The sequence below is a fragment of the Dama dama genome, unplaced genomic scaffold (genome assembly GCF_033118175.1).
Source record: "Dama dama isolate Ldn47 unplaced genomic scaffold, ASM3311817v1 ptg000126l, whole genome shotgun sequence".
In the NCBI taxonomy this organism is placed as follows: Eukaryota; Metazoa; Chordata; class Mammalia; order Artiodactyla; family Cervidae; genus Dama; species Dama dama.
In genome coordinates, this window is record NW_026870935.1 from 268,053 (window position 1) to 339,587 (window position 71,535).

General features: G+C 37.0%; 1 protein-coding gene across 1 annotated transcript; it reads left to right on the plus strand.

Annotated features, from left to right (window-relative positions):
* Positions 1-10,935: 10,935 nt before the first annotated feature.
* On the plus strand, positions 10,936-12,857 carry LOC133053699 (zinc finger protein 322-like). Its single transcript, XM_061138222.1, has one exon. The coding sequence runs from the start codon at positions 11,484-11,486 to the stop codon at positions 12,690-12,692; it is 1,209 nt and encodes a 402-aa protein (XP_060994205.1). The 5' UTR covers positions 10,936-11,483; the 3' UTR covers positions 12,693-12,857.
* The last annotated feature ends 58,678 nt before the right edge of the window (positions 12,858-71,535 follow it).

The window sequence follows — 71,535 nt, forward strand, 5'->3', positions numbered from 1 at the left end:
GCTTCAAAAGCTTTCAAAAGTATGAGGAGCATGAAACGGTCTGAAAAATAGGAGGAGAATGAAGAGGTCTGAAAAAGAAGAAGAGCATGAAAAGGAGTGAAAAATATGAAGAGCTTCAAAAGCTGTGAAATACATGAGGAGCATGAAACTGTCTTCAAAATACGAGCAGCATGAAGCGGTGTTCAAAAACATGAAGAGCCTGAAAAGGTGTGAAAAATATGAACAGCTTCAAAAGGTGTCTAAAATATGAGGACCATGAAACGGTCTGAAAAATAGGAGGACCATGATACGCTCTGAAAAATAGGAGGAGCATGAAATGGTGTTGAAAAACATGAAGAGCCTGAAAAGGTGTGAAAAATATGAAGAGCTTCAAAAGATGTGAAATACAAGAGGAGCATGAAACGGTCTGTAAAATAGGAGGAGCATGAAGCGGTGTTCAAAAACATGGAGACCCTGAAAAGGTGTGAAAAATATGAAGAGCTTCAAAAAGTGTCAAAATTGTGAGGAGCATGAAACAGTCTGAAAAATAGGAAGAGCATGAAGTGGTGTTGAAAAACATGAAGAGCCTGAAAAGGTGTGAAAAATATGAAGAGCTTCAAACGGTGTGAAATACAAGAGGAGCATGAAACGGTCTGAAAAATAGGAAGAGCATGAAGCTGGGCTCAAACACATGAAGAGCCTGAAAAGCTGTGAAAAATATGAAGAGCTTCAAAAGGTGTCAAAAATAAGAGGAGCAAGAAACGGTCTGAAAAATAGGAGGAGCATGAAGCGGTGTTGAAAAATATTAAGAGCCTGAAAAAGTGTGAAAAATATGAAGAGCTTCAAAAGGTGTAAAAAATATGAGGAGCAAAAATGTTCAGAAAAATAGGAGAAACATGAAACGGTCTGAAAAATAGGAGGAGCATGAAGTGGTGTTGAAAAACATAAAGAGCCTGAAAAGGTGGGAAAATATGAATAGCTTCAAAAGGTCTCAAAAATATGAGGAGCATGAAATTGTCTGAAAAATAGGGGGATCATTAAGTGGTGTTGAAAATCATGAAGAGCCTGAAAAGTTGTGAAAAATATGAAGAGCTTCAAAAGGTTTGAAAAATAGGAGGAGCATGAAGTGGTGCTCAAAAACATGAAGAGCCTGAAAAGGTGTGAAAAATATGAAGAGCTTCAAAAGGTGTCAAAAATTAGATGAGCATGAAACGGTGTGAAAAATAGGAGGAGCATGAAATGGTGTTGAAAAAAATGAAGAGCCTGAAAAGGTGTGAAAAATATGAAAAGCTTCAAAAGGTGTCAAATATATGAGGAGCATGAAACGGTCTGAAAAATAGGAGGAGAATGAAGCGGTGTTCAAAAACATGAAGAGCCTCAAAAGGTGTCAAAAATCTGAGGAGCATGAAGCGGTCTGAAAAATAGGAGGAGCATGAAGCGGTGTTCAAAAACATGAAGAGCCTGAAAAGGTGTGAATATTATGAAGAGCTTCAAAAGGTGTCAAATATATGAGGAGCATGAAACGGTCTGAAGAATAGGAGAAACATGAAGCGGTGTTGAAAAACATGAAGAGTCTGAAAACGTGTGAAAATATAAAGAGCTTCAAAAATATGAAAAATATGAAGAGCTTCAAAAGTTGTGAAAAATATGAAGAGCTTCAAAAGGTGTCAAAAATGAGATGAGCATGAAACGGTCTGAAAAATAGGAGGAGCATGAAGCGTTGTTGAAAATCATGAAGAGCCTGAAAAGGTGTGAAAAATATGAAAAGCTTCAAAAGTAGTGAAAAATATGAAGAGCTTCAAAAGGTGTCAAAATGAGATGAACATCAAACGGTCTGAAAAATAGGAGGAGCATGAACTGGTGTTGAAAAAAAATGAAAATCATGAAAAGGTGGGAAATATATGAAGAGCTTCAAAAGCTCTCCAAAATATGAGGAGAATGAAACGGTTTCCAAAATAGGAGGAGCATGAAATGGTGTTCAAAAACATGAAGAGCCTGAAAAGGTGTGAAAAATATGAAGAGCTTCAAAAGGTGTGAAATACATGAGAAGGATTAAACGGTCTGAAAAATAGGAGGAGCATGAAGCGGTGTTGAGAAACTTGAAGAGCCTGAAAACGTGTGAAAAATATGAAGAGCTTCAAAATGTGTCAAAAATACGAAAAGCATGAAACGGTCTGAAAAATAGGAGGGTCATGAAGCGGTGTTCAAAAACATGAAGAGCCTGAAAAGATTTGAAAGATATGAAGAACTTCAAAAGGTGTCAAAAATATGAGGAGCATGAAACGGTCTGAAAAATAGGAGGAGCATGAAACGTAGATCAAAAACATGAAGAGCCTGAAAAGGTGTCAAAAATCTGAGGAGCATGAAACGGTCTGAAAAATAGGAGGAACATGAAACGGTGTTCAAAAACATGAAGTACCTGAAACGTTGTGAAAAATATGAAGAGCTTCAAAACATGTCAAAATTATGAGGAGCATGAAACGGTCTGAAAATTAGGAGGAGCAAGAAGCGGTGTTGAAAAACATGAACAGCCTGAAAGATGTGAAATATATGAAGAGCTTCAAAGGGTTTCAAAATGAGATGAGCATGAAACGGTCTAAAAAATAGACGGGCATGAAGTGGTGTTGAAAACCATGAACAGCCTGAAAAGGTGTGAAAAATATGAACAGCTTCAAAAGGTGTCAAAAATATGAGGAGCAATAAACGGTCTGAAAAATAGGAGCAGCATGAAACGGTGTTCAAAAACATGAAGAGCCTGAAAAGGTGTGAAAAATATGAAGAGATTCAAAAGGTGTCAAATATATGAGGAGCATGAAACGGTCTCAAAAATAGGAGGAACATGAAGCGGTGTTCAAACACATGAAGAGCCTGAAATTGTGTGAAAAATATGAAAACCTTCAAAAGGTGTCAAAATAATGAGGAGCAGGAAACGGTCTGAAAAATAGGAGGAACATGATGCAGTGTTCAAAAACATGAAGAGCCTGAAAAGGTGTGAAAAATATGAAGAGCTTCAAAAGGTGTCAAAAATATGAGGAGCCTGACACGGTCTGAAAAATAGGAGAAGCATGAAGTGGTGTTGAAAAAGATGAAGAGCCTGAAAACGTGTGAAAAATATGAAGAAGTTCAAAAGGTGTGAAAAATATGAAGAGCTTCAAAAGGTGTCAAAAATATGAGGAGCATGAAATGGTCTGAAAAATAGGAGGAGCATGAAGCGGTGTTTAAAAACATGAAGAGCCTGAAAAGGTGTGAAAAAAATGAAGGGCTTCAAAAGGTGTGAAAAATATGAGGTGCATGAAATGGTCAGAAAAATAGGAGGAGCATGAAGCGGTGTTGAAAAACATGAAGAGGCTGAAAATGTGTGAAAAATATGAAGAGCTTCAAACGGTGTCAAAAATATGAGGACCATGAAACGGTCTGAAAAATACGAGGAGCATGAAACGGTCATCAAAAACATGAAGAGCCTGAAAGGGTGTGGAAAAATGAAGAGCTTCAAAAGGTGTGAAATACATGAGGAGCATGAAATGGTCTGAAAAATAGGAGGATTATGAAACGGTGTTCAAAAACATGAAGAGCCTGAAAAGCTGTGAAAAATAGGAAAAGCTGCAAAACGTGTCAAAATATGAGGAGCATGAAACGGTCTGAAAAATTGCAGGAGCATGAAGCGGTGTTGAAAAACATGAAGAGTCTGAATACGTGTGAAAATATGAAGAGCTTCAAAAATATGAAATATATAAAGAGCTTCAAAAGTTGTGAAAAATATGAAGAGCTTCAAAAGGTGTCAAAAATGAGATGAGACTGAAACTGTCTGAAAAATAGTAGAAGCATGAAGCGGTGTCGAAAATCATGAACAGCCTGAAATGGTGTGAAAAATATGAAGAGTTTCAAAAGGTGTCAAAATGAGATGAGCATGAAACCCTCTGAAAAATAGGAGGAGCATGAAGTGGTGTTGAAAAAAATGAAAAGCCTGAAAATGTGTGAAACTTATGAAGAGCTTCAAAAGGTGTCAAAAATATGAGGAGAATGAAACAATCTGCAAAATAGGAGGAGCTTGAAATTGTGTTCAAAATCATGAATAGCCTGAAAATGTGTGAAAAATATGAATAGTTTCAAAAGGTGTGAAATACATGAGGAGGATTAAACGGTCTGAAAATAGGAGGAGCATGAAGTGGTGTAGAAAAACATGAAGAGCCTGAAAAGTTGTCAAATATATGAGGAGCATGAAGCGGTCTGAAAAATAGGAGGAGCATGAAGTGGTGTTGAAAAAGATGAAGAGCCTGAAAAAGTGTGAAAAATATGAAGAGCTTAAAAATGTGTCAAATATATGATGAGCATGGAACGGTCTGAAAAATAGGAGGAGCATGAAACGGTGTTCAAAAACATGAAGAGCCTGAAAAAGTGTGAAAAATATGAAGAGATTCAAAACGTGTCAAAAATATGAGGAGCATGAAACGGTCTGAAAAATAGAATCAGCATGAAGCGGTGTTGAAAAACCTTAAGAGCCAGAAAACGTGTGAAAAATATGAAGAGCTTCAAAAGGTGTGAAAAATATGAGGAGCATGAACTGGTCTGAAAAATAGGAGGAGCATGAAGCCATGTTCAAAAACATAAAGAGCCTGAAAAGGTGTGAAAAATATGAAAAGCTTCAAAAGGTGTCAAATATATGAGGAGCATGAAACGGTCTGAAGAATAGGAGAAACATGAAGCGGTGTTGAAAAACATGAAGAGTCTGAAAACGTGTGAAAATATGAAGAGCGTCAAAAATATGAAAAATATGAAGAGCTTCAAAAGTTGTGAAAAATATGAAGAGCTTCAAAAGGTGTCAAAAATGAGATGAGCATGAAACGGTCTGAAAAATATGAGGAGCATGAAGCGGTGTTGAAAATCATGAAGAGCCTGAAAAGGTGTGAAAAATATGAAAAGCTTCAAAAGTAGTGAAAAATATGAAGAGCTTCAAAAGGTGTCAAAATGAGATGAGCGTGAAACGGTCTGAAAAATAGGAGGAGCATGAAGTGATGTTGAAAAAAATGAGAAGCATGAAAAGATGTGAAATGTATGAAGAGCTTCAAAAGCTGTCCAAAATATGAGGAGAATGAAACGGTTTCCAAAATAGGAGGAGCATGAAATGGTGTTCAAAAACATGAAGAGCCTGAAAAGGTGTGAAAAATATGAAGAGCGTCAAAAGGTGTGAAATACATGAGGAGGATTAAACGGTCTGAAAATTAGGAGGAGCATGAAGCGGTGTTGAGGAACTTGAAGAGCCTGAAAACGTGTGAAAAATATGAAGAACTTCAAAAGGTGTGAAAAATATGAAGAGCTTCAAAATGTGTCAAAAATATGAAAAGCATGAAACGGTCTGAAAAATAGGAGGATCATGAAGCGGTGTTCAAAAACATGAAGAGCCTGAAAAGATTTGAAAGATATGAAGAGCTTCAAAAGGTGTCAAAAATATGAGGAGCATGAAACGGTCTGAAAAATAGGAGGAGCATGAAACGGTGATCAAAAACATGAAGAGCCTGAAAAGGTGTGAAAAATATGAAGAGCTTCAAAAGGTGTGAAATACATGAGGAGCATGAAACGGTCTGAAGAATAGGAGAAACATGAAGCGGTGTTGAAAAACATGAAGAGTCTGAAAACGTGTGAAAATATGAAGAGCGTCAAAAATATGAAAAATATGAAGAGCTTCAAAAGTTGTGAAAAATATGAAGAGCTTCAAAAGGTGTCAAAAATGAGATGAGCATGAAACGGTCTGAAAAATATGAGGAGCATGAAGCGGTGTTGAAAATCATGAAGAGCCTGAAAAGGTGTGAAAAATATGAAAAGCTTCAAAAGTAGTGAAAAATATGAAGAGCTTCAAAAGGTGTCAAAATGAGATGAGCGTGAAACGGTCTGAAAAATAGGAGGAGCATGAAGTGATGTTGAAAAAAATGAGAAGCATGAAAAGATGTGAAATGTATGAAGAGCTTCAAAAGCTGTCCAAAATATGAGGAGAATGAAATGGTTTCCAAAATAGGAGGAGCATGAAATGGTATTCAAAAACATGAAGAGCCTGAAAAGGTGTGAAAAATATGAAGAGCGTCAAAAGGTGTGAAATACATGAGGAGGATTAAACGGTCTGAAAATTAGGAGGAGCATGAAGCGGTGTTGAGGAACTTGAAGAGCCTGAAAACGTGTGAAAAATATGAAGAACTTCAAAAGGTGTGAAAAATATGAAGAGCTTCAAAATGTGTCAAAAATATGAAAAGCATGAAACGGTCTGAAAAATAGGAGGATCATGAAGCGGTGTTCAAAAACATGAAGAGCCTGAAAAGATTTGAAAGATATGAAGAGCTTCAAAAGGTGTCAAAAATATGAGGAGCATGAAACGGTCTGAAAAATAGGAGGAGCATGAAACGGTGATCAAAAACATGAAGAGCCTGAAAAGGTGTGAAAAATATGAAGAGCTTCAAAAGGTGTGAAATACATGAGGAGCATGAAACGGTCTGAAAAATATGAGATGCATGAAGTTCTGTGGAAAAACATGAAGAGACTGAAAAAGTGTGAAAAATATGAAGAGCTTCAAAAGGTGTGAAATACATGAGGAGCTTGAAACTGTCTGAAAAATAGAAGGAGAATGAAGTGGTGTTCAAAAACATGAAGAGCCTGAAAAGGTGTGAAAAATATGAAGAGCGTCAAAAGGTGTGAAATACATGAGGAGGATTAAACGGTCTGAAAATTAGGAGGAGCATGAAGCGGTGTTGAAGAACTTGAAGAGCCTGAAAACGTGTGAAAAATATGAAGAACTTCAAAAGGTGTGAAAAATATGAAGAGCTTCAAAATGTGTCAAAAATATGAAAAGCATGAAACGGTCTGAAAAATAGGAGGATCATGAAGCGGTGTTCAAAAACATGAAGTGCCTAAAAAGGTGTGAAAACTATGAAGAGCTTCAAAAGGTGTCAAAAATATGAAAAGCATGAAACGGTCTGAAAAATAGGAGGATCATGAAACGGTGATCAAAAACATGAAGAGCCTGAAAAGGTGTGAAAAATAATAAGGGCTTCAAATCGTGTCATAAATATGAGGAGCAGGAAACGGTCTGAAATATTAGAGAAGCATGAAACGGTGTTGTAAAACATGAAGAGCATGAAAATGTGTGAAAAATATGAAGAGTTTCAAAAGGTGTCAAAAATATGAGGAGCAAGAAATGGTGTTGAAAAAATGAAGAGCATGAATAGGTGTTAAAAACTTGAAGAGCTTCAAAATGTGTGAAAAATATGAGGAGCATGAAACGGTGTTAAAAATAGGAGATCATGAAGTGGTGTTGAAAAACATGAGGAGCCTGAAAACGTGTGAAAAATATGAAGAGCTTCAAAAGGTGTGAAAAATATGAACAGCTTCAAAGGTGTCAAAATTATGAGGAGCATGAAACGGTCTGAAAAATATGAGGAGCATGAAACGGTGTTCAAAAATTTGAAGAACCTGAAAAGGTATGAAAAATATGAAGAACTTCAAAAGGTGTCAAAAATATGAGGAGATTGAAACAGTCCGAAAAATAGGAGGAGCATGAAACGGTCTGAAAAATAGGAGAAGCATGAAGTGGTGTTGAAAAGCATGAAGAGACTGAAAAGGTTTGAAAAACATGAACAGCTTCAAAAGCTGTCAAAAATATGAGGACCATGAAACGGTCTGAAAAATAGGAGGAGCATGAAAAGGTGTTGTAAAACATGAAGAGCTTGAAAAGGTGTGAAAAATATGAAGAGCTTCAAAAGGTGTCAAAAATATGAGGAGCATGAAACGGTCTGAAAAATAGGAGGAGCATGAAGCGTTGTTGAAAATCATGAAGAAGAGGAAAACGTATGAAAAATATATAGAGCTTCAAAAGGTGTGAAAAATATGAGGAGCATGAAACGGTCTCTAAAATAGGAGGAGCATGAAGCGGTGTTGAAAAACATGAAGATCCAGAAAAGGTTTTAAAAAAATGAAGAGCTTCAAAATCTGTCAAAAATATGAGGAGCATGAAACGGTCTGAAAAATAGGAGAAGCATGAAGCGGTGTTGAAAAACATGCAGAGCCTGAAAAGGTGTGAAATATATGAAGAGCTTCAAAAGGTGTCAAATATATGAGGAGCATGAAACGGTCTGAAAAATAGGAGGGACAGGAAGCGGTGTTGAAAAACAGGAATTGCCTGAAAAGGTGTGAAATATATGAAGAGCTTCAAAACGTGTCAAAATATGAGCAGCATGAAATGGTCTGAAAAATAGGAGGAGCATGAAGTGGTGTTGAAAAACATGAAGAGCCTGAAAATGTGTGAAATATATGATGAGCTTCAAAAGGTGTCAATAATGTGAGGAGCATGAAACGGTCTGAAAAATAGGAGGAGCATGAAGCGGTATTCAAATTATGAAGAGCCTGAAAAGGTGTGAAAAATATGAAGAGCTTCAAAAGGTGTTAAACTTATGAGGATCATGAAACAGTCTGAAAAATACGAGGAGAATGATGCGGTGTTGTAAAACATGAAGAAACTGAAAAGGTGTGAAAAATATGAATAGCTTCAAAAGGTGTCAAAAATATGAGGAGCATGAAATGGTCTGAAAAATAGGAGGAACATGAAACGGTGTTGAATAATATGAAGAGCCTGAAAATTTGTGAAAAATATGAAGAGCTTCAGAGGGTGTGAAATACATGAGGAGAATGAAACGGTCTGTAAAATAGGATTAGCATGAAGCGGTGTTGAAAATCATGAAGAGCCTGAAAAGGTGTGAAAAATATGAAGAGCTTCAAAAGATGTGAAAAATAGGAGGAGCATGAAGTGGTGCTCAAAAACATGAAGAGCCTGAAAAGGTGTGATAAATAAGAAGAGCTTCAAAAGGTGTGAAAAATATGAGGAGCATGAAACGGTCTGAAAAATAGGAGGAGCATGAAACGGTGTTCAAAACATGAAGAGACTGAAAAGTTGTGAAAAATATGAAGAGCTTCAAAAGGTGTCAAAAATATGAGGAGCATGATTCTGTCTGAAATATAGGAGGCGCATGAAACGGTGTTGAAAAACATGAAGAGCCTGAAGAAGTGTGAAAAATATGAAGAGCTTCAAAACATGTCAAAAATAGGAGGAGCATGAAACGGTCTGAAAAATAGGAGGAGCAAGAAGCGGGGTTGAAAAACATGAAGTGCCTGAAAAGGTATCAAAAATATGAAGAGATTCAAAAGGTGTGAAAAATATGAGGAGCTTGAAACGGTCTGAAAAATAGGAGGAGCATGAAACGGTGTTGAAAAACATGAAGTGCCTGAAAAGGTATCAAAAATATGAAGAGCTTCAAAAGGTGTGAAAAATATGAGGAGCTTGAAACGGTCTGAAAAATAGGAGGAGCATGAAACGGTGTTCAAAAACATGAAGAAACTGAAAAGTTGTGAAAAATATGAAGAGCTTCAAAACATGTCAAAAATATGAGGAGCATGAAACGGTCTCAAAAATAGGAGGAACATGAAGCAGTGTTCAAACACATGAAGAGCCTGAAATTGTGTGAAAAATATGAAAACCTTCAAAAGGTGTAAAAATTATGAGGAGCAGGAAACGGTCTGAAAAATAGGAGTAACATGATGCGGTGTTCAAAAATATGAAGAGCCTGAAAAGGTGTGAAAAATATGAAGAGCTTCAAAAGGTGTCAAAAATATGAAGAGCTTCAAAAGGTGTCAAAAATATGAGGAGCATGAAGCGTTCTGAAATATAGGAGGAGCAAGAAGCGTTCTGAAAAATAGGAGGAGCATGAAGCGGTCTGAAAAATAGGAGGAGTATGAAGCGGTGTTCAAAAACATGAAGAGCCTGAAAAGGTGTGAAATATATGAAGAGCTTCAAAAGGTGTGCAATACAAGGGGAGCATGAAACAACCTTAAAAACAGGACGAGCATGAAGCTGTGTTCAAAAACATGAGAGCCTGAAAAGGTGTGAAAAATATGAAGAGATTCAAAAGGTGTCAAAAATATGAGGAGCAAGAAACGATCTGAAAAATTGGAGGAGCATGAAGCGGTGCTCAAAAATATGAAGAACCTGAAAAGGTGTGAAAAATATGAAGAGCTTCAAAAGGTGTCAAAAATGAGAGGAGCATGAAGCGGTCTGAAAAATAGGAGGAGGAGGAAGTGGTGTTGAAAAACATGAAGAGCCTGCAAAGGTGTGAAATATATGAAGAGCTTCAAAATGTGTCAAATATATGAGGAGCATGAAACGGTCTGAAAAGTAGGAACAGCTTGAAACGGTGTTCAACAACATGAAGAGCCTGAAAAGGTGTGAAAAATGTGAAGAGCTTCAAAAAGTGTGAAATACATCAGGAGCATGAAACGGTCTGAAAATAGGAGGAGCATGATGCAGTGTTCAAAAACATTAGGAGCCTTAAATGGTGTGAAAAATACGAAGAGCTTCAAAAGGTGTCAAAAATATGAGGAGCATGAAATGATCTGAAAATCAAGAGGAGCATGAAGCGTTGTTCAAAAACCTGAAAAGCCTGAAAAGGTGTGAAATATATGAAGAGCTTCAAAACGTGTCAATACTATGAGGAGCATGAAACGGTCTGAAAACAGGAGGAGCATGAAGCGGTGTTGAAAAACATGAAGAGCCTAAAAGGTGTGAACAATATGAAGAGCTTCAAAAGGTGTGAAGAATATGAAGAGCTTCAAAAGGTGTCAAATATATGAGGAGCATGAAACTGTCTGAAAAATAGGAGGAGCATGAAAGGTGTTTAAAAACATGAAGAGCCTGAAAAGATATGGAAAATATGAAGAGCTTCAAAAGGTGTCAAAAATATGAGGAGCATGAAACGGTCTGAAAAATAGAAGGAACATGAAACGGTGTTGAAAAACATGAAGAGCCTGTAAAGGTGTGAAAAATATGAAGAGCTTCAAAAGGTGTGAAAATTATGAGGAGCATGAAACGGTCTGAAAAATCGGAGGATAATGAAGCGGTGTCAAAAACAGGAAGAGCCTGCTTCCCAGCCAGGCTGAAAGGGCTCGGGAAGCTAGCTGGCCTTGTTGGCCCTTAAATCGCATACTGAATGGCCTGGCCCCAGCTACCCTCGCCGAGCCGCGCAAAGAAGGATGCTCCTGGCTCTCGTCGGCCTCCCAGGTTTGCTTTCTTTCTTTTCCCGAAGGTGGGCCCTTAGGTTCACCGTCCGGAGCCTGCGGCCGCCGGGAAAACCAAACCCCGAGTGTCCGGAGAGTAACCGGAAGTGCCCTCCCAGGCGGAGGGGCGGCGCCGGCTGCAGCCGGGGAGAGGGAAGAATTGAGTATTGTTAGTAACTATGGACTGGAGACCTTTTGGAGCCAAAAGGAAGACAGTCTTGAGTCTTTCTTGTTATGGGTTGTAAATACCACATAAAGAATAAGTGCATGTGATGCTGGAAACTTGTAGAGAGGAACTACTCATGACTGAAAGGCCTAAAACAGATGTATCTTTCAAGTTCTTATCGAGAAAATGACTATGAAGAAAATGATGGGTCAGGAAGACCAGTGGAAAACTCCCTAGGAGAGAGCCATAGAAAATGTACACTTCAGAAGAGAGAGAGAATCAGAGAACTCAAAAAAGGAAAATATATCATGTATGCCCTCAGAAGGGTAAAAAGATTTTTATTCATGTGCATGAGATTACTCAAATAGATGATCAGATATACCAGTGCCTTGAACGTGAGCAAAACTTTTGTGAAAACTTAGCTCTTATTATGTGTGAGAGAACCCACACTGGGGAGAAACCTTATAGATGTGATATGTGTGAGAAAACCTTCATCCAAAGCTCAGATCTTATTTCACATCAGAGGATCCACAGTTATGAGAAACCTTATAAATGTAGCAAATGTGAGAAGAGCTTTTCGCACCACTTAGCCCTTTCAGGACACCAGAGAACACATGCAGGTAAAAAATTCTATACATGTGATATCTGTGGCAAGAATTTTGGTCAGAGCTCTGATCTGCTTGTCCACCAGCGAAGCCATACAGGCGAGAAACCGTATCTGTGTAGTGAGTGTGATAAATGCTTCAGCCGAAGTACAAACCTCATAAGGCACCGAAGAACTCACACAGGTGAGAAACCATTTAAGTGTCTGGAGTGTGAAAAAGCTTTTAGTGGGAAATCCGATCTTATTAGCCACCAGAGAACTCATACTGGTGAAAGACCCTACAAATGTAGTAAGTGTGAGAAAAGTTACCGACACCGGTCAGCCTTCATTGTTCATAAAAGAGTACATACTGGGGAGAAGCCCTATAAGTGTGGTGCCTGTGAGAAATGCTTTGGCCAGAAATCAGACCTTATTGTACACCAGAGAGTCCACACAGGTGAGAAGCCGTATAAATGCTTGGAATGTATGAGAAGTTTTACCCGGAGTGCCAACCTCATCAGGCACCAGGCAACTCACACTCACACTTTTAAATGCCTTGAATATGAGAAGAGCTTCAGCTGTAGTTCAGACCTTATTGTACATCAAAGAATTCACATGGAAGAGAAACCGCATCAGTGGTCTGCATGTGAAAGTGGCTTCCTCCTAGGCATGGACTTCGTTGCCCAACAGAAAATGAGAACTCAGACAGAGGAGCTGCATTATAAATACAGTGTCTGTGATAAAAGCTTTCACCAGAGCTCAGCCCTTTTTCAACATCAGACAATCCACATCGGTGAAAAACCATATATCTGTAATGTGGCTGAGAAAGATCTTGAGCTCAGCCCTCCCCATGTATCAGAAGCCTCACAGATGTCTTGACCAGACAAGAAGTTATTATACCATAAACAAACAAACAAAAAAAGGTGTATTTACAATGTAAGAGAACTCATTTAAGATGGAGAACTCAAAGCAAATCTCAGATTTTCCTCAGAGCTCAGACTTTATTGGGGACCAGAAAATCTGCAGTTATAGGAACCTGAGAAATGGTTTGACCAGAGAGCTGTCTTTACAGAACCGTATCAATAACTCCAGTGAGAAACCTTACAAATGCCCTGAGTTTTTTGAAAACCTTCAGTCCAAGCTCATGTCTGATCACCCACAAGAGGATTTATACGGGTGGGAAGCTTACAAGTTTGGTGAATGTGAGAAAGCTCTCTAGCAATGCTCACCTCTCCTCATTCCAAGAGAATTCAGATCAGAGGACGATATTTTTTTAATGCCCTGTGAAACAGTGCTTCAGACAGTATGCACGCCTCATTGGACATCAGAAAGCCCCACTGGAAAGAAACCCCAGCAGTTGTGAAAAAAGCCTCTTAACATAACTGTGACTTTATTACCTATCAGAGAAGCCATACAGGTGAAAATTTGTGTATTTGCCTTGAATGTGGCAAAAGCATTAAGTGAAGAGCCTTCTTGGGTTTGCAACCCCCCCTCCCCCAAAAAAAGAAAATCTGATGAAGGACCTTATGAATGCTCTGAATGAGAAAACTTCTGTCAATGATCAGTTCTTGTACACCAGGGAACTTGTATAAGTGAAAGACCCTATAAGTAACCCTAAGTCTGGGGGAGAAAAAAAAATCCTTGCAGGAAATCTCTACCTTATTGGGCCCCAAAGAAACTACTCTGGAGAGCATTTTGTAGACCTCTATAGAGGTCTAACTGTGAACTGTGTACATTTAACAGGTATGAGAAGAACTGTTCTCATAGTTAGTTGACCCCTGTAGTAGAGATGACTTTTAATGGAGTCGACATGCAAACAGTTTTGTTTAGATACCCAGAAACTTGTTCTGGGAAGAGCTAGGGCAGGTCAGAGTAGGCCTGATGGGTTACTCAGGTAAAGATGCTTTTCTTTTATCTGAACCACTGAATGATTGCTTTACTTTCAGTTTTTAAAATTTGGAACTCTAATAAAAGAAAGGACTATAATTGAAAAAAAAAAAAAAAAAACAAAACAGGAAGAGCCTGAAAAGGTGTGAAAAATATGAGGAGCATGAAATGGTCTGAAAAATAGGAGGAGCATGAAACGGTGTTGAAAAACATGAAGAACAGGAAAAGGAGTGAAAAATATGATGGGCTTCAAAAGGTGTGAAAAATATGAGGAACATGAAGCTGTGTACAAAAACATGAAGAGCCTGAAAAGGAGTGAAAAATATGAAGAATTTCAAAAGGTGTGAAAAATATGAGGAGCATGAAACGGTCTGAAAATTAGGAGGAACATGAAGCGGTGTTGAAAAGCCTGTAGAGCCTGAAAAGGTGTGAAAAATATGTAGTGCTTCAAAAGGTGTCAAATTTACAAGTAGCATGAAACGGTGTTTAAAACTTGAAGAGCCTGAAAAGGTGTGAAGAATATGAAGAGCTTAAAAGGGGTGAAAAATATGAGGAGCATGAAACGGTCTGAAAAATAGGAGGAGCATGAAACGGTGTTGAAAACATGAAGAGCATGCAAAGGTGTGAAAAATATGAAGAGTTTCAAAAGGTATCAAAAATATGAAGAGCATGAAACGGTCTGAAAAATAGGAGGAGCATGAAACGGTGTTGAAAACATGAAGAGCCTGCAAAGGTGTGAAAAATATGAAGAGCTTCAAACGGTGTCAAAATTATGAGGAGCATGAAACGGTCTGAAAAATAGGAGGAGCATGAAACGGTGTTGAAAACATGAAGAGCCTGAAAAGGTGTGAAAAATATGAAGAGCTTCAAAAGGTGTCAAAAATATGAGGATCTCGAAACGGTGAAATTTTGGAGGAGCATGACGTGGTTTTGGAAAACATGAAGAGCCTGCAAAGGTGTGAAAAATATGAAGAGCTTCAAAAGGTGTGAAAAATATGAGGAGCATGATACAGTCTGAAATATAGGAGGAGCCTGAAACGGTGTTCAAAAACATGAAGACCCTGAAAAGGTGAGAAAAATATGAAGAGCTTCAAAAGGTGTGAAAATTATGAACAGCTTCAAAAGGTGTCAAAAATAAAAGGAGCATGAAACGGTGAAAAATAGGAGGAGAATTAAACGGTGTTGAAAAACATGAAGAGCCTGAAATGGTGTGAAATATATGAAGAGATTCAAAAGGTGTCAAAAATATGAGGAGCATGAATCAATCTGAAAAATAGGAGGAACAAGAAGCAGTGTTCAAAAACATGATGAGCCTGAAAAGGTGTGAAAAATATGAAGAGTTTCAAAAGATGTCAAAATTATGAGGAGCATGAAAGGGTGTGAAAATAGGAGGAGCTTGAAGCGGTGTTGAAAAACATGAAGAGCCTGCAAAGGTGTGAAAAATACGAAGAGCTTCAAAAGGTGTCAAAAATATGAGGAGCTTGAAACGGTTTGAAAAATATGAGGAGCATGAAACGGTGTTCAAAAACATGAAGAGACTGAAAAGGTGTGAAAAATATGAAAAGCTTGAAAAGGTGTGAAAAATATGGGAGCAGGAAACGGTCTGAAAAAGAGGAGGAGGATTAAGCGGTGTTCAAAAACATGAAGAGCCGGAAAAGGTGTGAAAAATATGAAGAGCTTCAAAAGGTGTGAAAAATATGAGGAGCATGAAACGGTCTGAAAAATAGGAGGAGCATGAAGCGGTGTTGAAAAACATGAAGAGACTGAAAAGGTTTGAAAAATATGAAGAGCTTCAAAATGTGTGAAAAATATGAAGAGCTTCAAAAGGTGTTAAAAATATGAGGCGCATGAAACGGTCTGAAAAATAGGAGGAGCATGAAGCGGTGTTGAAAAACATGAAGAGCATGAAAACGTTTGAAAAATATGAAGAGCTTCAAAAGGTGTCAAATATATGAGGAGCATGGAACGGTCTGAAAAATAGGAGGAGCATGAAGCGGTGTTCAAAAACATGAAGACCCTGAAAAGGTGTGAAAATTATGAAGAGATTCAAAAGGTATCAAAAATATGAAGAACATGAAACGGTCTGAAAAATAGGAGGAGCATGAAGCTGTGTTGAAAAACATGAAGAGCCTGAAAAGGTGTGAAAAATATGAAGAGCTTCAAAAGGTGTCAAAAATATGAGGAGCATGAAACGGTCTGAAATACAGGAGGTGCATGAAGCGGATTTGAAAAACATGAAGAGTCTGAAAAGGTGTGAAAAATATGAAGAGCTTCAAAAGGTGTCAAAAATATGAGGAGCTCGAAACGGTGAAATTTTGGAGGAGCATGAAGTGGTTTTGGAAAATATGAAGAGCCTGCAAAGGTGTGAAAAATATTAAGAGCTTCAAAAGGTGTCAGAAATATGAGGAGCATGAAACGCTATGAAAAATAGGACAAGCATGAAATGGTGTTGAAAACATGAAGAGCCTGAAAAGGTGTGAAAAATATGAAGAGTTTCAAAAGGTATCAAAAATATGAAGAGCATGAAATGATCTGAAAATAGGAGGAGCATGAAGCGGTGTTCAAAAACATGAAGAGCTTGAAGAGGTGTGAAAAATATGAAGAGCTGCAAAACGTGTCAAAAATATGAGGAGTGTGAAACGATCTGAAAAATAGGAGGAGCATGAAACGGTGTTCAAAAACATGAAGAAACTGAAAAGTTGTGAAAAATATGAAGAGCTTCAAAACATGTCAAAAATATGAGGAGCATGAAACGGTCTCAAAAATAGGAGGAACATGAAGCAGTGTTCAAACACATGAAGAGCCTGAAATTGTGTGAAAAATATGAAAACCTTCAAAAGGTGTAAAAATTATGAGGAGCAGGAAACGGTCTGAAAAATAGGAGTAACATGATGCGGTGTTCAAAAATATGAAGAGCCTGAAAAGGTGTGAAAAATATGAAGAGCTTCAAAAGGTGTCAAAAATATGAAGAGCATGAAACGGTCTGAAAAATCGGAGGATAATGAAGCGGTGTTCAAAAACATGAAGAGCCTGAAAAGGTGTGAAATATATGAAGAGCTTCAAAAGGTGTGCAATACAAGGGGAGCATGAAACAACCTTAAAAACAGGACGAGCATGAAGCTGTGTTCAAAAACATGAGAGCCTGAAAAGGTGTGAAAAATATGAAGAGATTCAAAAGGTGTCAAAAATATGAGGAGCAAGAAACGATCTGAAAAATTGGAGGAGCATGAAGCGGTGCTCAAAAATATGAAGAACCTGAAAAGGTGTGAAAAATATGAAGAGCTTCAAAAGGTGTCAAAAATGAGAGGAGCATGAAGCGGTCTGAAAAATAGGAGGAGGAGGAAGTGGTGTTGAAAAACATGAAGAGCCTGCAAAGGTGTGAAATATATGAAGAGCTTCAAAATGTGTCAAATATATGAGGAGCATGAAACGGTCTGAAAAGTAGGAACAGCTTGAAACGGTGTTCAAAAACATGAAGAGCCTGAAAAGGTGTGAAAAATGTGAAGAGCTTCAAAAAGTTTGAAATACATCAGGAGCATGAAACGGTCTGAAAATAGGAGGAGCATGATGCAGTGTTCAAAAACATTAGGAGCCTTAAATGGTGTGAAAAATACGAAGAGCTTCAAAAGGTGTCAAAAATATGAGGAGCATGAAATGATCTGAAAATCAAGAGGAGCATGAAGCGTTGTTCAAAAACCTGAAAAGCCTGAAAAGTTGTGAAATATATGAAGAGCTTCAAAACGTGTCAATACTATGAGGAGCATGAAACGGTCTGAAAACAGGAGGAGCATGAAGCGGTGTTGAAAAACATGAAGAGCCTAAAAGGTGTGAACAATATGAAGAGCTTCAAAAGGTGTGAAGAATATGAAGAGCTTCAAAAGGTGTTAAATATATGAGGAGCATGAAACTGTCTGAAAAATAGGAGGAGCATGAAAGGTGTTTAAAAACATAAAGAGCCTGAAAAGATATGGAAAATATGAAGAGCTTCAAAAGGTGTCAAAAATATGAGGAGCATGAAACGGTCTGAAAAATAGAAGGAGCATGAAACGGTGTTGAAAAACATGAAGAGCCTGTAAAGGTGTGAAAAAGATGAAGAGCTTCAAAAGGTGTGAAAATTATGAGGAGCATGAAACGGTCTGAAAAATTGGAGGATAATGAAGCGGTGTCAAAAACAGGAAGAGCCTGAAAAGGTGTGAAAAATATGAGGAGCATGAAATGGTCTGAAAAATAGGAGGAGCATGAAACGGTGTTGAAAAACATGAAGAACAGGAAAAGGAGTGAAAAATATGATGGGCTTCAAAAGGTGTGAAAAATATGAGGAACATGAAGCTGTGTACAAAAACATGAAGAGCCTGAAAAGGAGTGAAAAATATGAAGAATTTCAAAAGCTGTGAAAAATATGAGGAGCATGAAACGGTCTGAAAAATAGGAGGAACATGAAGCGGTGTTGAAAAGCCTGTAGAGCCTGAAAAGGTGTGAAAAATATGTAGTGCTTCAAAAGGTGTCAAATTTACAAGTAGCATGAAACGGTGTTTAAAACTTGAAGAGCTTGAAAAGGTGTGAAGAATATGAAGAGCTTAAAAGGGGTGAAAAATATGAGGAGCATGAAACGGTCTGAAAAATAGGAGGAGCATGAAACGGTGTTGAAAACATGAAGAGCCTGCAAAGGTGTGAAAAATATGAAGAGCTTCAAACGGTGTCAAAATTATGAGGAGCATGAAACGGTCTGAAAAATAGGAGGAGCATGAAACGGTGTTGAAAACATGAAGAGCCTGAAAAGGTGTGAAAAATATGAAGAGCTTCAAAAGGTGTCAAAAATATGAGGATCTCGAAACGGTGAAATTTTGGAGGAGCATGACGTGGTTTTGGAAAACATGAAGAGCCTGCAAAGGTGTGAAAAATATGAAGAGCTTCAAAAGGTGTGAAAAATATGAGGAGCATGATACAGTCTGAAATATAGGAGGAGCCTGAAACGGTGTTCAAAAACATGAAGACCCTGAAAAGGTGAGAAAAATATGAAGAGCTTCAAAAGGTGTGAAAATTATGAAGAGCTTCAAAAGGTGTCAAAAATAAAAGGAGCATGAAACGGTGAAAAATAGGAGGAGAATTAAACGGTGTTGAAAAACATGAAGAGCCTGAAATGGTGTGAAATATATGAAGAGATTCAAAAGGTGTCAAAAATATGAGGAGCATGAATCAATCTGAAAAATAGGAGGAGCAAGAAGCAGTGTTCAAAAACATGATGAGCCTGAAAAGGTGTGAAAAATATGAAGAGTTTCAAAAGATGTCAAAATTATGAGGAGCATGAAAGGGTGTGAAAATAGGAGGAGCTTGAAGCGGTGTTGAAAAACATGAAGAGCCTGCAAAGGTGTGAAAAATACGAAGAGCTTCAAAAGGTGTCAAAAATATGAGGAGCTTGAAACGGTCTGAAAAATATGAGGAGCATGAAACGGTGTTCAAAAACATGAAGAGACTGAAAAGGTGTGAAAAATATGAAAAGCTTGAAAAGGTGTGAAAAATATGGGAGCAGGAAACGGTCTGAAAAAGAGGAGGAGGATTAAGCGGTGTTCAAAAACATGAAGAGCCTGAAAAGGTGTGAAAAATATGAAGAGCTTCAAAAGGTGTGAAAAATATGAGGAGCATGAAACGGTCTGAAAAATAGGAGGAGCATGAAGCGGTGTTGAAAAACATGAAGAGACTGAAAAGGTTTGAAAAATATGAAGAGCTTCAAAATGTGTGAAAAATATGAAGAGCTTCAAAAGGTGTTAAAAATATGAGGCGCATGAAACGGTCTGAAAAATAGGAGGAGCATGAAGCGGTGTTGAAAAACATGAAGAGCATGAAAACGTTTGAAAAATATGAAGAGCTTCAAAAGGTGTCAAATATATGAGGAGCATGGAACGGTCTGAAAAATAGGAGGAGCATGAAGCGGTGTTCAAAAACATGAAGACCCTGAAAAGGTGTGAAAATTATGAAGAGATTCAAAAGGTATCAAAAATATGAAGAACATGAAACGGTCTGAAAAATAGGAGGAGCATGAAGCTGTGTTGAAAAACATGAAGAGCCTGAAAAGGTGTGAAAAATATGAAGAGCTTCAAAAGGTGTCAAAAATATGAGGAGCATGAAACGGTCTGAAATACAGGAGGTGCATGAAGCGGATTTGAAAAACATGAAGAGTCTGAAAAGGTGTGAAAAATATAAAGAGCTTCAAAAGGTGTCAAAAATATGAGGAGCTCGAAACGGTGAAATTTTGGAGGAGCATGAAGTGGTTTTGGAAAACATGAAGAGCCTGCAAAGGTGTGAAAAATATTAAGAGCTTCAAAAGGTGTCAGAAATATGAGGAGCATGAAACGCTATGAAAAATAGGACAAGCATGAAATGGTGTTGTAAACATGAAGAGCCTGAAAAGGTGTGAAAAATATGAAGAGTTTCAAAAGGTATCAAAAATATGAAGAGCATGAAATGATCTGAAAAATAGGAGGAGCATGAAGCGGTGTTCAAAAACATGAAGAGCTTGAAGAGGTGTGAAAAATATGAAGAGCTGCAAAACGTGTCAAAAATATGAGGAGTGTGAAACGATCTGAAAAATAGGAGGAGCATGAAGCGGTTTTGAAAAAGATGAAAAGCGTAAAAAGGTGTCAAAAATGTGAAGAGTTTCAAAAGGTGTCAAAAATATGAGGAACATGAAACGGTCTGAAAAATAGGAGGAGCATGAAGCGGTGTTGAAAATCATGAAGAGCCTGAAAAGGTGTGAAATATATGAAAAGCTTCAAAAGTAGTGAAAAATATGAAGAGCTTCAAAAGGTGTCAAAATGAGATGAGCATGAAACGGTCTGAAAAATAGGAGGAGCATGAAGTGGTGTTGAAAAAAATGAAAATCATGAAAAGGTGGGAAATATATGAAGAGCTTCAAAAGCTGTCCAAAATATGAGGAGAATGAAACGGTTTCCAAAATAGGAGGAGCATGAAATGGTGTTCAAAAACATGAAGAGCCTGAAAAGGTGTGAAAAATATGAAGAGCTTCAAAAGGTGTGAAATACATGAGAAGGATTAAACGGTCTGAAAAATAGGAGGAGCATGAAATGGTGATCAAAAACATGAAGAGCCTGAAAAGTTGTGAAATATATGAGGAGCATGAAGCGGTCTGAAAAATAGGAGGAGCATGAAGTGGTGTTGAAAAACATGAAGAGCCTGAAAAGGTGTGAAAAATAAGAAGAGCTTAAAAATGTGTCAAATATATGAGGAGCATTAAACGGTCTGAAAAATAGGAGGAGCATGAAACGGTGTTCAAAAACATGAAGAGCCTCAAAAAGTGTGAAAAATATGAAGAGATTCAAAACGTGCCAAAAATATGAGGAGCATGAAACGGTCTGAAAAATAGAATCAGCATGAAGCGCTGTTGAAAAACCTTAAGAGCCAGAAAACGTGTGAAAAATATGAAGAGCTTCAAAAGGTGTGAAAAATATGAAGAGCTTCAAAAGGTGTCAAAAATTAGATGAGCATGAAACGGTGTGAAAAATAGGAGGAGCATGAAATGGTGATGAAAAAAATTAAGAGCCTGAAAAGGTGTGAAAAATATGAAAAGCTTCAAAAGGTGTCCAAAATATGAGGAGAATGAAACGGTTTCCAAAATAGGAGGAGCATGAAATGGTGTTCAAAAACATGAAGAGCATGAAAAGGTGTGAAAAATATGAAGAGCGTCAAAAGGTGTCAAAAATGAGGAGAATGAAACGGTTTCCAAAATAGGAGGAGCATGAAATGGTGTTCAAAAACATGAAGAGCATGAAAAGGTGTGAAAAATATGAAGAGCGTCAAAAGGTGTCAAAAATATGAGGAGAATGAAACGGTTTCCAAAATAGGAGGAGCATGAAATGGTGATGAAAAAAATGAAAAGCATGAAAAGGTGTGAAATATATGAAGAGCTTCAAAAGCTGTCCAAAATATGAGGAGAATGAAACGGTTTCCAAAATAGGAGGAGCATGAAATGGTGTTCAAAAACATGAAGAGCATGAAAAGGTGTGAAAAATATGAAGAGCTTCAAAAGGTGTCAAAAATGAGGAGCATGAAACGGTCTGAAAAATAGGAGGAGCATGAAGCGGTGTTGAGGAACTTGAAGAGCCTGAAAACGTGTGAAAAATATGAAGAACTTCAAAAGGTGTGAAAAATATGAAGAGCTTCAAAATGTGTCAAAAATATGAAAAGCATGAAACGGTCTGAAAAATAGGAGGATCATGAAGCGGTGTTCAAAAACATGAAGAGCCTGAAAAGATTTGAAAGATATGAAGAGCTTCAAAAGGTGTCAAAAATATGAGGAGCATGAAACGGTCTGAAAAATAGGAGGAGCATGAAACGGTGATCAAAAACATGAAGAGCCTGAAAAGGTGTGAAAAATATGAAGAGCTTCAAAAGGTGTGAAATACATGAGGAGCATGAAACGGTCTGAAAAATATGAGATGCATGAAGTTCTGTGGAAAAACATGAAGAGACTGAAAAGGTGTGAAAAATATGAAGAGCTTCAAAAGGTGTGAAATACATGAGGAGCACGAAACAGTCTGAAAAATAGGAGGAGCATGAAGCGGTGTTGAAAAATATGAAGAGCATGAAAAGGTGTGAAAAATATGAAGAGCTTCAAAATGTGTGAAAATATGAAGAGCTTCAAAAGGTGTTAAAAATATGAGGCGCATGAAACGGTCTGAAAAATAGGAGGAGCATGAAGCGGTGTTGAAAAACATGAAGAGCATGAAAACGTTTGAAAAATATGAAGAGCTTCAAAAGGTGTCAAATATATGAGGAGCATGGAACGGTCTGAAAAATAGGAGGAGCATGAAGCGGTGTTCAAAAACATGAAGACCCTGAAAAGGTGTGAAAATTATGAAGAGATTCAAAAGGTATCAAAAATATGAAGAACATGAAACGGTCTGAAAAATAGGAGGAGCATGAAGCTGTGTTGAAAAACATGAAGAGCCTGAAAAGGTGTGAAAAATATGAAGAGCTTCAAAAGGTGTCAAAAATATGAGGAGCATGAAACGGTCTGAAATACAGGAGGTGCATGAAGCGGATTTGAAAAACATGAAGAGTCTGAAAAGGTGTGAAAAATATGAAGAGCTTCAAAAGGTGTCAAAAATATCAGGAGCTCGAAACGGTGAAATTTTGGAGGAGCATGAAGTGATTTTGGAAAACATGAAGAGCCTGCAAAGGTGTGAAAAATATTAAGAGCTTCAAAAGGTGTCAGAAATATGAGGAGCATGAAACGCTATGAAAAATAGGACAAGCATGAAATGGTGTTGAAAACATGAAGAGCCTGAAAAGGTGTGAAAAATATGAAGAGTTTCAAAAGGTATCAAAAATATGAAGAGCATGAAATGATCTGAAAAATAGGAGGAGCATGAAGCGGTGTTCAAAACATGAAGAGCTTGAAGAGGTGTGAAAAATATGAAGAGCTGCAAAACGTGTCAAAAATATGAGGAGTGTGAAACGATCTGAAAAATAGGAGGAGCATGAAGCGGTTTTGAAAAAGATGAAAAGCGTAAAAAGGTGTCAAAAATGTGAAGAGGTTCAAAAGGTGTCAAAAATATGAGGAACATGAAACGGTCTGAAAAATAGGAGGAGCATGAAGCTGTGTTGAAAATCATGAAGAGCCTGAAAAGTTGTCAAATATATGAGGAGCATGAAGCGGTCTGAAAAATATGAGGAGCATGAAACGGTCTGAAAAATAGAATCAGCATGAAGCGGTGTTGAAAAACCTTAAGAGCCAGAAAACGTGTGAAAAATATGAAGAGCTTCAAAAGGTGTGAAAAATATGAAGAGCTTCAAAAGTTGTCAAAAATTAGATGAGCAAGAAACGGTGTGAAAAATAGGAGGAGCAAGAAATGGTGTTGACAAAAATGAAGAGCCTGAAAAGGTGTGAAACATATGAAAAGCTTCAAAAGGTGTCAAATATATGAGGAGCATGAAACGGTCTGAAAAATAGGAGGAGCATGAAGCGGTGTTCAAAAACATGAAGAGCCTCAAAAATATGAAAAATATGAAGAGCTTCAAAAGTTGTGAAAAATATGAAGAGCTTCAAAAGGTGTCAAAAATGAGATGAGCATGAAACGGTCTGAAAAATATGAGGAGCATGAAGCGGTGTTGAAAATCATGAAGAGCCTGAAAACGTGTGAAAATATGAAGAGCGTCAAAAATATGAAAAATATGAAGAGCTTCAAAAGTAGTGAAAAATATGAAGAGCTTCAAAAGGTGTCAAAATGAGATGAGCGTGAAACGGTCTGAAAAATAGGAGGAACATGAAGTGATGTTGAAAAAAATGAGAAGCATGAAAAAATGTGAAATGTATGAAGAGCTTCAAAAGCTGTCCAAAATATGAGGAGAATGAAACGGTTTCCAAAATAGGAGGAGCATGAAATGGTGTTCAAAAACATGAAGAGCCTGAAAAGGTGTGAAAAATATGAACAGCGTTAAAAGGTGTGAAATACATGAGGAGGATTAAATGGTCTGTAAAATAGGAGGAGCATGAAGCGGTGTTGAGGAACTTGAAGAGCCTGAAAACGTGTGAAAAATATGAAGAACTTCAAAAGGTGTGAAAAATATGAAGAGCTTCAAAATGTGTCAAAAATATGAAAAGCATGAAACGGTCTGAAAAATAGGAGGATCATGAAGCGGTGTTCAAAAACATGAAGAGCCTGAAAAGATTTGAAAGATATGAAGAGCTTCAAAAGGTGTCAAAAATATGAGGAGCATGAAACGGTCTGAAAAATAGGAGGAGCATGAAACGGTGATCAAAAACATGAAGAGCCTGAAAAGGTGTGAAAAATATGAAGAGCGTCAAAAGGTGTGAAATACATGAGGAGCTTGAAACTCTCTGAAAAATAGAAGGAGAATGAAGTGGTGTTCAAAACATGAAGAGCGTGAAAAGTTGTGAAAAATATGAAGAGCTTCAAAAGGTGTGAAATACATGAGGAGGATTAAACGATCTGAAAAATAGGAGGAGCATGAAGCGGTGTTGAGAATCTTGAAGAGCCTGAAACCGTGTGAAAAATATGAAGAACTTCAAAAGGTGTGAAAAATATGAAGAGCTTCAAAAGGTGTGAAATACATGAGGAGCATGAAACGGTCTGAAAAATATGAGATGCATGAAGTTCTGTGGAAAAACATAAAGAGACTGAAAAGGTGTGAAAAATATGAAGAGCTTCAAAAGGTGTGAAATACATGAGGAGCAAGAAACGGTCTGAAAAATAGGAGGAGCATGAAGCGGTGTTGAAAAACATGAAGAGCCTGAAAAGGTGTGAAAAATATGAAGAGCTTCAAAAGGTGTTAAAAATATTAGGAGTATGAAACGGTCTGAAAAATAGGAGGAGCATGAAACGGTTTTGAAAAACATGAAGAGCCTGAAAAGGTGTGAAAAATATGAAGAGCTCCAAAGGTGTCAAACATATGAGGAGCATGAAACGGTCTGAAAAATATGAGAGCATGAAGCGGTGTTTAAAAACATGAAGAGCCTGAAAAGGTGTGAAAAATATGAAGGGCTTCAAAAGGTGTCAAATGAGATGAGCATGAAACGCTCTGAAAAATAAGAGGAGCATGAAGTGGTGTTGAAAAAAATGAAAAGCCTGAAAAAGTGTGAAACATATGAAGAGCTTCAAAAGGTGTCGAAAATATGAGGAGAATGAAACGATCTGCAAAATAGGAGGAGCTTGAAATGGTGTTCAAAATCATGAATAGCCTGAAAAGGTGTAAAAAGTATGAATAGTTTCAAAACGTGTGAAATACATGAGGAGGATTAAACGGTCTGAAAATCGGAGGAGCATGAAGTGGTGTTGAAAAACATGAAGAGCCTGAAAAGTTGTCAAATATATGAGGAGCATGAAGCGGTCTGAAAAATATGAGGAGCATGAAACGGTCTGAAAAATAGAATCAGCATGAAGCGGTGTTGAAAAACCTTAAGAGCCAGAAAACGTGTGAAAAATATGAAGAGCTTCAAAAGGTGTGAAAAATATGAAGAGCTTCAAAAGTTGTCAAAAATTAGATGAGCATGAAACGGTGTGAAAAATAGGAGGAGCAAGAAATGGTGTTGACAAAAATGAAGAGCCTGAAAAGGTGTGAAAAATATGAAAAGCTTCAAAAGGTGTCAAATATATGAGGAGCATGAAATGGTCTGAAAAATAGGAGGAGCATGAAGCGGTGTTCAAAAACATAAAGAGCCTCAAAAGGTGTCAAAAATCTGAGGAGCATGAAACGGTCTGAAAAATAGGAGGAGCATGAAGCGGTGTTCAAAAACATGAAGAGCCTGAAAAGGTGTGAAAAATATGATGAGCTTCAAAAGGTGTCAAAAATATGAGCAGCATGAAACGGTCTGAAAAATAGGAGGAGCATGAAGCCGTTTTAAAAAACATAAAGAGCCTGAAAAGGTGTGAAAAATATGAAAAGCTTCAAAAGGTGTCAAATATATCAGGAGCATGAAACGGTCTGAAGAATAGGAGAAACATGAAGCGGTGTTGAAAAACATGAAGAGTCTGAAAACGTGTGAATATATGAAGAGCCTCAAAAATATGAAAAATATGAAGAGCTTCAAAAGTTGTGAAAAATATGAAGAGCTTCAAAAGGTGTCAAAAATGAGATGAGCATGAAACGGTCTGAAAAATATGAGGAGCATGAAGCGGTGTTGAAAATCATGAAGAGCCTGAAAACGTGTGAAAATATGAAGAGCGTCAAAAATATGAAAAATATGAAGAGCTTCAAAAGGTGTCAAAATGAGATGAGCGTGAAACGGTGTGAAAAATAGGAGGAGCATGAAGTGATGTTGAAAAAAATGAGAAGCATGAAAAAATGTGAAATGTATGAAGAGCTTCAAATGCTGTCCAAAATATGAGGAGAATGAAACGGTTTCCAAAATAGGAGGAGCATGAAATGGTGTTCAAAAACATGAAGAGCCTGAAAAGGTGTGAAAAATATGAAGAGCGTCAAAAGGTGTGAAATACATGAGGAGGATTAAATGGTCTGAAAAATAGGAGGAGCATGAAGCGGTGTTGAGGAACTTGAAGAGCCTGAAAACGTGTGAAAAATATGAAGAACTTCAAAAGGTGTGAAAAATATGAAGAGCTTCAAAATGTGTCAAAAATATGAAAAGCATGAAACGGTCTGAAAAATAGGAGGATCATGAAGCGGTGTTCAAAAACATGAAGAGCCTGAAAAGATTTGAAAGATATGAAGAGCTTCAAAAGGTGTCAAAAATATGAGGAGCATGAAACGGTCTGAAAAATAGGAGGAGCATGAAACGGTGATCAAAAACATGAAGAGCCTGAAAAGGTGTGAAAAATATGAAGAGCTTCAAAAGGTGTGAAATACATGAGGAGCATGAAACGGTCTGAAAAATATGAGATGCATGAAGTTCTGTGGAAAAACATGAAGAGACTGAAAAGGTGTGAAAAATATGAAGAGCTTCAAAAGGTGTGAAATACATGAGGAGCTTGAAACTCTCTGAAAAATAGAAGGAGAATGAAGTGGTGTTCAAAAACATGAAGAGCGTGAAAAGTTGTGAAAAATATGAAGAGCTTCAAAAGGTGTGAAATACATGAGGAGGATTAAACGGTCTGAAAAATAGGAGGAGCATGAAGCGGTGTTGAGAATCTTGAAGAGCCTGAAACCGTGTGAAAAATATGAAGAACTTCAAAAGGTGTGAAAAATATGAAGAGCTTCAAAAGGTGTCAAAAATATGAAAAGCATGAAACGGTCTGAAAAATAGGAGGATCATGAAACGGTGATCAAAAACATGAAGAGCCTGAAAAGGTGTGAAAAATATGAAGAGATTCAAAAGGTGTGAAAAATATGATGAGCATGAAACGGTCTGAAATATAGGAGGAGCATGAAACGGTGTTGAAAAACATGAAGAGCCTGAAAAAGTGTGAAAAATATGAAGAGATTCAAAACGTGTCAAAATATGAGGAGCATGAAACGGTCTGAAAAATAGAATCAGCATGAAGCGGTGTTGAAAAACCTTACGAGCCTGAAAACGTTTGAAAAATATGAAGAGCTTCAAAAGGTGTGAAAAATATGAAGAGCTTCAAAAGGTGTCAAAAATATGAGGAGCATGAAACAGTCTGAAAAATAGGAGGAGCTTGAAGCGGTGTTGAAAAACATGAAGAGCCTGAAAACGTGTGAAAAATATGAAGAGCTTCAAAAGGTGTGAAAAATAGGAAGAGCTTCAAAAGGTGTCAAAATGAGATGAGCATGAAACGGTCTGAAAAATATGAGGAGCATGAAGTGGTGTTGAAAAAAATGAAGAGCCTGAAAAGGTGTGAAATATATGAAGCGCTTCAAAAGGTGTCCAAAATATGAGGAGAATGAAACGGTCTCCAAAAAGAAGGAGCATGATATGGTGTTCAAAAACATGAAGAGCCTGAAAAGGTGTGAAAAATATGAAGAGCTTCAAAAGGTGTGAAATACATGAGGAGGATTAAACGGTTTGAAAAATAGGAGGAGCATGAAGCAGTGTTGAAAAACATGAAGAGCCTGAAAAGCTGTGAAAAATATGAAGAGCTTCAAAAGGTGTCAAAAATTAGAGGAGTATGAAACGGTCTGAAAAATAGGAGGAGCTTGAAGCGGTGTTTAAAAACATGAAGAGCCTGTAAAGGTGTGAAAAATATGAAGAGCTTCAAAACTTGTCAAAAATATGAGGAGCATGATACAGTCTGAAAATTAGGATGAGAATGAAACTGTTTTGAAAAAGATGAAGAGCATGAAAAGGTGTGAAAAATATGAAGATCTTCAAAAGGTGTCAAAGATATGAGAAACATGAAACGGAATGAAAATAGGAGCAGCATGAAGCGTTGTTGAAAAACATGAAATCATGAAAAGCTGTGAAATATATGAAGAGATTCAAAAGGTGTCAAAAATATGAGGAGCATTTAACGGTCTGAAAAATAGGAGGAGCATGAAGTGGTTTTTTAAAAGATGAAGGGCATGAAAAGTTGTGAAAAATATGAAGTGCTTCAAAATGTGTAAAGAATTTGAGGAGCATGAAACGGTCTGAAAAATAGGAGGAGCATGAAATGCTGTAGAAAAACATGAAGAGCCTGAAAAAGTGTGAAAAATAAGAGGAGCATGAAACGTTCTGAAAAATAGGAAGAGAATGAAACGGTGTTCAAAAACATGAAGACCCTGAAAAGGTGTGAAAAATATGAAGACCTCAAAAGGTGAAAAAATATGAGGAGCATGAAACAGTCTGAAAAATAGGAGGAGCATGAAGCGGTGTTGAAAAACATGAAGAGAATGAAACCGTGTGAAAAATATGAAGACATTCAAAAGGTGTGAAAAATCTGAAGAGCTTCAAAAAGTGTCAAAAATGAGAGGACCATGAAACGGTTTGACAAATAGGAGGAACATGAAGTGGTGTTGAAAAACATGAAGAGCCTGAAAAGCTGTGAAAAATATGAAGAGCTTCAAAAGGTGTCAAAATTATGAGGAGCATGAAACGGTCTGAAAAATAGGAGGAGCATGAAACGGTCTGAAAAATAGGAGGAGCAAGAAGCGGTGTTGAAAAACATGAAGTGCCTGAAAAGGTATCAAAAATATGAAGAGATTCAAAGGGTGTGAAAAATATGAGGAGCTTGAAACGGTCTGAAAAATAGGAGGAGCATGAAACGGTGTTGAAAAACATGAAGTGCCTGAAAAGGTGTCAAAAATATGAAGAGCTTCAAAAGGTGTGAAAAATATGAGGAGCTTGAAACGGTCTGAAAAATAGGAGGAGCATGAAACGGTGTTCAAAAACATGAAGAAACTGAAAAGTTGTGAAAAATATGAAGAGCTTCAAAACATGTCAAAAATATGAGGAGCATGAAACGGTCTCACAAATAGGAGGAACATGAAGCAGTGTTCAAACACATGAAGAGCCTGAAATTGTGTGAAAAATATGAAAACCTTCAAAAGGTGTCAAAATTATGAGGAGCAGGAAACGGTCTGAAAAATAGGAGTAACATGATGAGGTGTTCAAAAATATGAAGAGCCTGAAAAGGTGTGAAAAATATGAAGAGCTTCAAAAGGTGTCAAAAATATGAAGAGCTTCAAAAGGTGTCAAAAATATGAGGAGCATGAAACGGTCTGAAAAATAGGAGGAACATGAAGCGGTGTTGAAAAGCCTGTAGAGCCTGAAAAGGTGTGAAAAATATGTAGTGCTTCAAAAGGTGTCAAATTTACAAGTAGCATGAAACGGTGTTTAAAACTTGAAGAGCTTGAAAAGGTGTGAAGAATATGAAGAGCTTAAAAGGGGTGAAAAATATGAGGAGCATGAAACGGTCTGAAAAATAGGAGGAGCATGAAACGGTGTTGAAAACATGAAGAGCCTGCAAAGGTGTGAAAAATATGAAGAGCTTCAAACGGTGTCAAAATTATGAGGAGCATGAAACGGTCTGAAAAATAGGAGGAGCATGAAACGGTGTTGAAAACATGAAGAGCCTGAAAAGGTGTGAAAAATATGAAGAGCTTCAAAAGGTGTCAAAAATATGAGGATCTCGAAACGGTGAAATTTTGGAGGAGCATGACGTGGTTTTGGAAAACATGAAGAGCCTGCAAAGGTGTGAAAAATATGAAGAGCTTCAAAAGGTGTGAAAAATATGAGGAGCATGATACAGTCTGAAATATAGGAGGAGCCTGAAACGGTGTTCAAAAACATGAAGACCCTGAAAAGGTGAGAAAAATATGAAGAGCTTCAAAAGGTGTGAAAATTATGAAGAGCTTCAAAAGGTGTCAAAAATAAAAGGAGCATGAAACGGTGAAAAATAGGAGGAGAATTAAACGGTGTTGAAAAACATGAAGAGCCTGAAATGGTGTGAAATATATGAAGAGATTCAAAAGGTGTCAAAAATATGAGGAGCATGAATCAATCTGAAAAATAGGAGGAGCAAGAAGCAGTGTTCAAAAACATGATGAGCCTGAAAAGGTGTGAAAAATATGAAGAGTTTCAAAAGATGTCAAAATTATGAGGAGCATGAAAGGGTGTGAAAATAGGAGGAGCTTGAAGCGGTGTTGAAAAACATGAAGAGCCTGCAAAGGTGTGAAAAATACGAAGAGCTTCAAAAGGTGTCAAAAATATGAGGAGCTTGAAACGGTCTGAAAAATATGAGGAGCATGAAACGGTGTTCAAAAACATGAAGAGACTGAAAAGGTGTGAAAAATATGAAAAGCTTGAAAAGGTGTGAAAAATATGGGAGCAGGAAACGGTCTGAAAAAGAGGAGGAGGATTAAGCGGTGTTCAAAAACATGAAGAGCCTGAAAAGGTGTGAAAAATATGAAGAGCTTCAAAAGGTGTGAAAAATATGAGGAGCATGAAACGGTCTGAAAAATAGGAGGAGCATGAAGCGGTGTTGAAAAACATGAAGAGACTGAAAAGGTTTGAAAAATATGAAGAGCTTCAAAATGTGTGAAAAATATGAAGAGCTTCAAAAGGTGTTAAAAATATGAGGCGCATGAAACGGTCTGAAAAATAGGAGGAGCATGAAGCGGTGTTGAAAAACATGAAGAGCATGAAAACGTTTGAAAAATATGAAGAGCTTCAAAAGGTGTCAAATATATGAGGAGCATGGAACGGTCTGAAAAATAGGAGGAGCATGAAGCGGTGTTCAAAAACATGAAGACCCTGAAAAGGTGTGAAAATTATGAAGAGATTCAAAAGGTATCAAAAATATGAAGAACATGAAACGGTCTGAAAAATAGGAGGAGCATGAAGCTGTGTTGAAAAACATGAAGAGCCTGAAAAGGTGTGAAAAATATGAAGAGCTTCAAAAGGTGTCAAAAATATGAGGAGCATGAAACGGTCTGAAATACAGGAGGTGCATGAAGCGGATTTGAAAAACATGAAGAGTCTGAAAAGGTGTGAAAAATATAAAGAGCTTCAAAAGGTGTCAAAAATATGAGGAGCTCGAAACGGTGAAATTTTGGAGGAGCATGAAGTGGTTTTGGAAAACATGAAGAGCCTGCAAAGGTGTGAAAAATATTAAGAGCTTCAAAAGGTGTCAGAAATATGAGGAGCATGAAACGCTATGAAAAATAGGACAAGCATGAAATGGTGTTGTAAACATGAAGAGCCTGAAAAGGTGTGAAAAATATGAAGAGTTTCAAAAGGTATCAAAAATATGAAGAGCATGAAATGATCTGAAAAATAGGAGGAGCATGAAGCGGTGTTCAAAAACATGAAGAGCTTGAAGAGGTGTGAAAAATATGAAGAGCTGCAAAACGTGTCAAAAATATGAGGAGTGTGAAACGATCTGAAAAATAGGAGGAGCATGAAGCGGTTTTGAAAAAGATGAAAAGCGTAAAAAGGTGTCAAAAATGTGAAGAGTTTCAAAAGGTGTCAAAAATATGAGGAACATGAAACGGTCTGAAAAATAGGAGGAGCATGAAGCGGTGTTGAAAATCATGAAGAGCCTGAAAAGGTGTGAAATATATGAAAAGCTTCAAAAGTAGTGAAAAATATGAAGAGCTTCAAAAGGTGTCAAAATGAGATGAGCATGAAACGGTCTGAAAAATAGGAGGAGCATGAAGTGGTGTTGAAAAAAATGAAAATCATGAAAAGGTGGGAAATATATGAAGAGCTTCAAAAGCTGTCCAAAATATGAGGAGAATGAAACGGTTTCCAAAATAGGAGGAGCATGAAATGGTGTTCAAAAACATGAAGAGCCTGAAAAGGTGTGAAAAATATGAAGAGCTTCAAAAGGTGTGAAATACATGAGAAGGATTAAACGGTCTGAAAAATAGGAGGAGCATGAAATGGTGATCAAAAACATGAAGAGCCTGAAAAGTTGTGAAATATATGAGGAGCATGAAGCGGTCTGAAAAATAGGAGGAGCATGAAGTGGTGTTGAAAAACATGAAGAGCCTGAAAAGGTGTGAAAAATAAGAAGAGCTTAAAAATGTGTCAAATATATGAGGAGCATTAAACGGTCTGAAAAATAGGAGGAGCATGAAACGGTGTTCAAAAACATGAAGAGCCTCAAAAAGTGTGAAAAATATGAAGAGATTCAAAACGTGCCAAAAATATGAGGAGCATGAAACGGTCTGAAAAATAGAATCAGCATGAAGCGCTGTTGAAAAACCTTAAGAGCCAGAAAACGTGTGAAAAATATGAAGAGCTTCAAAAGGTGTGAAAAATATGAAGAGCTTCAAAAGGTGTCAAAAATTAGATGAGCATGAAACGGTGTGAAAAATAGGAGGAGCATGAAATGGTGATGAAAAAAATTAAGAGCCTGAAAAGGTGTGAAAAATATGAAAAGCTTCAAAAGGTGTCCAAAATATGAGGAGAATGAAACGGTTTCCAAAATAGGAGGAGCATGAAATGGTGTTCAAAAACATGAAGAGCATGAAAAGGTGTGAAAAATATGAAGAGCGTCAAAAGGTGTCAAAAATGAGGAGAATGAAACGGTTTCCAAAATAGGAGGAGCATGAAATGGTGTTCAAAAACATGAAGAGCATGAAAAGGTGTGAAAAATATGAAGAGCGTCAAAAGGTGTCAAAAATATGAGGAGAATGAAACGGTTTCCAAAATAGGAGGAGCATGAAATGGTGATGAAAAAAATGAAAAGCATGAAAAGGTGTGAAATATATGAAGAGCTTCAAAAGCTGTCCAAAATATGAGGAGAATGAAACGGTTTCCAAAATAGGAGGAGCATGAAATGGTGTTCAAAAACATGAAGAGCATGAAAAGGTGTGAAAAATATGAAGAGCTTCAAAAGGTGTCAAAAATGAGGAGCATGAAACGGTCTGAAAAATAGGAGGAGCATGAAGCGGTGTTGAGGAACTTGAAGAGCCTGAAAACGTGTGAAAAATATGAAGAACTTCAAAAGGTGTGAAAAATATGAAGAGCTTCAAAATGTGTCAAAAATATGAAAAGCATGAAACGGTCTGAAAAATAGGAGGATCATGAAGCGGTGTTCAAAAACATGAAGAGCCTGAAAAGATTTGAAAGATATGAAGAGCTTCAAAAGGTGTCAAAAATATGAGGAGCATGAAACGGTCTGAAAAATAGGAGGAGCATGAAACGGTGATCAAAAACATGAAGAGCCTGAAAAGGTGTGAAAAATATGAAGAGCTTCAAAAGGTGTGAAATACATGAGGAGCATGAAACGGTCTGAAAAATATGAGATGCATGAAGTTCTGTGGAAAAACATGAAGAGACTGAAAAGGTGTGAAAAATATGAAGAGCTTCAAAAGGTGTGAAATACATGAGGAGCACGAAACAGTCTGAAAAATAGGAGGAGCATGAAGCGGTGTTGAAAAATATGAAGAGCATGAAAAGGTGTGAAAAATATGAAGAGCTTCAAAATGTGTGAAAATATGAAGAGCTTCAAAAGGTGTTAAAAATATGAGGCGCATGAAACGGTCTGAAAAATAGGAGGAGCATGAAGCGGTGTTGAAAAACATGAAGAGCATGAAAACGTTTGAAAAATATGAAGAGCTTCAAAAGGTGTCAAATATATGAGGAGCATGGAACGGTCTGAAAAATAGGAGGAGCATGAAGCGGTGTTCAAAAACATGAAGACCCTGAAAAGGTGTGAAAATTATGAAGAGATTCAAAAGGTATCAAAAATATGAAGAACATGAAACGGTCTGAAAAATAGGAGGAGCATGAAGCTGTGTTGAAAAACATGAAGAGCCTGAAAAGGTGTGAAAAATATGAAGAGCTTCAAAAGGTGTCAAAAATATGAGGAGCATGAAACGGTCTGAAATACAGGAGGTGCATGAAGCGGATTTGAAAAACATGAAGAGTCTGAAAAGGTGTGAAAAATATGAAGAGCTTCAAAAGGTGTCAAAAATATCAGGAGCTCGAAACGGTGAAATTTTGGAGGAGCATGAAGTGATTTTGGAAAACATGAAGAGCCTGCAAAGGTGTGAAAAATATTAAGAGCTTCAAAAGGTGTCAGAAATATGAGGAGCATGAAACGCTATGAAAAATAGGACAAGCATGAAATGGTGTTGAAAACATGAAGAGCCTGAAAAGGTGTGAAAAATATGAAGAGTTTCAAAAGGTATCAAAAATATGAAGAGCATGAAATGATCTGAAAAATAGGAGGAGCATGAAGCGGTGTTCAAAACATGAAGAGCTTGAAGAGGTGTGAAAAATATGAAGAGCTGCAAAACGTGTCAAAAATATGAGGAGTGTGAAACGATCTGAAAAATAGGAGGAGCATGAAGCGGTTTTGAAAAAGATGAAAAGCGTAAAAAGGTGTCAAAAATGTGAAGAGGTTCAAAAGGTGTCAAAAATATGAGGAACATGAAACGGTCTGAAAAATAGGAGGAGCATGAAGCTGTGTTGAAAATCATGAAGAGCCTGAAAAGTTGTCAAATATATGAGGAGCATGAAGCGGTCTGAAAAATATGAGGAGCATGAAACGGTCTGAAAAATAGAATCAGCATGAAGCGGTGTTGAAAAACCTTAAGAGCCAGAAAACGTGTGAAAAATATGAAGAGCTTCAAAAGGTGTGAAAAATATGAAGAGCTTCAAAAGTTGTCAAAAATTAGATGAGCAAGAAACGGTGTGAAAAATAGGAGGAGCAAGAAATGGTGTTGACAAAAATGAAGAGCCTGAAAAGGTGTGAAACATATGAAAAGCTTCAAAAGGTGTCAAATATATGAGGAGCATGAAACGGTCTGAAAAATAGGAGGAGCATGAAGCGGTGTTCAAAAACATGAAGAGCCTCAAAAATATGAAAAATATGAAGAGCTTCAAAAGTTGTGAAAAATATGAAGAGCTTCAAAAGGTGTCAAAAATGAGATGAGCATGAAACGGTCTGAAAAATATGAGGAGCATGAAGCGGTGTTGAAAATCATGAAGAGCCTGAAAACGTGTGAAAATATGAAGAGCGTCAAAAATATGAAAAATATGAAGAGCTTCAAAAGTAGTGAAAAATATGAAGAGCTTCAAAAGGTGTCAAAATGAGATGAGCGTGAAACGGTCTGAAAAATAGGAGGAACATGAAGTGATGTTGAAAAAAATGAGAAGCATGAAAAAATGTGAAATGTATGAAGAGCTTCAAAAGCTGTCCAAAATATGAGGAGAATGAAACGGTTTCCAAAATAGGAGGAGCATGAAATGGTGTTCAAAAACATGAAGAGCCTGAAAAGGTGTGAAAAATATGAACAGCGTTAAAAGGTGTGAAATACATGAGGAGGATTAAATGGTCTGTAAAATAGGAGGAGCATGAAGCGGTGTTGAGGAACTTGAAGAGCCTGAAAACGTGTGAAAAATATGAAGAACTTCAAAAGGTGTGAAAAATATGAAGAGCTTCAAAATGTGTCAAAAATATGAAAAGCATGAAACGGTCTGAAAAATAGGAGGATCATGAAGCGGTGTTCAAAAACATGAAGAGCCTGAAAAGATTTGAAAGATATGAAGAGCTTCAAAAGGTGTCAAAAATATGAGGAGCATGAAACGGTCTGAAAAATAGGAGGAGCATGAAACGGTGATCAAAAACATGAAGAGCCTGAAAAGGTGTGAAAAATATGAAGAGCGTCAAAAGGTGTGAAATACATGAGGAGCTTGAAACTCTCTGAAAAATAGAAGGAGAATGAAGTGGTGTTCAAAACATGAAGAGCGTGAAAAGTTGTGAAAAATATGAAGAGCTTCAAAAGGTGTGAAATACATGAGGAGGATTAAACGATCTGAAAAATAGGAGGAGCATGAAGCGGTGTTGAGAATCTTGAAGAGCCTGAAACCGTGTGAAAAATATGAAGAACTTCAAAAGGTGTGAAAAATATGAAGAGCTTCAAAAGGTGTGAAATACATGAGGAGCATGAAACGGTCTGAAAAATATGAGATGCATGAAGTTCTGTGGAAAAACATAAAGAGACTGAAAAGGTGTGAAAAATATGAAGAGCTTCAAAAGGTGTGAAATACATGAGGAGCAAGAAACGGTCTGAAAAATAGGAGGAGCATGAAGCGGTGTTGAAAAACATGAAGAGCCTGAAAAGGTGTGAAAAATATGAAGAGCTTCAAAAGGTGTTAAAAATATTAGGAGTATGAAACGGTCTGAAAAATAGGAGGAGCATGAAACGGTTTTGAAAAACATGAAGAGCCTGAAAAGGTGTGAAAAATATGAAGAGCTCCAAAGGTGTCAAACATATGAGGAGCATGAAACGGTCTGAAAAATATGAGAGCATGAAGCGGTGTTTAAAAACATGAAGAGCCTGAAAAGGTGTGAAAAATATGAAGGGCTTCAAAAGGTGTCAAATGAGATGAGCATGAAACGCTCTGAAAAATAAGAGGAGCATGAAGTGGTGTTGAAAAAAATGAAAAGCCTGAAAAAGTGTGAAACATATGAAGAGCTTCAAAAGGTGTCGAAAATATGAGGAGAATGAAACGATCTGCAAAATAGGAGGAGCTTGAAATGGTGTTCAAAATCATGAATAGCCTGAAAAGGTGTAAAAAGTATGAATAGTTTCAAAACGTGTGAAATACATGAGGAGGATTAAACGGTCTGAAAATCGGAGGAGCATGAAGTGGTGTTGAAAAACATGAAGAGCCTGAAAAGTTGTCAAATATATGAGGAGCATGAAGCGGTCTGAAAAATATGAGGAGCATGAAACGGTCTGAAAAATAGAATCAGCATGAAGCGGTGTTGAAAAACCTTAAGAGCCAGAAAACGTGTGAAAAATATGAAGAGCTTCAAAAGGTGTGAAAAATATGAAGAGCTTCAAAAGTTGTCAAAAATTAGATGAGCATGAAACGGTGTGAAAAATAGGAGGAGCAAGAAATGGTGTTGACAAAAATGAAGAGCCTGAAAAGGTGTGAAAAATATGAAAAGCTTCAAAAGGTGTCAAATATATGAGGAGCATGAAATGGTCTGAAAAATAGGAGGAGCATGAAGCGGTGTTCAAAAACATAAAGAGCCTCAAAAGGTGTCAAAAATCTGAGGAGCATGAAACGGTCTGAAAAATAGGAGGAGCATGAAGCGGTGTTCAAAAACATGAAGAGCCTGAAAAGGTGTGAAAAATATGATGAGCTTCAAAAGGTGTCAAAAATATGAGCAGCATGAAACGGTCTGAAAAATAGGAGGAGCATGAAGCCGTTTTAAAAAACATAAAGAGCCTGAAAAGGTGTGAAAAATATGAAAAGCTTCAAAAGGTGTCAAATATATCAGGAGCATGAAACGGTCTGAAGAATAGGAGAAACATGAAGCGGTGTTGAAAAACATGAAGAGTCTGAAAACGTGTGAATATATGAAGAGCCTCAAAAATATGAAAAATATGAAGAGCTTCAAAAGTTGTGAAAAATATGAAGAGCTTCAAAAGGTGTCAAAAATGAGATGAGCATGAAACGGTCTGAAAAATATGAGGAGCATGAAGCGGTGTTGAAAATCATGAAGAGCCTGAAAACGTGTGAAAATATGAAGAGCGTCAAAAATATGAAAAATATGAAGAGCTTCAAAAGGTGTCAAAATGAGATGAGCGTGAAACGGTGTGAAAAATAGGAGGAGCATGAAGTGATGTTGAAAAAAATGAGAAGCATGAAAAAATGTGAAATGTATGAAGAGCTTCAAATGCTGTCCAAAATATGAGGAGAATGAAACGGTTTCCAAAATAGGAGGAGCATGAAATGGTGTTCAAAAACATGAAGAGCCTGAAAAGGTGTGAAAAATATGAAGAGCGTCAAAAGGTGTGAAATACATGAGGAGGATTAAATGGTCTGAAAAATAGGAGGAGCATGAAGCGGTGTTGAGGAACTTGAAGAGCCTGAAAACGTGTGAAAAATATGAAGAACTTCAAAAGGTGTGAAAAATATGAAGAGCTTCAAAATGTGTCAAAAATATGAAAAGCATGAAACGGTCTGAAAAATAGGAGGATCATGAAGCGGTGTTCAAAAACATGAAGAGCCTGAAAAGATTTGAAAGATATGAAGAGCTTCAAAAGGTGTCAAAAATATGAGGAGCATGAAACGGTCTGAAAAATAGGAGGAGCATGAAACGGTGATCAAAAACATGAAGAGCCTGAAAAGGTGTGAAAAATATGAAGAGCTTCAAAAGGTGTGAAATACATGAGGAGCATGAAACGGTCTGAAAAATATGAGATGCATGAAGTTCTGTGGAAAAACATGAAGAGACTGAAAAGGTGTGAAAAATATGAAGAGCTTCAAAAGGTGTGAAATACATGAGGAGCTTGAAACTCTCTGAAAAATAGAAGGAGAATGAAGTGGTGTTCAAAAACATGAAGAGCGTGAAAAGTTGTGAAAAATATGAAGAGCTTCAAAAGGTGTGAAATACATGAGGAGGATTAAACGGTCTGAAAAATAGGAGGAGCATGAAGCGGTGTTGAGAATCTTGAAGAGCCTGAAACCGTGTGAAAAATATGAAGAACTTCAAAAGGTGTGAAAAATATGAAGAGCTTCAAAAGGTGTCAAAAATATGAAAAGCATGAAACGGTCTGAAAAATAGGAGGATCATGAAACGGTGATCAAAAACATGAAGAGCCTGAAAAGGTGTGAAAAATATGAAGAGATTCAAAAGGTGTGAAAAATATGAGGAGCATGAAACGGTCTGAAATATAGGAGGAGCATGAAACGGTGTTGAAAAACATGAAGAGCCTGAAAAAGTGTGAAAAATATGAAGAGATTCAAAACGTGTCAAAATATGAGGAGCATGAAACGGTCTGAAAAATAGAATCAGCATGAAGCGGTGTTGAAAAACCTTACGAGCCTGAAAACGTTTGAAAAATATGAAGAGCTTCAAAAGGTGTGAAAAATATGAAGAGCTTCAAAAGGTGTCAAAAATATGAGGAGCATGAAACAGTCTGAAAAATAGGAGGAGCTTGAAGCGGTGTTGAAAAACATGAAGAGCCTGAAAACGTGTGAAAAATATGAAGAGCTTCAAAAGGTGTGAAAAATAGGAAGAGCTTCAAAAGGTGTCAAAATGAGATGAGCATGAAACGGTCTGAAAAATATGAGGAGCATGAAGTGGTGTTGAAAAAAATGAAGAGCCTGAAAAGGTGTGAAATATATGAAGCGCTTCAAAAGGTGTCCAAAATATGAGGAGAATGAAACGGTCTCCAAAAAGAAGGAGCATGATATGGTGTTCAAAAACATGAAGAGCCTGAAAAGGTGTGAAAAATATGAAGAGCTTCAAAAGGTGTGAAATACATGAGGAGGATTAAACGGTTTGAAAAATAGGAGGAGCATGAAGCAGTGTTGAAAAACATGAAGAGCCTGAAAAGCTGTGAAAAATATGAAGAGCTTCAAAAGGTGTCAAAAATTAGAGGAGTATGAAACGGTCTGAAAAATAGGAGGAGCTTGAAGCGGTGTTTAAAAACATGAAGAGCCTGTAAAGGTGTGAAAAATATGAAGAGCTTCAAAACTTGTCAAAAATATGAGGAGCATGATACAGTCTGAAAATTAGGATGAGAATGAAACTGTTTTGAAAAAGATGAAGAGCATGAAAAGGTGTGAAAAATATGAAGATCTTCAAAAGGTGTCAAAGATATGAGAAACATGAAACGGAATGAAAATAGGAGCAGCATGAAGCGTTGTTGAAAAACATGAAATCATGAAAAGCTGTGAAATATATGAAGAGATTCAAAAGGTGTCAAAAATATGAGGAGCATTTAACGGTCTGAAAAATAGGAGGAGCATGAAGTGGTTTTTTAAAAGATGAAGGGCATGAAAAGTTGTGAAAAATATGAAGTGCTTCAAAATGTGTAAAGAATTTGAGGAGCATGAAACGGTCTGAAAAATAGGAGGAGCATGAAATGCTGTAGAAAAACATGAAGAGCCTGAAAAAGTGTGAAAAATAAGAGGAGCATGAAACGTTCTGAAAAATAGGAAGAGAATGAAACGGTGTTCAAAAACATGAAGACCCTGAAAAGGTGTGAAAAATATGAAGACCTCAAAAGGTGAAAAAATATGAGGAGCATGAAACAGTCTGAAAAATAGGAGGAGCATGAAGCGGTGTTGAAAAACATGAAGAGAATGAAACCGTGTGAAAAATATGAAGACATTCAAAAGGTGTGAAAAATCTGAAGAGCTTCAAAAAGTGTCAAAAATGAGAGGACCATGAAACGGTTTGACAAATAGGAGGAACATGAAGTGGTGTTGAAAAACATGAAGAGCCTGAAAAGCTGTGAAAAATATGAAGAGCTTCAAAAGGTGTCAAAATTATGAGGAGCATGAAACGGTCTGAAAAATAGGAGGAGCATGAAACGGTCTGAAAAATAGGAGGAGCAAGAAGCGGTGTTGAAAAACATGAAGTGCCTGAAAAGGTATCAAAAATATGAAGAGATTCAAAGGGTGTGAAAAATATGAGGAGCTTGAAACGGTCTGAAAAATAGGAGGAGCATGAAACGGTGTTGAAAAACATGAAGTGCCTGAAAAGGTGTCAAAAATATGAAGAGCTTCAAAAGGTGTGAAAAATATGAGGAGCTTGAAACGGTCTGAAAAATAGGAGGAGCATGAAACGGTGTTCAAAAACATGAAGAAACTGAAAAGTTGTGAAAAATATGAAGAGCTTCAAAACATGTCAAAAATATGAGGAGCATGAAACGGTCTCACAAATAGGAGGAACATGAAGCAGTGTTCAAACACATGAAGAGCCTGAAATTGTGTGAAAAATATGAAAACCTTCAAAAGGTGTCAAAATTATGAGGAGCAGGAAACGGTCTGAAAAATAGGAGTAACATGATGAGGTGTTCAAAAATATGAAGAGCCTGAAAAGGTGTGAAAAATATGAAGAGCTTCAAAAGGTGTCAAAAATATGAAGAGCTTCAAAAGGTGTCAAAAATATGAGGAGCATGAAGCGTTCTGAAATATAGGAGGAGAAAGAAGCGTTCTGAAAAATAGGAGGAGCATGAAGCGGTCTGAAAAATAAGAGGAGCATGAAGCGGTGTTCAAAAACATGAAGAGCCTGAAAAGGTGTGAAATATATGAAGAGCTTCAAAGGTGTGCAATACAAGGGGAGCATGAAACAACCTTAAAAACAGGACGAGCATGAAGCTGTGTTCAAAAACATGAGAGCCTGAAAAGGTGTGAAAAATATGAAGAGATTCAAAAGGTGTCAAAAATATGAGGAGCAAGAAACGATCTGAAAAATTGGAGGAGCATGAAGCGGTGCTCAAAAATATGAAGAACCTGAAAAGGTGTGAAAAATATGAAGAGCTTCAAAAGGTGTCAAAAATGAGAGGAGCATGAAGCGGTCTGAAAAATAGGAGGAGGAGGAAGTGGTGTTGAAAAACATGAAGAGCCTGCAAAGGTGTGAAATATATGAAGAGCTTCAAAATGTGTCAAATATATGAGGAGCATGAAACGGTCTGAAAAGTAGGAACAGCTTGAAACGGTGTTCAAAAACATGAAGAGCCTGAAAAGGTGTGAAAAATGTGAAGAGCTTCAAAAAGTGTGAAATACATCAGGAGCATGAAACGGTCTGAAAATAGGAGGAGCATGATGCAGTGTTCAAAAACATTAGGAGCCTTAAATGGTGTGAAAAATACGAAGAGCTTCAAAAGGTGTCAAAAATTTGTGGAGCATTAAACGATCTGAAAAATACGAGGAGCGTGAAGCGGTGTTCAAAAACATGAAGAGCATGAAAACGTGTGAAAAATATGAAGAGCTTCAAAAGGTGACAAAAATATGAGGAGCATGAAACTGTCTGAAAATAGGAGGAGCATGAAACCGTGTTCAAAAACATGAAGAGTATGAAAAGTTGTGAAAAATAAGAAGTCTTCAAAAGGTGTGAAAAATATGAAGAGCTTCAAAAGATGTCATAAATGAGATGAGCATGAAACGGTCTGAAAAATAGGAGGAGCATGAAGTGGTGTTCAAAAAAATGACGAGCCTGAAAAGGTGTGAAAAATAGGAAAAGCCTCAAAATGTTTCAAAAATATGAGGAGCATGAAACGGTCTGAAAAATTGCAGGAGCATGAAGCGGTGTTGAAAAACATGAAGAGTCAGAAAACGTGTGAAAATATGAAGAGCTTCAAAAATAGGAAAAATATTAAGAGCTTCAAAGTTGTGAAAAATATGAAGAGCTTCAAAAGGTGTCAAAAATGAGCTGAGCATGAAACGGTCTGAAAAATTGGAGGAGCATCAAGCGGTGTTGAAAATCATGAAGAGGCTGAAAAGGGGTGAAAAACATGAAGTGTTTCAAAAGGATTCAACAATATGAGGAGCATGAAACAGTCTGAAATTTAAGAAGAGCATGAAACGGTGTTGAAGAACATGAAGAGCCTGAAAATGTGTGAAAAATATGAAGAGCTTCAAAACCTGTCAAAAATATGAGGACCATGAAACAGTCTGAAAAATACGAGGATCATGAAGTGATGTTGAAAAACATGAAGAGCCTGAAAAGGTGTGAAAAATATGAAGAGCTTCAAAAGGTGTGAAAAATATGAGGAGCATGAATCGGTCTGAAAAATAGGAGGAGCATGAAGCAGTATTGAAAAACATGAAGAGCCTGAAAAGTTGTGAAAAATATGAGGAGCATGAAACGGTCTGAAATATAGGTGGAGTATGAAGCGGTGTTCAAAAACATGAAGAGCCTGAAGAGGTGTGAAAAATATGAAGAGCTTCAAAAGGTGTGAAAAATATGAAGAGCTTCAAACATTGTGAAAAATATGAGGAGCATGATACTGTTCTGAAAAATAGGAGCAGCATAAAGCGGTGTTAAAAACATGAAGAGCGTGAAAATGTGTGAAATATATGAAGAGCTTTAAAAAGTGTCAAAAATATGAGGAGCATGAAACGAACTGAAATATACGAGGAGCATGAAACGGTATGGAAAAACATGAAGAAAGGGAAAGGAGTGAAAAATATGATGAGATTCAAAAGGTGTGAAGAATATGAGGAACATGAAGCGGTGTTCAAAATCATGAAGAGCTTGAAAAGGTGTGAAATATATGAAGAGGTTCAAAGGTGTGAAAAATAGGAGGAGCATGAAGCGGTGTTGAAAAACATGAAGAGCCTGAAAATTTGTGAAATATATGAAGAGCTTCAAAAGGTGTCAAAAATATGAGGAGCATGAAATGATCTGAAAATCAAGAGGAGCATGAAGCGGTGTTCAAAAACCTGAAAAGCCTGAAAAGGTGTGAAATATATGAAGAGCTTCAAAAGGTGTCAATACTATGAGGAGCATGAAACGGTGTGAAAACAGGAGGAGCATGAAGCGGTGTTGAAAAACATGAAGAGCCTAAAAGGTGTGAACAATATGAAGAGCTTCAAAAGGTGTGAAGAATATGAAGAGCTTCAAAAGGTGTCAAATATATGAGGAGCATGAAACTGTCTGAAAAATAGGAGGAGCATGAAAGGTGTTGAAAAACATGAAGAGCCTGAAAAGATATGGAAAATATGAAGAGCTTCAAAAGGTGTCAAAAATATGAGGAGCATGAAACGGTCTGAAAAATAGGAGGAGCATGAAACGGTGTTGAAAGACATGAAGAGCCTGTAAAGGTGTGAAAAATATGAAGAGCTTCAAAAGGTGTGAAAATTATGAGGAGCATGAAACGGTCTGAAAAATTGGAGGATAATGAAGCGGTGTCAAAAACAGGAAGAGCCTGAAAAGGTGTGAAAAATATGAGGAGCATGAAATGGTCTGAAAAATAGGAGGAGCATGAAACGGTGTTGAAAAACATGAAGAACAGGAAAAGGAGTGAAAAATATGATGGGCTTCAAAAGGTGTGAAAAACATGAGGAACATGAAGCTGTGTTCAAAACATGAAGAGCCTGAAAAGGAGTGACAATTATGCAGAATTTCAAAAGGTGTGAAAAATATGAGGAGCATGAAACGGTCTGAAAAATAGGAGGAGCATGAAGCGGTGTTGAAAAGCCTGAAGAGCCTGAAAAGGTGTGAAAAATATGTAGTGCTTCAAAAGGTGTCAAATTTACAAGTAGCATGAAACGGTGTTTAAAACTTGAAGAGCCTGAAAAGGTGTGAAGAATATGAAGAGCTTAAAAGGGGTGAAAAATATGAGGAGCATGAAACGGTCTGAAAAATAGGAGGAGCATGAAACGGTGTTGAAAACATGAAGAGCCTGCAAAGGTGTGAAAAATATGAAGAGTTTCAAAAGGTATCAAAAATATGAAGAGCATGAAACGGTCTGAAAAATAGGAGGAGCATGAAACGGTGTTGAAAAACATGAAGAGCCTGAAACGATGTGAAAAATATGAAGAGCTTCAAGGGTGTTAAAATTAGGAGGAGCATAAAACGGTCTGAAAAATAGGAGGAGCATGAAGCGGTGTTGAAAAACATGAAGAGCCTGAAACGATGTGAAAAATATGAAGAGCTTCAAAAGGTTTCAAAAATATGAGGTGCATGAAACATTCTGAAAAAAAGCAGGGGCATGAAGCAGACGTCAAAAATATGAAGATCCTGAAAAGGTGTGAAAAATATGAAGAGCTTCAAAAGGTCTCAAAAATATGAGGAGCATGAAACGGTCAGAAAAATAGGAGCAGCATGAAGCGGTGGTCAAAAATATGAAGAGCCTGAAAAGCTGTGAAGAATATGAAGAGCTTCAAAAGGTGTCAAAAATATGAGGAGCAAGAAAGATTCTGAAAAATACGATGAGAATTAAGCGGTGTTGAAACACATGAAGAGCCTGAAAAAGTGTGAAAAATATGAAGAGCTTAAAAAGGTGTCAAAAATATGAGGAGCATGAAACGGTCTGAAAAACAGGAGGAGCATGAAGCGGTCCTCAAATACATGAAGAGACTGAAAAGGTGTGAAAAATATGCAAAGCTTAAAAAGGAGACAAAATTATGAGGAGCATAAAACTGTCTGAAAAATACGAGGAGCATGAACCGGTGGTCAAAAACATGAAGAGCCTGAACAGGTGTGAAAAATATGAAGAGCTTCAAAAGGTGTCAAAAATATGAGGAGCATTAAAACGGTCTCAAAAATAGGAGGAGAATGAAGCGGTGTTTAAAAACATGAAGAGCCTGAAAAGGTGTGAAAAATATGAAGAGCTTCAAAACGTGTCAAAAATATGAGTAGCATAAAACGATCTGAAAAATAGGAGAATCATGAAGCGGTGGTCAAATACACGAAGAGCATGAAAAGGTGTGAAAAATATGAAAAGCTTGAAAATGTGTAAAAAATTTGAGGAGCATGAAACGGTCTGAAAAATAGGAGGAGCATGAAGCGTTGTTCAAAAACATGAAGAGCTTGAAAAGTTGTGAAAAATATTGAGAGCTTCAAAAGGTGTCAAAAATATGAGGAGCATGAAACGGTCTGAAAAATAGGAGGAGAATGAAGCGGTGTTGAAACACATGAAGAGCCTGAAAAAGTGTGAACAATATGAAGAGCTTCAAAAGGTTCAAAAAAATGAGGAGCATGATAGGTCTGAAAAATAGGAGGAGCAATAAGCGGTCCTCAAACACATGAAGAGCCTGAAAAGGTGTGAAAAATATGAAGAGCTTCAAAAGGTGTCAAACATATGAGGAGCATGAAACGGTCTGAAAAATAGGATGAGAATGAAACGGTTTTTTAAAAGATGAAGAGCATGAAAAGGTGTGAAATATATGAAGAGCTTCAAAAGGTGTCAAAAATATGAGAAGCATGAAACGGTATGAAAAATAAGAGGAGCATGAAGCGGTGTTGAAAAACATGAAGAGCCTGAAAAGCTGTGAAGAATCTGAAGAGCTTCAAAACGTGTCAAAAATATGAGGAGCATGAAACAGTCTGAAAAATAGTAGGAGTATGAAACTGTGTTCAAAAACATGAAGAGCCTGAAAAGGAGTGCAAAATATGAAGAGCTTCAAAAGGTGTAAAATATACGAGGAGCATGAAACGGTCTGAAAAATAGGAGGGGCATGAAGCGGTGGTCAAAAATATGAAGAGCCTGAAAAGCTGTGAAAAATATGAAGAGCTTCAAAAGGTGTCAAACATATGAGGAGCATGAAACAGTCTGAAAAATAGGATGAGCATGAAACGGTTTTTTAAAAGAAGTAGGGCATGAAAAGGTGTGAAAAATATGAAGAGGTTCAAAATGTGTAAAAAATTTGAGGAGCAAGAAACGGTCTGAAAAATAGGAGGAGCATGAGGCGGTGTTTAAAATCATGAAGAGCCTGAAAAGGTGTGAAAAATATGAAGAGCTTCAAAAGGTGTCAAATATATGAGAAGCATGAAACAGCCTGAAAAATTGGATAAGCATGAAACGGTTTTGAAAAAGATGAATAGAATGAAAAGGTGTGAAAATTATGAAGAGCTTCAAAAAGTGTCAAGAATATGAGAAGCATGAAATGACCGAAAAATAGGAGGAGCATGAAGAGGTGTTGAAAAACATGAAGAGCCGTAAAAGGTTTGAAATATATGAAGAGTTTCAAAGGTGTCAAAAATAAGAGGAGAATGGAACGGTCTGAAAAATAGGAGGAGAATGAAGCAGTGTTGAAACAGATGAAGAGCCTGAAAAACTCTGAAAAATCTGAAGAGCTTAATAAGGTGTCAAAATTATGAGGAGCATGAAACGGTCGGAAAAATAGGAGGAGCATGAAGCGGTCCTCAAAAACCTGAAGAGCCTGAAAAGGTGTGAAAAATATGAAGAGCTTCAAAAGGGGTCAAACATATGAGGAGCATGAAACAGTCTGAAAAATAGGATGAGCATGAAACGGTTTTTTAAAAGATGAAGAGCATGAAAAGGTGTGAAAAATATGAAGAGCTTCAAAAAGTGTGAAATATAAGAGGAGCATGAAACGGTCTGAAAAATAGGAGTAGCAAGAAGCTGTGTTCAAAAACATGAGAGGCTGAAAAGGTGTGAAAAATATGAAGAGCTTCAAAAAGTGTGAAATACATGAGGAGCATGAAACGGTCTGAAAAATAGGAGGAGCATGAAGTGGTGTTCAAAAACATGAAGAGCCTGACAAGGTGTGAAAAATATGAAGAGCTTCAAATGGTGTCAAAAATATGAGGAGCCTGAAACGGTCTGAAAAATAGGAGGAGCATGAAGCGGTGTTCAAAAAAAATGAAGAGCCTGAAAACTTGTGAAAAATATGAAGAGCTTCACAAGGTGTGAAAAATATGAACAGCTTCAAAAGGTGTCAAAAATGAGATGAGCATGAAGCAATCTGAAAAATAGGAGGAGCATGAAGTGGTGTTGAAAAACATGAAGAGCCTGAAAAGGTGTGAAATATATGAAGAGCTTCAAAATGTGTCAAAAATATGAGGATATGAGGAGTATGAAACGGTTTGAAAAGTAGGAGCAGCATGAAACGGTGTTTAATAACATCAAGAGCCTGAAAAGGTGTGAAAAATATGAAGAGCTTCAAATGGTGTCAAAAATATGAGGAGTATGAAACGGCCTGAAATATAGGAGGAGCATGAAGCGGTGTTGAAAAATTTGAAGAGCCTGAAAAGATGTGAAAAATATGAAGAGCTTCAAATGGTGTGAAATACATGAGGAGCATGAAGCGGTCTGAAAAATAGGAGGAGCATGAAGCGGTGTTGAAAAACATGAAGAGCCTGAAAAGGTGTGAAAAATATGAAGAGCTTCAAATGGTGTGAAAAATATGAGGAGCATGAAATGGTCTGAAAAATAGGAGGAGCATGAAGCGGTGTTCAAAAACATGAAAAAATATAAAAATAAATAAAAAAAATACATAAAAAAAACATGAAGAGCCTGAAAACGTGTGAAAAATATGAAGAGCTTCAAAAGGTGTCAAGAATGAGATGAGCATGAAACGGTTTTAAAGATATTAGGAGCATGAAGTGGTGTTCAACAACATGACGAGCCTGAAAAGGTGTGAAAAATATGAAGAGCTTCTAAAGGTGTCAAAAATATGAGGAGCATGAAACGGTCTGAAAAATACGAGGAGCATGAAACTGTGTTCAATAATATGAAGAGCCTGAAAAGGTGTAAAAAATATGAAGAGCTTCAAAAGGTGTCAAAAATATGAGGAGCATGTAATGGTCTGAAATATAGGAGAACCATGAAGTGGTGTTGAAAAACATGAAGAGCCTGAAAAGGTGTGAAAAATATGAAGAGCTTCAAAAGGTGTCAAAAATATGAGGAGGATGAAAAGGTCTGAGAAATAGGAGGAGAATGAAGCGGTGTTTAAAAACATGAAGAGCCTGAAAAGGTGTGACAAATATGAAGAGCTTCCAAAGGTGTCAAAAATATGAAGAGCATGAAACGATCTGAAAAATAGGAGGAGAATGAAGCGGTTTTCAAAAACAGGAAGAGCTTGAAAAGGTGTGGAAAATATGAAGAGCTTCAAAAGGTGTGAAATACATGAGGAGTATGAAACGGTCTGAAAAATAGGAGGAGCATGAAGCTGTGTTCAAAAACTTGAGGAGCCTGAAAAAGTGTGAAAAATATGAAGAGCTTCAAAAGGTGTGAAATACATGAGGAGCATGAAACGGTCTGAAAAATAGGAGGAGCATGAAGCGGTGTTCAAAAACATGAAGAGTCTGAAAAGGTGTAAAAATATGAAGAGCTTCAAAAGGTGGGAAAAATATGAGGAGCATGACACGGTCTGAAAAATAGGAGGAGCATGAACCGGTGTTGAAAAACATGAAGAGCCTGAAAAGTTGTGAAAAATATGAAGAGCTTCAAAAGGTTTCAAAAATATGAGGAGCATGTAACGGTCTGAAAAATAGGAGGAGCATGAAACGGTTTTCAAAAACTTGAAGAGCCTGAAAAGGTGTAAAAAATATGAAGAGCTTCAAATGGTGTCAAAAATATGAGGGGCATGATACTGTCTGAAAAATAGGAGTAACATGAAGCTGTTTTCAAAAACATGTAGAGCCTGAAAAGGTGTGAAAAAAATGAAGAGCTTCAAAAGGTGTCAAAAATATGAGGAGCATGAAACGGTCTGAACAATAGGAGGAGCATGAAATGGTGTTGAAATACATGAAGTGCCTGAAATGGTGTGAAAAATATGAAGAGCTTTAAAACGTGTCAAAAATATGAGGAGCATGAAACGGTCTGAAAAATAGGAGGAGCATGAGGTGGTGTTGAAAAACATGTAGAGCCTGAAAACGTGTGAAAAATATGAAGATCTTTAAAAGGTGTGAAAAATATGAACAGCTTCAAAAGGTGTAAAAAATGAGATGAGCATGAAGCGATCTGAAAAATAGGAGGAGCATGAAGTGGTGTTAAAAAATATGAAGAGCCTGAAAATGTGTGAAAAATATGAAGAGCTTCAAAAGGTGTCAAAAATATGAGGAGCATGAAACGGTCTGAAATTTAGGAGGATCATGAAAAGGTGTTCAAAAACATGAAGAGCCTGAAAAGGTGTGAAAAATATGCAGAGCTTCAAAAGGTGTGAAATATATGAGGAGCATGAAACGGACTGAAAAATAGGAGGAGCATGAAGCCGTGTTCAAAAACATGAGAGCCTGAAAAGGTGTGAAAAATATGAAGAGCTTCAAAAGGTGTCAAAAATATGAGGAGCATGAAGCAGTCTGAAAAATAGGAGGAGCATGAAGCGGTCTGAAAAATAGGAGGAGCATGAAGCGGTCTGAAAAATAGGAGGAGCATGAAGCGGTGTTCAAAAACATGAAGAGCCTGAAAAGGTGTGAAATATATGAAGAGCTTCAAAAGGTGTGCAATACATGAGGACCATGAAACAACCTTAAAAACAGGACGAGCATGAAGCTGTGTTCAAAAACATGAGATTTTGAAAAGGTGTGAAAAATATGAAGAGCTTCAAAAGGTGTCAAAAATAGGAGGAGCATGAAGCGGTGTTCAAAAACATGAAGAGCCTGAAAAGGTGTGAAAAATATGAAGAACATCAAAAGGTGTCAAAAATATGAGGAGCATGAAACGGTCTGAAAATTAGGAGGAGCTAGAAGCGGTGTTGAAAAACCTGAAGAGCCTGAAATTGTGTGAAAAATATGAAAAGCTTCAAAAGTTGTGAAAAATATGAACAGCTTCAAAAGGTGTCAAAAATGAGATGAGCATGAAACGGTCTGAAATATAGGAGGAGCATGAAGTGGTGTTGAAAAACATGAAGAGCCTGAAAATGTGTGAAATATTTGAAGAGCTTCAAAATGTGTCAGAAATGAGAGGAGCATGAAACGGTCTGAAAAATAGGAGGACCATGAAGCGGTGTTGAAAAACATGAAGAGCCTGAAAAGATGTGAAAAATATGAAGAGCTTCAAAATGTGTCAAAAATATGAGGAGCATGAAATAGTCTGAAATATAGGAGGAGCATGAAACGGTGTTCAAAAACATGAAGAGCCTGAAATGTTGTGAAAAATATGAAGAGCTTCAAAAGGTGTGAAAAATATGAAGAGCTTCAAAATGTGTGAAAAATATGAGGAGCTTCAAAAGGTGTCAAAAATATGAGGAGCATGAAACGGTCTGAAAAAAGGGGAAGCATGAAACGGTGTTGAAAAACATGAAGAGCCTGAAAAGGTGTGAAAATTATGAAGAGCTTCCAAAGGTGTGAAATAAATGAGGGGCATGAAACGGTCTGATAATTAGGAGGAGCATGAAGCGGTGTTGAAAAACATGAAGAGCCTGAAAAGGTGTGAAAAATATGAAGAGCTTCAAATCGTGTCAAAAATATGAGGAGCATGAAACGGTCTGAAAAATAGGAGGAGCATGAAGCGGTGTTCAAAACCATGAAGAGCCTGAAAAGTTGTGAAAAATATGAAGAGCTTCAAAATGTGTCAAAAATATGAGGAGGATGAAAAGGTCTGAAAAATAGGAGGAGCATGAACCGGTGTTCAAAACATGAAGAGCCTGAAAAGTTGTGAAAAATATGAAGAGCTTCAAAAGGTGTCAAAAATATGAGGAGCATGAAACGGTCTGAAAAATAGGAGGAGCATGAAGCGGTGTTGAAAAACATGAAGAGCCTGAAAAGGTGTGAAAAATATGAAGAGCTTCAAAAGGTGTGAAATGCATGAGGAGCTTGAAACGGTCTGAAAAACAAGAGGAGCATGAAGCAGTGTTGAAAAACATGAAGAGCCTGAAAACGTGTGAAAAATATGAAGAGCTTCAAAAGGTGTGAAAAATATGAAGAGCTTCAAAAGGTGTCAAAAATGCGATGAGAATGAAATGGTCTGAATAATAGGAGGAACATGAAGTGGTGTTGAAAAACATGAAGAACCTGAAAAGGTGTGAAAAATATGAAGAGCTTCAAAAGGTGTCAAAATTATGAGGAGCATGAAACGGTGTTCAAAAACATGAATAGCCTGAAAAGGTGTGAAAAATATGAAGAGCTTCAAAAGGTGTGAAAAATATGAAGAGCTTCAAAAGGTGTGAAAAATATGAAGAGCTTCAAAAGGTGTCAAAAATATGAGAAGCATGAAACGATCGAAAATTGGAGGAGCATGAAGAGGTTTGAAAAACATGAAGAGCCTGAAAAGGTGTGAAAAATATGAAGAGCTTAAAGGTGTCAAAATTATGAGGAGCATGAAACGGTGTTCAAAAACATGAATAGCCTGAAAAGGTGTGAAAAATATGAAGAGCTTCAAAAGGTGTGAAAAATATGAAGAGCTTCAAAAGGTGTGAAAAATATGAAGAGCTTCAAAATGTGTGAAATACATGAGGAGCATGAAACGGTCAGAAAAATAGGAGGAGCATGAAGCAGTGTTGAAAAACATGAAGAACCTGAAAAGTTGTGAAAAATATGAAGAGCTTCAAAGTGTATGAAATACATGAGGAGCATGAAACGGTGTGAAAAATAGGAGGAGCATGAAGCGGTGTTGAAAAACATGAAGAGACTTAAAATGTGTGAAATATATGAAGAGCTTCAAAAAGTGTGAAAAATATGAAGAGACTCAAAGGTGTGAAAAATATGAAGAGCTTCAAAATGTGTCAAAAATATGAAAAGCATGAAACGGTCTGAAAAATAGGAGGATCATGAAGCGGTGTTCAAAAACATGAAGAGCCTGAAATGGTGTGAAAAATATGAAGAGATTCAAAAGGTGTGAAAAATATGAGGAGCATGAAACGGTCTGAAATATAGGAGGAGCATGAAACGGTGTTGAAAAACATGAAGAGCCTGAAAAAGTGTGAAAAATATGAAGAGATTCAAAACGTGTCAAAATATGAGGAGCATGAAACGGTCTGAAAAATAGAATCAGCATGAAGCGGTGTTGAAAAACCTTACGAGCCTGAAAACGTTTGAAAAATATGAAGAGTTTCAAAAGGTGTGAAAAATATGAAGAGCTTCAAAAGGTGTCAAAAATATGAGGAGCATGAAACAGTCTGAAAAATAGGAGGAGCTTGAAGCGGTGTTGAAAAACATGAGGAGCCTGAAAACGTGTGAAAAATATGAAGAGCTTCAAAAGGTGTGAAAAATAGGAAGAGCTTCAAAAGGTGTCAAAATGAGATGAGCATGAAACGGTCTGAAAAATAGGAGGAGCATGAAGCGGTGTTCAAAAACATGAAGAGTCTGAAAAGGTGTAAAAATATGAAGAGCTTCAAAAGGTGGGAAAAATATGAGGAGCATGACACGGTCTGAAAAATAGGAGGAGCATGAACCGGTGTTGAAAAACATGAAGAGCCTGAAAAGTTGTGAAAAATATGAAGAGCTTCAAAAGGTTTCAAAAATATGAGGAGCATGTAACGGTCTGAAAAATAGGAGGAGCATGAAACGGTTTTCAAAAACTTGAAGAGCCTGAAAAGGTGTAAAAAATATGAAGAGCTTCAAATGGTGTCAAAAATATGAGGGGCATGATACTGTCTGAAAAATAGGAGTAACATGAAGCTGTTTTCAAAAACATGTAGAGCCTGAAAAGGTGTGAAAAAAATGAAGAGCTTCAAAAGGTGTCAAAAATATGAGGAGCATGAAACGGTCTGAACAATAGGAGGAGCATGAAATGGTGTTGAAATACATGAAGTGCCTGAAATGGTGTGAAAAATATGAAGAGCTTTAAAACATGTCAAAAATATGAGGAGCATGAAACGGTCTGAAAAATAGGAGGAGCATGAGGTGGTGTTGAAAAACATGTAGAGCCTGAAAACGTGTGAAAAATATGAAGATCTTTAAAAGGTGTGAAAAATATGAACAGCTTCAAAAGGTGTAAAAAATGAGATGAGCATGAAGCGATCTGAAAAATAGGAGGAGCATGAAGTGGTGTTAAAAAATATGAAGAGCCTGAAAATGTGTGAAAAATATGAAGAGCTTCAAAAGGTGTCAAAAATATGAGGAGCATGAAACGGTCTGAAATTTAGGAGGATCATGAAAAGGTGTTCAAAAACATGAAGAGCCTGAAAAGGTGTGAAAAATATGCAGAGCTTCAAAAGGTGTGAAATATATGAGGAGCATGAAACGGACTGAAAAATAGGAGGAGCATGAAGCCGTGTTCAAAAACATGAGAGCCTGAAAAGGTGTGAAAAATATGAAGAGCTTCAAAAGGTGTCAAAAATATGAGGAGCATGAAGCAGTCTGAAAAATAGGAGGAGCATGAAGCGGTCTGAAAAATAGGAGGAGCATGAAGCGGTCTGAAAAATAGGAGGAGCATGAAGCGGTGTTCAAAAACATGAAGAGCCTGAAAAGGTGTGAAATATATGAAGAGCTTCAAAAGGTGTGCAATACATGAGGACCATGAAACAACCTTAAAACAGGACGAGCATGAAGCTGTGTTCAAAAACATGAGATTTTGAAAAGGTGTGAAAAATATGAAGAGCTTCAAAAGGTGTCAAAAATAGGAGGAGCATGAAGCGGTGTTCAAAAACATGAAGAGCCTGAAAAGGTGTGAAAAATATGAAGAACATCAAAAGGTGTCAAAAATATGAGGAGCATGAAACGGTCTGAAAATTAGGAGGAGCTAGAAGCGGTGTTGAAAAACCTGAAGAGCCTGAAATTGTGTGAAAAATATGAAAAGCTTCAAAAGTTGTGAAAAATATGAACAGCTTCAAAAGGTGTCAAAAATGAGATGAGCATGAAACGGTCTGAAATATAGGAGGAGCATGAAGTGGTGTTGAAAAACATGAAGAGCCTGAAAATGTGTGAAATATTTGAACAGCTTCAAAATGTGTCAGAAATGAGAGGAGCATGAAACGGTCTGAAAAATAGGAGGACCATGAAGCGGTGTTGAAAAACATGAAGAGCCTGAAAAGATGTGAAAAATATGAAGAGCTTCAAAATGTGTCAAAAATATGAGGAGCATGAAATAGTCTGAAATATAGGAGGAGCATGAAACGGTGTTCAAAAACATGAAGAGCCTGAAATGTTGTGAAAAATATGAAGAGCTTCAAAAGGTGTGAAAAATATGAAGAGCTTCAAAATGTGTGAAAAATATGAGGAGCTTCAAAAGGTGTCAAAAATATGAGGAGCATGAAACGGTCTGAAAAAAGGGGAAGCATGAAACGGTGTTGAAAAACATGAAGAGCCTGAAAAGGTGTGAAAATTATGAAGAGCTTCCAAAGGTGTGAAATAAATGAGGGGCATGAAACGGTCTGATAATTAGGAGGAGCATGAAGCGGTGTTGAAAAACATGAAGAGCCTGAAAAGGTGTGAAAAATATGAAGAGCTTCAAATCGTGTCAAAAATATGAGGAGCATGAAACGGTCTGAAAAATAGGAGGAGCATGAAGCGGTGTTCAAAACCATGAAGAGCCTGAAAAGTTGTGAAAAATATGAAGAGCTTCAAAATGTGTCAAAAATATGAGGAGGATGAAAAGGTCTGAAAAATAGGAGGAGCATGAACCGGTGTTCAAAACATGAAGAGCCTGAAAAGTTGTGAAAAATATGAAGAGCTTCAAAAGGTGTCAAAAATATGAGGAGCATGAAACGGTCTGAAAAATAGGAGGAGCATGAAGCGGTGTTGAAAAACATGAAGAGCCTGAAAAGGTGTGAAAAATATGAAGAGCTTCAAAAGGTGTGAAATGCATGAGGAGCTTGAAACGGTCTGAAAAACAAGAGGAGCATGAAGCAGTGTTGAAAAACATGAAGAGCCTGAAAACGTGTGAAAAATATGAAGAGCTTCAAAAGGTGTGAAAAATATGAAGAGCTTCAAAAGGTGTCAAAAATGCGATGAGAATGAAATGGTCTGAATAATAGGAGGAACATGAAGTGGTGTTGAAAAACATGAAGAACCTGAAAAGGTGTGAAAAATATGAAGAGCTTCAAAAGGTGTCAAAATTATGAGGAGCATGAAACGGTGTTCAAAAACATGAATAGCCTGAAAAGGTGTGAAAAATATGAAGAGCTTCAAAAGGTGTGAAAAATATGAAGAGCTTCAAAAGGTGTGAAAAATATGAAGAGCTTCAAAAGGTGTCAAAAATATGAGAAGCATGAAACGATCGAAAATTGGAGGAGCATGAAGAGGTTTGAAAAACATGAAGAGCCTGAAAAGGTGTGAAAAATATGAAGAGCTTAAAGGTGTCAAAATTATGAGGAGCATGAAACGGTGTTCAAAAACATGAATAGCCTGAAAAGGTGTGAAAAATATGAAGAGCTTCAAAAGGTGTGAAAAATATGAAGAGCTTCAAAAGGTGTGAAAAATATGAAGAGCTTCAAAATGTGTGAAATACATGAGGAGCATGAAACGGTCAGAAAAATAGGAGGAGCATGAAGCAGTGTTGAAAAACATGAAGAACCTGAAAAGTTGTGAAAAATATGAAGAGCTTCAAAGTGTATGAAATACATGAGGAGCATGAAACGGTGTGAAAAATAGGAGGAGCATGAAGCGGTGTTGAAAAACATGAAGAGACTTAAAATGTGTGAAATATATGAAGAGCTTCAAAAAGTGTGAAAAATATGAAGAGACTCAAAGGTGTGAAAAATATGAAGAGCTTCAAAATGTGTCAAAAATATGAAAAGCATGAAACGGTCTGAAAAATAGGAGGATCATGAAGCGGTGTTCAAAAACATGAAGAGCCTGAAATGGTGTGAAAAATATGAAGAGATTCAAAAGGTGTGAAAAATATGAGGAGCATGAAACGGTCTGAAATATAGGAGGAGCATGAAACGGTGTTGAAAAACATGAAGAGCCTGAAAAAGTGTGAAAAATATGAAGAGATTCAAAACGTGTCAAAATATGAGGAGCATGAAACGGTCTGAAAAATAGAATCAGCATGAAGCGGTGTTGAAAAACCTTACGAGCCTGAAAACGTTTGAAAAATATGAAGAGTTTCAAAAGGTGTGAAAAATATGAAGAGCTTCAAAAGGTGTCAAAAATATGAGGAGCATGAAACAGTCTGAAAAATAGGAGGAGCTTGAAGCGGTGTTGAAAAACATGAGGAGCCTGAAAACGTGTGAAAAATATGAAGAGCTTCAAAAGGTGTGAAAAATAGGAAGAGCTTCAAAAGGTGTCAAAATGAGATGAGCATGAAACGGTCTGAAAAATAGGAGGAGCATGAAGTGGTGTTGAAAAAAATGAAGAGCCTGAAAAGGTGTGAAATATATGAAGCGCTTCAAAAGGTGTCCAAAATATGAGGAGAATGAAACGGTCTCCAAAAAGAAGGAGCATGATATGGTGTTCAAAAACATTAAGAGCCTGAAAAGGTGTGAAAAATATGAAGAGCTTCAAAAGGTGTGAAATACATGAGGAGGATTAAACGGTTTGAAAAATAGGAGGAGCATGAAGCAGTGTTGAAAAACATGAAGAGCCTGAAAAGGTGTGAAAAATATGAAGAGGTTCAAAAGGTGTCAAAAATTAGAGGAGTATGAAACGGTCTGAAAAATAGGAGGAGCTTGAAGCGGTGTTTAAAAACATGAAGAGCCTGTAAAGGTGTGAAAAATATGAAGAGCTTCAAAACTTGTCAAAAATATGAGGAGCATGATACAGTCTGAAAATTAGGATGAGAATGAAACTGTTTTGAAAAAGATGAAGAGCATGAAAAGGTGTGAAAAATATGAAGATCTTCAAAAGGTGTCAAAGATATGAGAAACATGAAACGGAATGAAAATAGGAGCAGCATGAAGCGTTGTTGAAAAACATGAAATCATGAAAAGCTGTGAAATATATGAAGAGATTCAAAAGGTGTCAAAAATATGAGGAGCATTTAACGGTCTGAAAAATAGGAGGAGCATGAAGTGGTTTTTTAAAAGATGAAGGGCATGAAAAGTTGTGAAAAATATGAAGTGCTTCAAAATGTGTAAAGAATTTGAGGAGCATGAAACGGTCTGAAAAATAGGAGGAGCATGAAATGCTATAGAAAAACATGAAGAGCCTGAAAAAGTGTGAAAAATAAGAGGAGCATGAAACGTTCTGAAAAATAGGAAGAGCATGAAACGGTGTTCAAAAACATGAAGACCCTGAAAAGGTGTGAAAAATATGAAGACCTCAAAAGGTGAAAAAATATGAGGAGCATGAAACAGTCTGAAAAATAGGAGGAGCATGAAGCGGTGTTGAAAAACATGAAGAGAATGAAACCGTGTGAAAAATATGAAGACATTCAAAAGGTGTGAAAAATCTGAAGAGCTTCAAAAAGTGTCAAAAATGAGAGGACCATGAAACGGTTTGACAAATAGGAGGAACATGAAGTGGTGTTGAAAAACATGAAGAGCCTGAAAAGCTGTGAAAAATATGAAGAGCTTCAAAAGGTGTCAAAATTATGAGGAGCATGAAACGGTCTGAAAAATAGGAGGAGCATGAAACGGTCTGAAAAATAGGAGGAGCATGAAGCGGTGTTGAAAAACATGAAGAGCCTGAAAAGGTGTGAAAAATATGAAGAGCTTCAAAAGGTTTCAAAAATAGGATTAGCATGAAATGGTATGAAAAATAGGAGAAGTATGAAGCGGTGCCCAAAAACTTGAAGAGCCTGTAAACGTGTGAAAAATATGAAGAGCTTCAAAAGGTGTCAAAAATATGAGAAGCATGAAATGGTCAGAAAATTAGGAGGAGCTTGAAACGGTCTGAAAAATAGGAGGAGAATGAAATGGTGTTGAAAAACATGAAGAGCCTGAAAAGCTGTGAAAAATAAGAGGAGCATGAAACGTTCTGAAAAATAGGAGGAGAATGTAACGGTGTTCAAAAACATGAAGAGCCTGAAAAGGTGTGAAAAATATGAAGAGCTTCAAAAGGTGTCAAAAATTTGAGGAGCATGAAACGGTCTGAAAAATAGGAGGAGCATGAAACGGTGTTCAAAAATATGAAGAGCCTGAAAAGGTGTGAAAAATATGAAGAGCTTCAAAAGGTGTGAAAAATATGAAGAGCTTCAAAAGGTGTGAAAAATATGAAGAGCTTCAAAAGGTGTCAAAAATATGAGAAGCATGAAACGATCGAAAATTGGAGGAGCATGAAGAGGTTTGAAAAACATGAAGAGCCTGAAAAGGTGTGAAAAATATGAAGAGCTTAAAGGTGTCAAAATTATGAGGAGCATGAAACGGTGTTCAAAAACATGAATAGCCTGAAAAGGTGTGAAAAATATGAAGAGCTTCAAAAGGTGTGAAAAATATGAAGAGCTTCAAAAGGTGTGAAAAATATGAAGAGCTTCAAAATGTGTGAAATACATGAGGAGCATGAAACGGTCAGAAAAATAGGAGGAGCATGAAGCAGTGTTGAAAAACATGAAGAACCTGAAAAGTTGTGAAAAATATGAAGAGCTTCAAAGTGTATGAAATACATGAGGAGCATGAAACGGTGTGAAAAATAGGAGGAGCATGAAGCGGTGTTGAAAAACATGAAGAGACTTAAAATGTGTGAAATATATGAAGAGCTTCAAAAAGTGTGAAAAATATGAAGAGACTCAAAGGTGTGAAAAATATGAAGAGCTTCAAAATGTGTCAAAAATATGAAAAGCATGAAACGGTCTGAAAAATAGGAGGATCATGAAGCGGTGTTCAAAAACATGAAGAGCCTGAAATGGTGTGAAAAATATGAAGAGATTCAAAAGGTGTGAAAAATATGAGGAGCATGAAACGGTCTGAAATATAGGAGGAGCATGAAACGGTGTTGAAAAACATGAAGAGCCTGAAAAAGTGTGAAAAATATGAAGAGATTCAAAACGTGTCAAAATATGAGGAGCATGAAACGGTCTGAAAAATAGAATCAGCATGAAGCGGTGTTGAAAAACCTTACGAGCCTGAAAACGTTTGAAAAATATGAAGAGTTTCAAAAGGTGTGAAAAATATGAAGAGCTTCAAAAGGTGTCAAAAATATGAGGAGCATGAAACAGTCTGAAAAATAGGAGGAGCTTGAAGCGGTGTTGAAAAACATGAGGAGCCTGAAAACGTGTGAAAAATATGAAGAGCTTCAAAAGGTGTGAAAAATAGGAAGAGCTTCAAAAGGTGTCAAAATGAGATGAGCATGAAACGGTCTGAAAAATAGGAGGAGCATGAAGTGGTGTTGAAAAAAATGAAGAGCCTGAAAAGGTGTGAAATATATGAAGCGCTTCAAAAGGTGTCCAAAATATGAGGAGAATGAAACGGTCTCCAAAAAGAAGGAGCATGATATGGTGTTCAAAAACATTAAGAGCCTGAAAAGGTGTGAAAAATATGAAGAGCTTCAAAAGGTGTGAAATACATGAGGAGGATTAAACGGTTTGAAAAATAGGAGGAGCATGAAGCAGTGTTGAAAAACATGAAGAGCCTGAAAAGGTGTGAAAAATATGAAGAGGTTCAAAAGGTGTCAAAAATTAGAGGAGTATGAAACGGTCTGAAAAATAGGAGGAGCTTGAAGCGGTGTTTAAAAACATGAAGAGCCTGTAAAGGTGTGAAAAATATGAAGAGCTTCAAAACTTGTCAAAAATATGAGGAGCATGATACAGTCTGAAAATTAGGATGAGAATGAAACTGTTTTGAAAAAGATGAAGAGCATGAAAAGGTGTGAAAAATATGAAGATCTTCAAAAGGTGTCAAAGATATGAGAAACATGAAACGGAATGAAAATAGGAGCAGCATGAAGCGTTGTTGAAAAACATGAAATCATGAAAAGCTGTGAAATATATGAAGAGATTCAAAAGGTGTCAAAAATATGAGGAGCATTTAACGGTCTGAAAAATAGGAGGAGCATGAAGTGGTTTTTTAAAAGATGAAGGGCATGAAAAGTTGTGAAAAATATGAAGTGCTTCAAAATGTGTAAAGAATTTGAGGAGCATGAAACGGTCTGAAAAATAGGAGGAGCATGAAATGCTATAGAAAAACATGAAGAGCCTGAAAAAGTGTGAAAAATAAGAGGAGCATGAAACGTTCTGAAAAATAGGAAGAGCATGAAACGGTGTTCAAAAACATGAAGACCCTGAAAAGGTGTGAAAAATATGAAGACCTCAAAAGGTGAAAAAATATGAGGAGCATGAAACAGTCTGAAAAATAGGAGGAGCATGAAGCGGTGTTGAAAAACATGAAGAGAATGAAACCGTGTGAAAAATATGAAGACATTCAAAAGGTGTGAAAAATCTGAAGAGCTTCAAAAAGTGTCAAAAATGAGAGGACCATGAAACGGTTTGACAAATAGGAGGAACATGAAGTGGTGTTGAAAAACATGAAGAGCCTGAAAAGCTGTGAAAAATATGAAGAGCTTCAAAAGGTGTCAAAATTATGAGGAGCATGAAACGGTCTGAAAAATAGGAGGAGCATGAAACGGTCTGAAAAATAGGAGGAGCATGAAGCGGTGTTGAAAAACATGAAGAGCCTGAAAAGGTGTGAAAAATATGAAGAGCTTCAAAAGGTTTCAAAAATAGGATTAGCATGAAACGGTATGAAAAATAGGAGAAGTATGAAGCGGTGCCCAAAAACTTGAAGAGCCTGTAAACGTGTGAAAAATATGAAGAGCTTCAAAAGGTGTCAAAAATATGAGAAGCATGAAATGGTCAGAAAATTAGGAGGAGCTTGAAACGGTCTGAAAAATAGGAGGAGAATGAAATGGTGTTGAAAAACATGAAGAGCCTGAAAAGCTGTGAAAAATAAGAGGAGCATGAAACGTTCTGAAAAATAGGAGGAGAATGTAACGGTGTTCAAAAACATGAAGAGCCTGAAAAGGTGTGAAAAATATGAAGAGCTTCAAAAGGTGTCAAAAATTTGAGGAGCATGAAACGGTCTGAAAAATAGGAGGAGCATGAAACGGTGTTCAAAAATATGAAGAGCCTGAAAAGGTGTGAAAAATATGAAGAGCTTCAAAATGTGTCAAAAATATGAGGACCATGAAACCGTCTGAAAAATCGGAGGAGCATGAAACGGTCTGAAAAATAGGAGGAGCATGAAATGGTGTTGAAAAACATGAAAAACCTGAAAAGGTGTGAAAAATATGAAGAGCTTCAAAAGGTGTTAACAATATGAGGAGCATGAAAAGGTCTGAAAAATAGGAGGAGCATGAGGCGGTGTTCAAAAACTTGAAGAGCCTGAAAAGGTGTGAGAAATATGAAGAGCTTCAAAAGGTGTGAAATACATGAGGAGCATGAAACTCTCTGCAAAATACGAGCAGCATGAACCGGTGTTCAAAAACATGAAGAGACTGAAAAGGTGTGAAAAATGTAAAGATCTTCAAAACGTGTGAAAAATATGAGGAGCATGAAACAGTCTTAAAAATAGGAGGAGCAAGAAGTAGTGTTGAAAAACATGAAGAGCTTGAAAAGGTGTGAAAAATATGAAGAGCTTCAAAAGGTGTCAAAAATATGAGGAGCATGAAACACTCTGAAAATAGGAGGAGCATGAGGCGGTGATGTAAAACATGAAGAGCCTGAAAAGGTGTGAAAAATATGAAGAGCTTCAAAAGGTTCAAAAATATGAGGAGCATGAAACAGTCTGAAAAATAGGAGGAGTATGAAGCGGTGTTGAAAAACATGAAGAGCCTGAAAAGATGTGAAAATTATGAAGAGCTTCAAAAGATGTGAAATACATGAGGAGCATTAAACGGTCTGAAAAATTGGAGGAGCATGAAGTGGTGTTCAAAAACATGAAGAGACTGAAAAGGTGTGAAAAACATGAAGAGCTTCAAAAGGTGTGAAAATTATGAGGAGCAGGAAACAGTCTGAAAAATAGGAGGAGCATGAAGTGGTGTTGAAAAACATGAAGAGCTTGAGAAGGTGTGAAAAATATGAAGAGCTTCAAAAGGTGTTAAACTTATGAGGATCATGAAACAGTCTGAAAAATATGAGGAGAATGATGCGGTGTTGTAAAACATGAAGAACCTGAAAAGGTGTGAAAAATATGAATAGCTTCAAAAGGTGTCAAAAATATGAGGAGCATGAAATGGTCTGAAAAATAGGAGGAACATGAAACGGTGTTGAATAATATGAAGAGCCTGAAAATTTGTGAAAAATATGAAGAGCTTCAGAGGGTGTGAAATACATGAGGAGAATGAAACGGTCTGTAAAATAGGATTAGCATGAAGCGGTGTTGAAAATCATGAAGAGCCTGAAAAGGTGTGAAAAATATGAAGAGCTTCAAAAGATGTGAAAAATAGGAGGAGCATGAAGTGGTGCTCAAAAACATGAAGAGCCTGAAAAGGTGTGAAAAATAAGAAGAGCTTCAAAATGTGTTAAAAATATGAGGAGCATGAAACGGTCTGAAAAATAGGAGGAGAATGAAACGGTGTTCAAAACATGAAGAGACTGAAAAGTTGTGAAAAATATGAAGAGCTTCAAAAGGTGTCAAAAATATGAGGAGCATGATTCTGTCTGAAATATAGGAGGCGCATGAAACGGTGTTGAAAAACATGAAGAGCCTGAAGAAGTGTGAAAAATATGAAGAGCTTCAAAACATGTCAAAAATATGAGGAGCATGAAACGGTCTGAAAAATAGGAGGAGCAAGAAGCGGTGTTGAAAAACATGAAGTGCCTGAAAAGGTATCAAAAATATGAACAGATTCAAAGGGTGTGAAAAATATGAGGAGCTTGAAACGGTCTGAAAAATAGGAGGAGCATGAAACGGTGTTGAAAAACATGAAGTGCCTGAAAAGGTGTCAAAATATGAAGAGCTTCAAAAGGTGTGAAAAATATGAGGAGCTTGAAACGGTCTGAAAAATAGGAGGAGCATGAAACGGTGTTCAAAAACATGAAGAAACTGAAAAGTTGTGAAAAATATGAAGAGCTTCAAAACATGTCAAAAATATGAGGAGCATGAAACGGTCTCAAAAATAGGAGGAACATGAAGCAGTGTTCAAACACATGAAGAGCCTGAAATTGTGTGAAAAATATGAAAACCTTCAAAAGGTGTCAAAATTATGAGGAGCAGGAAACGGTCTGAAAAATAGGAGTAACATGATGAGGTGTTCAAAAATATGAAGAGCCTGAAAAGGTGTGAAAAATATGAAGAGCTTCAAAAGGTGTCAAAAATATGAAGAGCTTCAAAAGGTGTCAAAAATATGAGGAGCATGAAGCGTTCTGAAATATAGGAGGAGAAAGAAGCGTTCTGAAAAATAGGAGGAGCATGAAGCGGTCTGAAAAATAAGAGGAGCATGAAGCGGTGTTCAAAAACATGAAGAGCCTGAAAAGGTGTGAAATATATGAAGAGCTTCAAAGGTGTGCAATACAAGGGGAGCATGAAACAACCTTAAAAACAGGACGAGCATGAAGCTGTGTTCAAAAACATGAGAGCCTGAAAAGGTGTGAAAAATATGAAGAGATTCAAAAGGTGTCAAAAATATGAGGAGCAAGAAACGATCTGAAAAATTGGAGGAGCATGAAGCGGTGCTCAAAAATATGAAGAACCTGAAAAGGTGTGAAAAATATGAAGAGCTTCAAAAGGTGTCAAAAATGAGAGGAGCATGAAGCGGTCTGAAAAATAGGAGGAGGAGGAAGTGGTGTTGAAAAACATGAAGAGCCTGCAAAGGTGTGAAATATATGAAGAGCTTCAAAATGTGTCAAATATATGAGGAGCATGAAACGGTCTGAAAAGTAGGAACAGCTTGAAACGGTGTTCAAAAACATGAAGAGCCTGAAAAGGTGTGAAAAATGTGAAGAGCTTCAAAAAGTGTGAAATACATCAGGAGCATGAAACGGTCTGAAAATAGGAGGAGCATGATGCAGTGTTCAAAAACATTAGGAGCCTTAAATGGTGTGAAAAATACGAAGAGCTTCAAAAGGTGTCAAAAATTTGTGGAGCATTAAACGATCTGAAAAATACGAGGAGCATGAAGCGGTGTTCAAAAACATGAAGAGCATGAAAAGGTGTGAAAAATATGAAGAGCTTCAAAAGGTGACAAAAATATGAGGAGCATGAAACTGTCTGAAAATAGGAGGAGCATGAAACCGTGTTCAAAAACATGAAGAGTATGAAAAGTTGTGAAAAATAAGAAGTCTTCAAAAGGTGTGAAAAATATGAAGAGCTTCAAAAGATGTCATAAATGAGATGAGCATGAAACGGTCTGAAAAATAGGAGGAGCATGAAGTGGTGTTCAAAAAAATGACGAGCCTGAAAAGGTGTGAAAAATAGGAAAAGCCTCAAAATGTGTCAAAAATATGAGGAGCATGAATTGGTCTGAAAAATTGCAGGATCATGAAGCGGTGTTGAAAAACATGAAGAGTCAGAAAACGTGTGAAAATATGAAGAGCTTCAAAAATAGGAAAAATATTAAGAGCTTCAAAGTTGTGAAAAATATGAAGAGCTTCAAAAGGTGTCAAAAATGAGCTGAGCATGAAACGGTCTGAAAAATTGGAGGAGCATCAAGCGGTGTTGAAAATCATGAAGAGGCTGAAAAGGTGTGAAAAATATGAGGAGCATGAAACAGTGTTGAAAAACCTGAAGAGCCTGAAAAGGGGTGAAAAACATGAAGTGTTTCAAAAGGATTCAACAATATGAGGAGCATGAAACAGTCTGAAATTTAAGAAGAGCATGAAACGGTGTTGAAGAACATGAAGAGCCTGAAAATGTGTGAAAAATATGAAGAGCTTCAAAACCTGTCAAAAATATGAGGACCATGAAACAGTCTGAAAAATACGAGGATCATGAAGTGATGTTGAAAAACATGAAGAGCCTGAAAAGGTGTGAAAAATATGAAGAGCTTCAAAAGGTGTGAAAAATATGAGGAGCATGAATCGGTCTGAAAAATAGGAGGAGCATGAAGCAGTATTGAAAAACATGAAGAGCCTGAAAAGTTGTGAAAAATATGAGGAGCATGAAACGGTCTGAAATATAGGTGGAGTATGAAGCGGTGTTCAAAAACATGAAGAGCCTGAAGAGGTGTGAAAAATATGAAGAGCTTCAAAAGGTGTGAAAAATATGAAGAGCTTCAAACATTGTGAAAAATATGAGGAGCATGATACTGTTCTGAAAAATAGGAGCAGCATAAAGCGGTGTTAAAAACATGAAGAGCGTGAAAATGTGTGAAATATATGAAGAGCTTTAAAAAGTGTCAAAAATATGAGGAGCATGAAACGAACTGAAATATACGAGGAGCATGAAACGGTATGGAAAAACATGAAGAAAGGGAAAGGAGTGAAAAATATGATGAGATTCAAAAGGTGTGAAGAATATGAGGAACATGAAGCGGTGTTCAAAATCATGAAGAGCTTGAAAAGGTGTGAAATATATGAAGAGGTTCAAAGGTGTGAAAAATAGGAGGAGCATGAAGCGGTGTTGAAAAACATGAAGAGCCTGAAAATTTGTGAAATATATGAAGAGCTTCAAAAGGTGTCAAAAATATGAGGAGCATGAAATGATCTGAAAATCAAGAGGAGCATGAAGCGGTGTTCAAAAACCTGAAAAGCCTGAAAAGGTGTGAAATATATGAAGAGCTTCAAAAGGTGTCAATACTATGAGGAGCATGAAACGGTGTGAAAACAGGAGGAGCATGAAGCGGTGTTGAAAAACATGAAGAGCCTAAAAGGTGTGAACAATATGAAGAGCTTCAAAAGGTGTGAAGAATATGAAGAGCTTCAAAAGGTGTCAAATATATGAGGAGCATGAAACTGTCTGAAAAATAGGAGGAGCATGAAAGGTGTTGAAAAACATGAAGAGCCTGAAAAGATATGGAAAATATGAAGAGCTTCAAAAGGTGTCAAAAATATGAGGAGCATGAAACGGTCTGAAAAATAGGAGGAGCATGAAACGGTGTTGAAAGACATGAAGAGCCTGTAAAGGTGTGAAAAATATGAAGAGCTTCAAAAGGTGTGAAAATTATGAGGAGCATGAAACGGTCTGAAAAATTGGAGGATAATGAAGCGGTGTCAAAAACAGGAAGAGCCTGAAAAGGTGTGAAAAATATGAGGAGCATGAAATTGTCTGAAAAATAGGAGGAGCATGAAACGGTGTTGAAAAACATGAAGAACAGGAAAAGGAGTGAAAAATATGATGGGCTTCAAAAGGTGTGAAAAACATGAGGAACATGAAGCTGTGTTCAAAAACATGAAGAGCCTGAAAAGGAGTGACAATTATGCAGAATTTCAAAAGGTGTGAAAAATATGAGGAGCATGAAACGGTCTGAAAAATAGGAGGAGCATGAAGCGGTGTTGAAAAGCCTGAAGAGCCTGAAAAGGTGTGAAAAATATGTAGTGCTTCAAAAGGTGTCAAATTTACAAGTAGCATGAAACGGTGTTTAAAACTTGAAGAGCCTGAAAAGGTGTGAAGAATATGAAGAGCTTAAAAGGGGTGAAAAATATGAGGAGCATGAAACGGTCTGAAAAATAGGAGGAGCATGAAACGGTGTTGAAAACATGAAGAGCCTGCAAAGGTGTGAAAAATATGAAGAGTTTCAAAAGGTATCAAAAATATGAAGAGCATGAAACGGTCTGAAAAATAGGAGGAGCATGAAACGGTGTTGAAAACATGAAGAGCCTGCAAAGGTGTGAAAAATATGAAGAGCTTCAAACGGTGTCAAAATTATGAGGAGCATGAAACGGTCTGAAAAATAGGAGGAGCATGAAACGGTGTTGAAAACATGAAGAGCCTGAAAAGCTGTGAACAATATGAAGAGTTTGAAAAGGTATCAAAAATATGAAGATCATGAAACGGTATGAAAAATAGGAGGAGCATGATGCGGTGCTGAAATACATGAAGAACCTGAAAAGGTGTGAAAAACTTGAAGAGCTTCAAAAGGTGTTAAAAATATGAGGAGCATGAAACGGTCTGAAAAATAGGAGGAGCATGAAGTGGTGTTGAAAAACATGAAGAGCCTGAAAAGGTGTGAAAAATATGAAGAGCTTCAAAAGGTGTCAAAAATATGAGGAGCTCGAAATGGTGAAATTTTGGAGGAGCATGAAGTGGTTTTGGAAAACATGAAGAGCCTGCAAAGGTGTGAAAAATATGAAGAGCTTCAAAAGGTGTGAAAATTATGAAGAGCTTCAAAAATTGTCAAAAATAAAAGGAGCATGAAACGGTCTGAAAAATAGGAGGAGAATTAAACGGTGTTGAAAAACATGAAGAGCCTGAAATGGTGTGAAATATATGAAGAGATTCAAAAGGTGTCAAAAATATGAGGAGCATGAATCAATCTGAAAAATAGGAGGAGCAAGAAGCAGTGTTCAAAAACATGATGAGCCTGAAAAGGTGTGAAAAATATGAAGAGTTTAAAAAGATGTCAAAATTAGGAGGAGCATGAAAGGGTGTGAAAATAGGAGGAGCATGAAGCGGTGTTGAAAAACATGAAGAGCCTGCAAAGGTGTGAAAAATACGAAGAGCTTCAAAAGGTGTCAAAAATATGAGGAGCTTGAAACGGTCTGAAATATATGAGGAGCATGAAACGGTGTTCAAAAACATGAAGAGAGTGAAAAGGTGTGAAAAATATGAAAAGCTTGAAAAGGGGTGAAAAATATGGGAGCAGGAAACAGTCTGAAAAATAGGAGGAGGATTAAGCGGTGTTCAAAAACATGAAGAGCCTGAAAAGGTGTGAAAAATATGAAGAGCTTCAAAAGGTGTGAAAAATATGAGGAGTATGAAACGGTCTGAAAAATAGGAGGAGCATGAAGCGGTGTTGAAAAACATGAAGAGACTGAAAAGGTTTGAAAAATATGAAGAGCTTCAAAATGTGTGAAAAATATGAAGAGCTTCAAAAGGTGTTAAAAATATGAGGCGCATGAAACGGTCTGAAAAATAGGAGGAGCATGAAGCGGTGCTGAAAAACATGAAGAGCATGAAAACGTGTGAAAAATATGAAGAGCTTCAAAAGGTGTCAAATATATGAGGAGCATGGAACGGTCTGAAAAATAGGAGGAGCATGAAGCGGTGTTCAAAAACATGAAGACCCTGAAAAGGTGTGAAAATTATGAAGAGATTCAAAAGGTATCAAAAATATTAAGAACATGAAACGGTCTGAAAAATAGGAGGAGCATGAAGCTGTGTTGAAAAACATGAAGAGCCTGAAAAGCTGTGAAAAATATGAAGAGCTTCAAAAGGTGTCAAAAATATGAGGAGCATGAAACGGTCTGAAATACAGGAGGTGCATGAAGCGGATTTGAAAAACATGAAGAGTCTGAAAAGGTGTGAAAAATATGAGGAGCTTCAAAAGGTGTCAAAAATATGAGGAGCTCGAAACGGTGAAATTTTGGAGGAGCATGAAGTGGTTTTGGAAAACATGAAGAGCCTGCAAAGGTGTGAAAAATATGAAGAGCTTCAAAAGGTGTCAGAAATATGAGGAGCATGAAACGCTATGAAAAATAGGACAAGCATGAAATGGTGTGGAAAAACATGAAGAGCCTGAAAATTTGTGAAATATATGAAGAGCTTCAAAAGGTGTCAAAAATATGAGGAGCATGAAATGATCTGAAAATCAAGAGGAGCATGAAGCGGTGTTCAAAAACCTGAAAAGCCTGAAAAGGTGTGAAATATATGAAGAGCTTCAAAAGGTGTCAATACTATGAGGAGCATGAAACGGTCTGAAAACAGGAGGAGCATGAAGCGGTGTTGAAAAACATGAAGAGCCTAAAAGGTGTGAACAATATGAAGAGCTTCAAAAGGTGTGAAGAATATGAAGAGCTTCAAAAGGTGTAAAAAATATGAGGAGCATGAAACGGTCTGAAATATAGGAGGAGCATGAAGCGGTGTTGAAAAAAATTAAGAGCCTGAAAAGGTGTCAAAATTATGAAGAGCTTCAAAAGGTCTCAAAAATTTGAGGAGCATGAAACGGTCTGAAAAATAGGAGGCTCATTAAACGGTGTTGAATAATATGAAATGCCTGAAAAAGTGTGAAAAATATGAAGAGCTTAAAAAGGTGTCAATAATATGAGGTGCATGAAACAGTCTGAAAATTAGGAGGAGCATGAAACGGTGTTGAAAAACATGAAGAGCCTGAAAAAGTGTGAAAAATATGAAGAGCTTCAAAACGTGTCAAACATATGAGGAGCATGAAATGGTCTGAAAAATAGGAGCACCATGAAGCAGTGTTGAAAAACATGAAGAGCCTGAAAAGGTGTGAGAAATATGAAGAGCTTCAAGGGTGTTAAAATTAGGAGGAGCATAAAACGGTCTGAAAAATAGGAGGAGCATGAAGCGGTGTTGAAAAACATGAAGAGCCTGAAACGATGTGAAAAATATGAAGAGCTTCAAAAGGTTTCAAAAATATGAGGTGCATGAAACATTCTGAAAAAAAGCAGGGGCATGAAGCAGACGTCAAAAATATGAAGATCCTGAAAAGGTGTGAAAAATATGAAGAGCTTCAAAAGGTCTCAAAAATATGAGGAGCATGAAACGGTCAGAAAAATAGGAGCAGCATGAAGCGGTGGTCAAAAATATGAAGAGCCTGAAAAGGTTTGAAAAATATGAAGAGCTTCAAAAGGTGTCAAAAATATGAGGAGCAAGAAAGATTCTGAAAAATACGATGAGAATTAAGCGGTGTTGAAACACATGAAGAGCCTGAAAAAGTGTGAAAAATATGAAGAGCTTAAAAAGGTGTCAAAAATATGAGGAGCATGAAACGGTCTGAAAAACAGGAGGAGCATGAAGCGGTCCTCAAATACATGAAGAGACTGAAAAGGTGTGAAAAATATGCAAAGCTTAAAAAGGAGACAAAATTATGAGGAGCATAAAACTGTCTGAAAAATACGAGGAGCATGAACCGGTGGTCAAAAACATGAAGAGCCTGAACAGGTGTGAAAAATATGAAGAGCTTCAAAAGGTGTCAAAAATATGAGGAGCATTAAAACGGTCTCAAAAATAGGAGGAGAATGAAGCGGTGTTTAAAAACATGAAGAGCCTGAAAAGGTGTGAAAAATATGAAGAGCTTCAAAACGTGTCAAAAATATGAGTAGCATAAAACGATCTGAAAAGTAGGAGAATCATGAAGCGGTGGTCAAATACACGAAGAGCATGAAAAGGTGTGAAAAATATGAAAAGCTTGAAAATGTGTAAAAAATTTGAGGAGCATGAAACGGTCTGAAAAATAGGAGGAGCATGAAGCGTTGTTCAAAAACATGAAGAGCTTGAAAAGGTGTGAAAAATATTGAGAGCTTCAAAAGGTGTCAAAAATATGAGGAGCATGAAACGGTCTGAAAAATAGGAGGAGAATGAAACGGTGTTGAAACACATGAAGAGCCTGAAAAAGTGTGAACAATATGAAGAGCTTCAAAAGGTTCAAAAAAATGAGGAGCATGATAGGTCTGAAAAATAGGAGGAGCAATAAGCGGTCCTCAAACACATGAAGAGCCTGAAAAGGTGTGAAAAATATGAAGAGCTTCAAAAGGTGTCAAACATATGAGGAGCATGAAACGGTCTGAAAAATAGGATGAGAATGAAACGGTTTTTTAAAAGATGAAGAGCATGAAAAGGTGTGAAATATATGAAGAGCTTCAAAAGGTGTCAAAAATATGAGAAGCATGAAACGGTATGAAAAATAAGAGGAGCATGAAGCGGTGTTGAAAAACATGAAGAGCCTGAAAAGGTGTGAAGAATCTGAAGAGCTTCAAAACGTGTCAAAAATATGAGGAGCATGAAACAGTCTGAAAAATAGTAGGAGTATGAAACTGTGTTCAAAAACATGAAGAGCCTGAAAAGGAGTGCAAAATATGAAGAGCTTCAAAAGGTGTAAAATATACGAGGAGCATGAAACGGTCTGAAAAATAGGAGGGGCATGAAGCGGTGGTCCAAAATATGAAGAGCCTGAAAAGCTGTGAAAAATATGAAGAGCTTCAAAAGGTGTCAAACATATGAGGAGCATGAAACAGTCTGAAAAATAGG

Bases quoted from the DNA above. Each gene is read 5' to 3' on its own strand.
- LOC133053699 (XM_061138222.1), top strand. From the start codon at position 11,484: ATGTACACTTCAGAAGAGAGAGAGAATCAGAGAACTCAAAAAAGGAAA.